Here is a 60,487-nt window from a genome sequence, read left to right as displayed (position 1 = left end):
ATGCTGAAACACCCATGTCTGCAAGTAAACAGCCCCAGCCTACATGCAGGAATGCTGTGTAACCTGTTTTCTTTTCTTTTTTTTTCTCTTCCCTCGCCCCCCTGTGGCATCTGCCTATCGACACAGAATATTCGGAGCCTCTCTATTCCCCCCAGCGTCCCTAGTCAGCAGGAAGCAGCCAGATGATCACGTCGTCCTCTTATCCCATCATAGAGAGTCCGGAATGTCTGGTATTCGCTGGCACCCTGCCCCGGGGCGAAAGGACCCCCTCCCTCTCTTGGGCCGGTGAGAAGCTGACCTGTCCACACTGACGTCTGAAAACCACCCGACCCCGGTGAAAAACCTCTGCCGGACAAACGGCTCCCGGAAAATGACCAAACCGCAGGACAGACCACAGGTTTCACCTGACCCTGGAAAGCCCCGACTGCCACCAGTTTCGGCCAGCAACAATTACCTCAGAAAAGTATAAAACCTTGCCCCTGCCCAGGTTTAGCGCGGCTTCTCCGGCTCCCCTCTCTGAGCCGGTGAACCCGCCCGTGTGCTCCCAATAAAGCCTGTTTAATCTGGTCTCTGTTTGGCCTCACGGTTTTTCCTTGCGGCGGCGTAAAACCTAAGACCTACTTTTTGCCCACCCTGTCTTTTCTGAAGCCCCCTGTTGCTCTACCATCCCCAGGCTGGGTTAGTCCTTTGGCTCTCTGCCTTTGTTTTCCTACGTATGAAAAAAGATTGGGTTCTTTCGGCTGTCCAGGATCAATTAGTTAATGCATCAATTAGCTAAGACCTTCCAAACTTAGAAGTGCTAAGTAGTTCTCTTATTTAGAGAGCAAGCAGGTCTTTGCTGGATATGACCTAAAACTGCTTTAACTTCTAACATAGTTACTGGGTCTTTAAAAAAGATAATTATTGAATTCTAGAGGCCACTCTATCTCAGCATTCTGTTTATTTTTCGTTTTTCTTTTCTTCTTTATTTTAGTGTGTGTGTTGCAGTTTGTCTCAGCGTTCTGGGCCACAGGCATGATGAGTAGCAGGAAGTGTTGGGAAGGCTGAATGATATCACATCTCTCTCAGGAATCTTGCCTTCCCGGAATGAGTATTTCCAACAGCACGTTCCCTAACAAAGAAGGGATTATGTGGACTGTGACCTCAGAGCGCACAGCACATTCTCAGTGAGGGAATTACCCAATCTCTGTCTGTGCTGTTTGGAACAAAGTCTGAGATAAGGCCTCCTATTTTCACTATGTCCCGTAGTCTTTATCCCGCTTGGCCCACTTCACGCCCCCGACGCAGTTGCCAGCGAGGGAGTAGTCAGTCCCGTTGTGCAGAGGCAGCTGTGGGAGTTCAGAGAGGTGTGCTGGCTTGCCTTTCCTCACACAGCGATACGTGGCAGAGTCCAGTACGGAGTCCGGGTCCTATCCCCACCCCTTGGGTGGGTCCCACATGTTACTCTCCAGTTCTCTTCTGGTGACCCTTTCTAATGGCTGGGCTCCTCTTCAGTGCCCTCTCCAGTTCAGACTTTTCCAATTCAGAAGGTACAACGTCTCGGTATTTGAAGGAGCATGTACAGTCTATAGCGTGGAATTTCTCGGAATTTGGGATCCGGCCTATAGTGAGTTTCACTTTCTAAAACAAAAGAAAGAAAATAATTAAATGACTGAAGATTGTCCTCAGGACTGTTTGTTCTTAGCATGTCCTGATTTGCACCCTTCGAAGCAGGTTTTGAGGAAAAAGTCCTGTGATGAACTATAATCAGAGGAGGGCAGGAGGACTTGTATGTCCAGGTGGAAGGTGGAGTTTTATTGTCTGGCATCCAAGGTCTGGAGCCTTTAGGGCAGATCCTAAATGTCATCAGTGGTGCCCGATGGGCCCATTTGTACCAAGAATTAAAATGCCTCTGGATGCTAAAGACCAGAAATGACACCACCAGCCAGAACAAGCCCCTGACAAAATGGGGAGAAAATTGAAGTTTGATGTGTCTCCTGCAAAACTAGCATCTCCTCCCCTTCCACTGAAAATCTCACATTTTCTCCTCTCACTGGCTTTATCCAGCTCCACCCCATCCTCCCACATGAGTCCGCTCAAGGAAGGAGGGGCGATCTGCTTCGTTCAGGTGCTTAAAACAATAGCGGCCCTTGGCTGCCCTGCCTTTGCCTCCACATCTCCCCTCTTCCAACTTTCTTTTTCCTTCCAGCGGCCAGAACTTTGAATTTTTTAAAAGGACTGGATAGCCATTTTCACATAGAGAACTTGGCCAGGAATGGTAAGCGTGGGGAAGGAAGGGGTTTGTTTTTTCTTTTTTTTTCTTTTGGTCATCCGGATAATCATGCTGGTGAGCACTCCAGATTTCTCAGAAGCATCTGGTTGTCCCCCAGAAAAAGGGGTCAGGCAGATGGAGCACAGGAAGAATGCTGCTGTTCCCTCCCAGGCATAGGACTCCACAATCCAGAAAGGCAGCCTTGATAACTGCAGTCGGTGGCACCCAGGCAAACATTCTTTCCTTGGACCTGCCCCCAGGCCAAACTCCTTCTCTTGGCTTTGAAGCTGATGGGTCAGAGCATTGTTTGGTAACTTTTCAAAAGGTTCAGAAGATTCCATTGAACCCTAGGCCCCAGCGTGGGTGTCTGGCAGAGGAAATATTGGTACCCGATTGTTGGACTGGGCCCCTGAAAGCTACCTTTTTTTTTTTTTCCACCGCACAAACGCCTACCCGAGTCTTCGAAACCCAAGCCCAACACCTCCTTCTCTGAGACACCTTTCTGGCCTCCCTCAAATAGACTGACTCCATTCTCCCTTTACACTGCATGGCGCTCTGGTCATCTCAAGGCACACACTGGATCATAGCTAGCACATAAAATGCCTGATTTATCACTAATCTGTGAGCTCCCTAAGCTCAGGCTGAGGCCTCTTTTTTAGCTCGAGGACCTACAGCCAGCATACAGTACATGTTCAATAAATAGCCAGTGAGTGAATGGATGAACGAATGAATGAACAAATGAGTCCTTGCTCTCCACTAACTAGTTGTGTGTCTTAGACAACTCACACAATCTTACTGGTTTCCCATTTAGATAATAGAAGTGATACAATCTGTCTAACCAACAAGGTTACATGTGATATGACCCACAGAACCATAAACTCTCAGAGCTGGAGGAAATTCGAGAGATCATCCTGTACAGTGGTTTGCAAAAAAAAAAAAAGTAATGGTTTCTTCAAGGAGAGCTAACAGGAAAGTCCAACGTATAAAAAAGATAACTGGTAAATGTAGATTGCTCTGGTTGAAGCTCCATACCGTCCCCTTCCCCTCTTCTCCTGTCATTTTCAGGGGCCAAGAAGCACAGTTGAAAACCAGCTCTCCCACGTTGGAGAGAAGAAACGGATGCCCAGAGAAGGAAGTGTTTCCCAAGGTCATGTGGCTCGTCAGACATAAAAACGGACAAGGGAAGGCATGAATAACATGGAAATGGTACTAACAGGCAGAACCATGGCTGCGCACTTCATAGGTACCACTCACTGTTGTTAGCACGTTAGATATATTTTCTCATTTCATTCACCAGTAACTAATATTATCACTACATTAGAGAAAAGTGAGGCCAAAAAAAAAATGATTAAAGGGCGCAGAATGCAAACCTTGAGCCGGTTTGGTCCCAATGCAAGTTCTTTATGCCACATCATGTGTCTGAGGTCCTGACCAGCAATTCAGTCTCCTAGTCCAGCGCTCTCTCCCAAATTACCTCACATGAAAGGGCCCTATTATAACTTTCTGTTATTTACACGTATTATAGGAAGTGTTATTTACACTCCTTATTCTCTTATTTACACATGGTGGCTGAGGACTGAAGAGTCTCATTTGTGTTCAGATACAGTTCAGGCTCAATCTAAGACCTTGATCTTGTTCCTTCTGGCACTGACTTGCCCTGGGCAGGGCTGGTCAGCAGGACTCACCTCCTTCTGGATGGACCGGTTGAGAAACAAGGAGGCCTCTTCCAGACTGTGGGGCTTTAGGTCATTCACGGCCAAAAGGTGGTCTCCGTGAAAAAATAAGCATCCCAGGCGTGGGGGTCCCTTCCACGCAGCCACACTGCAAGGGGAATACAGCGTCGGACACAAGCATGAGACCACACTCACTGGCAGGACACGGATGGGGACACAGATGGGGTCCCTCACTCTAATCTATCCCATCATTACTACCACTAGTTTTGTTAGCTATGTTATACCACATCCAAAGTAACTGAAGCCTTTTTCTGTCTGAAATATTCTTTCCTCTTTCCCCACTGTGGGAGCCTTACCCTTCCCCCAAAGCCTCTACAATGCCCTCCTACATTCCACTTCCCTTACTCTAATTAATCGCTCCTCTCCTGCTCCTGGGCTTCTATTGCACTGTGTGAGCACTCACTTATGGTATATTTAAATAAATGCATTTTATATTGTTTATGCGGTTGTCTTTTTCACCAGAAGTATGGCACTAACACCTTTTAAAAAATTGTGTATATCCCCATAACTCCAAGTAAACAAAAGGTGCTTAGTAAGTACGTATTCACTGAAAGTGAGCACATAATGATTACACTATGAACATCTAATAAACAAATACTGTAAATGGGTTAATGCATGAGAAATCCCAGGCACAGAGAGGGCCACAGTTTTAATCAGGTATTTATTGAGCCTCAGATTGTGGGCGATGTGGGAAAAGGCAAGGCTGTGGTTCCTGCCTCCTTATAGAACCTGTAAGGCAATTGGTGTGAAATGTTTTATTTACACTGAAGGACTTTCTTCCCTTGTAGAAATGTAATCTTCCATCAGAATGAATTACAAAGTCTTTAAGAGAATTAGAATCAAATGAACTGTAATTATTTCAAGAAAACTCTCTGTCATGGGGTCTTTTGTGTCTGTCCCCGACCAACAGGTTTTCAGCTGGTGTCTGGAAGTCTGATATGTCTTCCTTTTAGACCTTAGATTCTTGTTGGCTAAACTAACTTCATTCATTCACAAATACTCATTGCTCATCCATCGGGATAATATCCTTAGATGTATGTATTCCACCCCACTTTTCCTCACCTTGAAAAACGTCAGAAATTTGCTCCTTCCTGGATTTTTAGGTCCTCCTAAACCCACCCATCTCCCGCTGACCCTCCCACACAACGATTCCCTTATTTCGGCATCAATCAAAGACATGCTACAACAGCAAAAGAACAGTCCGAGCTCTCCAGGCAGTTTTGCCACCTACAGTGTTTCAAAGTATGAGTGTTGCCTTCAAATCTCCCAACCGAGTTTATAATCAATAACCCTCCAATCTCCGACCCACCATATCAGTCCTGCAGCTTCTGTGAGACCCAAATAATTGGTGACGTCGAGAGGAGAAAGGAACACATTCAGTCTCTCCAAGTGGCTTTCTTCAGGAATGTTACTATGAGAGAAAACATTTGTAAAAGTCAAATTAGGCAACTGTCTTTGGCTTTGAACGGTACTTTCTGGGTACACTCTGGCCTCCTGCATAGGAGATGGCCTTTTCCAGCTAAAGATCGTCCAACATATTTAGAGAAGAATATGAATTTAAGTTACTGAAAAGTACCCACAGATGCCCTCCCCACCCTCTTGGGATGTGGTGCTGGATGGGAGACCATTAGAAGGGAGAAAAAATGGACTAAATTGATTATATAATTGTCCATATCAGGTCACTTTGCACACTTCTCCACTGGGAATGAAGAAGACACTGAAAGAGTTAAAATTGAGAATAATCTCATCAAATGCCCTTGGCATCACTACATCTAAATGTCCCTTTCCTTCTCCTCCTACTAGTAGTATAGAACCAGGCCTCTTATGATTTGCATGACCAAAATTTTAACAGTAAAAGCTGGGTGATATGCCCTCCCAGATCAGTGTGATCCAGGGCCTGAGAGGCTAGCCAATGAAGAATCTTTACAAAATATTTTAAAATGCCACCCACCACCCAGGGAGCTCAGCTTCCAGCCCTTTTGCACACTGTGCTTGGCCACCACATCAGTGACAAGGGGAAGCAGGTCAGATTCTTGGCTGACTTTGAGATTTTTTAGGAATTTCTTTAAAAGTTGTATTCTGAGTAAAAAAGGAAGGCTGCCTTGCTGTAAGGGCCCACAAAGTTTGAGAAATTAGAACTTTACTTGATTAATATGGACAATTGCACAACAGTTAGTGAGGTCGACCCCTTTATGCCATTCATGGTCTGGGCCTCCGTTGTGGCAGGTGGAAGGCAAGAGTCACTCCTGGAACCTTGTTCTTGCAGGCGAAGCTCCCTGTTCTGGGTCTCTGGAAGGGCCTGGGATTCCTCTTCGCTATGAGCAGACTCATCGGTTGTCTCTTTGAACAAACTAGAGTATAAGAAGTGAACACAAACCCTTTTTTAGCATATCTATTGACAACTTTCACATTTATGCACCTAACAGCAATGTGAACATTAACAAGACGTTGAAGTACGTCCAACCATCAACATCGCAGTCACAGAATCAAATTCAACCAACTCTCCATCTAAAAGTGGATATGGAGTTAAAATAACCCTCCACCTTGAGAAGGTTGGGAGACAGAAGTGAGAGTGTGAGAGATGCAAATGCAAACTAGAAAATCACTTCCTCAGGAAACAGAAAAAAGTCCCAAGGATGTCATTAATGGTTTTCTGTGGGGAGAGAAGCCAATTCTCACTTTATCTTGTTTTGAGGTTCACTGAATGTGTTGAATTTGGTCTCTGGTAATGCTTTTGTATTAACATTTCAATGGTGATTTTCTGTAACCATACATTAGCCCAAGGCAATTTTTAAAATATGGTAGTTTTACTTACCAGGATTTCATTGACATGTAATGATGCTCAAGTCTCTCAGAGACCTGGTCTGGACTATCAAGTTCAGTGGGTTCACCAGATTCATTGGCAGCAATTATTTTATCCAACTATAGACAAGAGGAATAAATGTAAGGATGCAAGTCTACCAATAAGTCAAGTGTCCATGATGGCTCTAGGCCAGGGGTGGGCAAACTTTTTGACTCGAGGGCCACAATGGGTTCTTAAATTGGACCGGAGGGCCGGAACAAAAGCATGGATGGAGTGTTTGTGTGAACTAATATAAATTCAAAGTAAACATCATTACCTAAAAGGGTACGGTCTTTTTTTTTAATTTAGTTTTATTCATTTCAAACGGGCCGAATCCAGCCCGCGGGCCGTAGTTTGCCCACGGCTGCTCTAGGCCCTAAACTTGGAAATGCATCCACCATTGGGTGCACAGCGGTGCTCGTTCTGAGGGACTGATCCAGTAAAGCTCTGGCAGACTCAGAGTCCATTTTCTTCTCCTGCGTCCCGCATGCCCCTGTCGCAAGTGTGTTATTGGACTAAATTGCTATTGATTTTTCTGTTTCATTGGCAGGCACTTAATGACATGAATTCTTTCCCCCAACCAGTGACTCTGTGAAATCATGTCACCTGGCTGGGTCAAAGACTCTGATGCAGAGCTGGCCTCAGGCTACTATAATCACAGGTGACCCAAGTTGCTTCAAAAATCCATAAAGGGTTTTACAGACCCTTGAGAGCTTCTCAACAAATCCCTCAGAACCAAGGCAGTCATTTGGGGTAGTGGTTGCTCAAAACCCTAAGGGCTTTCTATTGCCTACCTAAAAAATGAAGCATCAACCCATAATTTGGAAGAGTTCATTCCAGTCAAGCCAGTCTTCCCACTACATATCTACCAATGCCCTTCTAGTGCCTGTTTTCATGCTATTTCCTTTACCAGGAATACCCATTTTCTCTGCTGCCTAATCAAGTGTGTTCAGGCCTGGCTGAGGTCCCATGGCCCCGCCTGACCACCTCAGCCACTGCCAATCTTTCCCTTTCAACTTCTACTGCACAGTTTTGCACTTAATTTTTTTTAAATGGACTTTTAGCTCCCACTTCTTGGTATATATCCAAAGAAACCCAAAACACTAATTCAAAAGAATAAATACACCCCTGTGTTCATTATAGCATTATTTTCAATAGCCAGGATAGCAAAGCAACCCAAGTGCCTGCCCATCATCTACCTCAACTATGCCTCTGGGTCAATAGTACTAGAAGATAATTTAGGTTCTGCCCCTGCCCATCTCAGAGGCCACCACAGTCTCTGTGCTGACTGCAGAATGAAGTCAACGCCCCATCCTGGTCTGGCTCATTTTTTCCTGTCATATTCCCTACTGTGCCATTCACTCACTCTAAGTTACAGCCAACTGAACTATTTACTGTGTATCTATCAAGTGGCTTATTGTCTCTGAAGCCTTCCCTGACTCCGAGGGAGAGAAAAACTCTGCTTTTTCTATTGGTTCCAGAGCTCGTTGACCATGCCTCTTGGGTAGCATTGTCATGTGATAACTAGTAGGGCTGTGATCCCCGAGGGCAGAGTGATATAAGTCCCATGCCTAGTAGAGCACTGTGACTAGCACACAGAAGGCACTCAGTAGGGGCTTCTAGTAGATCAATAGCCTGGTTGATACACACCAAACCATTTATCACCCAAGGACCTGTGTTCATAGTATTGTTTCTTCCCAGAATGCAGAAAGTCTCCCCAAGTCAACCCCCAAGTCCAGATTTTACCTATCAAGTGAAGTCATATGTCATCTCCCTGAAATGTTCCCTCGTCTTCTGTCTGGAAGTCAGTCTCCTTGCCTCCCACCCCTTGTGCACTCTGGGCATTTTATAAACATCTTTCTTCAGCATGGAGCCCTTTCATCTTGTATCATGGTTGGTTCCTATTCAACTGGTTGAGTAGGAGCATTGAGCACATCACCCGTGTCTGATTAACTGATTCAGTGTTTTACTTAACCAGCCTAGTGCCTCAGGAACAGTGCAGGGGCTCAGGCAAATATTTGTAGAAGGGATAAACGATTAATAAATGGAAAGGGTTACCTCTAAAAGAATACTTCGAGGACTAATATAATGACTCTCTTCTTCCGTATCCTGAGTAGTCTCTGTCAAGAAATCATGTAGTAGATGAGCTTGTCTGAGTCCTGGAGGACTTTCTTCCATTAAATACTGAAAAAAAGAGATGAAGACAGAATGAATGCTTTGCTTTTTCTTTGCAAGAGAACAGAATTAAACCACATGCTTTCTGGGAAAGCCATAAAAATGAATTGGATTGAGAAGACCAGAGGGTCTTCCAAGGTTACATCCAGAATCCTACACAACCTGGAGATGCCTCTTGAGTCTGGGTCACCCCTGACAACGTGAACATACGAGCTCATCTTTCAGGCTTTTCTCTACCATTGGGATCTGTAACTCAAAACAAGTAGTTCTCTCAGTGGGTGGCATCCTAAGTCACTAAGCTCTGCCAAAGTCCCCCACCCCCATCTTTTTTCTAGTTTTCCTTCAAGGCATCTGAGAAGGCAATTATTAGTCCAGAGTTAAAACATTGCAAATTTCCCCTTCCTGCTCAATATTTCTCTCTTGTGTTCTGTTCACATACTCCTATTGTTTTCATAGCAATGCAATGTGGTGGTGCTGGTTCATGTGACAGTATGATTTACAGGCTTCAGGGTGATCTAGGTTCAACCAATCACTGCCTTCTCTCCCCAATACATACAAGATACAAGTAGCTGCTTTGCATGGCAGGGAAATAGTTGGTACAATTCAATTCTTCCAAGAACAATGCCTTAGAGCAGGGGTTTTTAAAAAGACCTGGGATGTTCTCCAGGCAGTCCTTGAAGGGAAGTGATTTAAAAAACATAGATGCATTGAAGTTGTGTCCATTTATCCAGCTCCAAGCTCATGGAGCCAGATCATGCTGATCTGGGGATGAAGAAGGGATCTAATTTAATTTCAACAACAACAATAGCAAAAACAACAATAAATCCCAGCAATGCAGATGGTATTCTTAGCTGGAACTGATAAAAACCACTGGATTGAATACACAGTGTGAAAAGGCGAGATGGCCAATAACATTATCTTTGGGGAGAAGGGGTAGCATGAGTGGAAGGCAAGAGGCATTTACTGAAAACGGTTATTCTTCCCAACCCTGTTTCCTGTCACCTTCCCTACAAACACCAAGTGAGGTTTTGGTTTGGTGAGCTTGATAAGCCACAAAAAGCTTTTAAAATAGTTGGAAAGCTTCCAACTAGATAAAAACAGAAGGCTATGCCATATTAAGACGTGTCTGGTACCCAGGGAGAAGGGGAAGTCCATGGTTACATCTCTAAGGGACAAAATAGTATTTGTGGCAGAAGAAGAAAACACTTAACCCATTTTTTGAATAATATCTAAAGCTGGGAAGATCACAAATGCAAGAGAGCTGAGAGGACAATTACAAATCACTTCCAGGGGACAGATGTATTTTTTCTTCAAATAAATTTCTTAGAAATTAAGATGAAATCACACACACACACACACACACACACACACACACACACGCAAGACTGATTTAGGCAAATGAAGTAAATAAAAATTCTGATTTTGCCTTGAGGAGCACAGATGATATGGCAGGAAATCAAGTGGTGTTTTGGCAATTTTTTGCAGAGATAATCTGTGCCCTATGTGTGAAAGGAAGGAAGAGGTTACTAACCAGCCTTTGGTTTAGCTAGGGGAGGTGAAAGTGGGCAGTGGGGGGTGGTATTCTTCCAGTATACCCAGATGTATATTGAGGAGCATCCAAAATGAATGAATCCATTTAGAGGTAGGCGGGCAAGCAGTAAGGCTCATCTATAGTATAGCCAACAGACTACATATAGGTTAAATACTGGGGATAAGAATCGTTCTTATGGTGGGTTAGGAAGGGGTCAAATCCATTGGAGAGACCCTTGACGCATCAGAGGACTCCCAGGCAGGGCATCCTGAGAGAGGGGAGGCGAGTCCGGTTACCATGTCTGGAAGAGTATTTCTTGATGTGGTGGAGCCGACGGCCTCCGATGTGCTGGAATAACCGAGGAGAGGGCTGTGGTCTGAAGAGGGCCTTTTAGCAGCCAATAAGAGTGTCTCCTGCTTATGAAAAATGATACTGGAATCAGGGCACGATGGACCTCTTGTCTGGAATGAATCAACAGCCTCGTCCCTGGGCTCCCTGCCTCTGGTCTTTCACCACTAACATTTATTCTGCCGGCCAGCGTTCTCTCCCTAAGACATGGGGTGATCTTGTCTTCCTCCTGTTTCCAAATCCTCAAGGACTCTCAGCACAGCCGCCAGACACTCCCCGAACTTCCCTCAACCTGTCTTTTCAACCCTATGGCTCCCTGCCCCCCCTCCCCACCTCTTCGTTCTAATATTTTGAGTCAATTTGTAGAAACACCATGTTTTCCCTTCTGCCTTGGCTTCAGCTTTTGTTGGAAGCACAAAACAACCTAGAAAACATGTTAAAACAATACCTGGAGGCCAACGTTTCATGAATAAAGGTCTGCCCTCCAAAAGGATTTGTGCAAATTACCAAAGGTTCTTAGGAAGTCAACAAAAAAACTTCAAGTCACTAGCCCTTACATTAGAGAGACATCATATTGAAAATGCAAGGGAAAGGAAAAGCATTGTATAGAAACCACCCTAGACTTAGTCATTCCAAAGGTAGCTGTTATGTACCTGGAATAACAATGAGGGAAAATACTGTGGTTTCGGCTACTATTAAAAAATGTCACAGTTAATTTTCACTCCTCCTACCTCAGTAATGGAAATCTGAAGTGCCTCTATTTTAGCGCAAAACACAAAAGTATTTTCCCCCGTTGTTAATCATAAAAATAACAAGGATGTACATTTTCTCACTTATTTATTCCTTGTATTAATGCCCGTTGCCAAGGAGGAGGGGGAGAAAAGCTCCCATTGTTTCCTGGTGAAAGGAGGGCTGTGCTCAGGTGCCCTGTCATTTTGTGAGTGATGGAGACTCACCTCTGCATTCGGGCGTGCTGCTTTCATATCCCGGCAGAATGATGACATGAACGAGACCCAGTCTTTAATCTTCTCCCTGTTGATAGGAATAAATTTGCAGCTGGCATGTGGCAACAATCGCGCCTTCGCTCCTTTTGAACTGAAGGAGGATTCTTTTGTGAAGGTTGGAACAGGCAGTGGGAGCAGGTACTGGGGAAATAAGGATTTTTTTCTAAGTAGCTTGAATGACCCCCTGGCTCCTTACCTCCTCCACACTCTCACACTAGAATTAACCCTCGTGCCGCCTCTGCGAGGAAAGCTCAGAGAAATGGGAGGGAAAGGGGAAAATGACGGTAGTAATCACAGGGTTCGGAGCTGTTGCTTTGACACTGATTTCTTTTGTGTTCTAAGCGAGCCCAATACCTGTCGGCACCATTTTTTGTGTAGCCAGCCAGGTGTGCCTCCCTTGATACAATGCGTGTGTTTGTGAAGAATGTGCTTGAAAAGTTCCTATAAATCCCATTTTCTTTTCTGTTGATGCTTATGACACTGTAGAAGAAAGCTTTTTGCCTCTGGGTGGATCTGAAACAGATCAAGGCTCTTCCCACTTTGGCTGTAGCATTCCCCCTCTGCATGGCTTCCTCCTCCAACCTTGGCCTCCCTATCAAGCAGATAATCATCCACGAAGAACCCACACGGCACCTTCTTAAAACTGAGGACTCCTTCAGGGACGAGCACAGCCCCCCACCCTAACACATGTAGCTTGTACAGATGTCTGTGTAGTGGCTTCTTTTACAGGGGACGCATCTGGGGTGATGGTGACTGTTATGGGTTGAATTATGTGTGTCCCCCAAATTCATATATCAAAGTTCCAATCCCCAGGACCTCAGAATATGACCTTATTTGGAAATCGGGTAGGGCTGTTGCAGATGTAATTAGTTAAGATCAGGTGATACTGAAGTAAGGCAGTATGCCTGGTGCCATAATAAAAAGGGGAAACTGAACGCCGAGACGTGCACACAGAGAGAATGCCATGAGCCATGGAAGTACCAGGAGGCCTGGAACAGGTCTTCCCTGGGGACTTCAGAGTGAGCATGGCCCGAGGCACTGTGATTTAGGACTCAGCCTCCAGAATAGTGAAAATAGACTCTTCCGTTGTTCTGAGCACCTCCTCCCCCGCCACTCCCCCCCTCCCCAACCCTCCGTGTGTGTGCCTGGTTATGGCAGCCCTAGGAAATGAACACCGTGACTTTTCAAGGGATTTTAACCAATAGTGCAATACTGAAGACTGCCAAGATGGTGTGGAAGGGTGTGGGAGGGGTTCTGTCCTAAGCATGTCCATTGTTCACTGCTTTAAAATGGTTTTCTTTGCTTGCTTGGTGTTTGGCACCTGGGCGACACTGTTATCTGATGACTCACCTTGCTTGGTGTTTGGCACCTGGGCAACACTGTTATCTGACGACTCACCTGTCGCTGCCGATGAGGAAGTACTCTCTGTCGGTGGTCCTGATGGACATCACCTCATCGGGGTGGCACTTAAACATCTTCTGTACGGATCGCATTTTTTCATGGCTACTTATGCCAACATCTACACTGGAATTTCTGTTCGATGTAGACATAAAGCATCAAACACATACACACACAAAACTAGAAAGAACACTGGCTAATGTTTCATGTTACGCTTCAAATGGAGTAAAACTTGAGGTCTGCTTGTTCAATGTTTTGAAAATTACCTAATCATTTTAGAAAATAAGTTTAGATCTGGGTCATCAAATACTTTGTTCAGCATAAAACATAATTCAAAAATTCCTATTTTACTTGGATCCTTGATCCCACCATTATCAGGGTTTCTAATTTTTGGGTACCTAGTTCCTTAAAGACAAAAGATTCAATCTCAGTATTTTTAAAAACCTATCTGGGCTTTATGAAATGGTAATTTCATCTGCTCTCTCTCATCCATAAATTAAGTGCATCAATGCCTTTTGTAACTAAACGCTAATGAATAATTTACCAACTAGAATGTACAATATGGAATAATTATTTAGCTATCTTCTACTCATATGTTCCCCAGTTAGCTTCTTTTTGGCAACAAATATTATGCTCCTTTTTAAAAATTGATTCTTTTTTTAGAGAGAGGAGGGGAGAGAGAGACACATTGATGTGAGACTGAACACTGATGGACTGCCTCTTGCAGGGGTATCGAGCCCACAACCCAGGCATGTGCCCTGACTACTAATCCTTTGGCGCAGGCCTTGCTTCTTCCAACAATGACTTCAATTTCAATTTGCATGCAACAAAAGTTAAAAACTTTTGCTCAATTGGATACATACCCATCGATTTTAATGGAACCTCGGGGATGATGGTCTTTGTAATAGGAAAGACTAAAGCCCTTCTCCCCACTCCTGGTCAGAACAAAAAACCTCTTTTTCCAAGAGGGCTGAAAAATGAAAACATTTTGCATCTCAGTTAAATCTCAGAGGAAGAGGAAGGATTGAAAAAATGCTCAGGAGGTTGGTGGGAGGCCTGTCAAAATCCTAGCGAGTACTTACGGCTGAGGAGAAAAGCTGAGGAGGTGGTGACTTAATAAAGTAATCTTGTTTGCAGACTTCATTTTCAGAATAATATGCAAATTGTTTGCCTAATAAAAGAAAGTGAACAGAACTCAGTTTGTTCCCAGTGAGTTTCTAAAAAGAACTGCTTTAGTTGGAAAACATTGTTTACTTCTGGAAAAGTCTTCAAATTATCCAGTTATGGAAAAACAAAACAAAACAAAACAAAAACAGCCCAAAACACCCATCTATAATAGGCCAGAAAAACAAAGGGCCCAAAGACCGAGTGTGTGACTCTTTTTTACCCACGGCGGCGACCTTCATTCAGGTGCCTGCGTTCAGCTCACACCCGCGGGGTCCTCTGTTTCTGAAGCACTTAACTGGCTCTCCAGATGTGAGCAAAGGCTTGTCTCCCTTCCTGCTGATGCACCAGCCACAGGAGCAAGATGATTCTGCCTTGCCCTTGGCTTAGCAAATGAAAGCAAAACCACCAACTATGAAAAATATGGTGGCAAAAGTGCTTACAGGCGTTTCCAAAATATTGTTTCTTTTTTTTAAAAAAAAATATATTTTTTGATTTTTTTTACAGAGAGGAAGGGAGAGGGATAGAGAGTTAGAAATATCGATGAGAGAGAAACATCGATCAGCTGCCTCCTGCACATCTCCTACTGGGGATGTGCCTGCAACCAAGGTACATGTCCTTGCCTGGAATCGAACCTGGGACCCTTCAGTCTGCAGGCCAATGCTCTATCCACTGAGCCAAACCGGTCAGGGCTATTGTTTCTTTTTTTTTAAATATATTTTTATTGATTTTAGAGAGGGGGGGGGAGAGAGAGAGAGAGAGGGAGATGGAAACATTAATGAAGAGAGAGAATCATTGATTGGAAGCCTCCTGCATGCCCCCACACTGGGGATCGAGCCCGCAACCTGGGCATGTGACCAGGAATCAAACCCATGACCTCCTGGTTCACAGGTCAAAGCTCAACCACTGAGCCAAGCCAGCCAGGCTTAAGTGTTCCTTTGAAAGTGTTGAAATTATATGCAGTATTGATTTTTTTCTATATTTTCCAAACTGTCTACAAGAAATATAAACCACATTCATTATTTAGAAAACACAACTAAATGTTAAAATAAAAAAAATAATTGTTCAGCCCAGCTGGTATGGCTCTGTGGTTGAGCATCCACTTATGAACCAGGAGGTCACCGTTTAATTCCTAGTCAGGGCACATACCTGGGTTTCAGGTTTGATCCCCAGTAGGGCATGCAGGAGGCAGCCAATCAATGATTTCTCATCATTGATGTTTCTATCTCTCTCTCCCTCTCCCTTCCTCTCTGAAACCTATAAAAATATATTTTAAAAAAAAATAATTTTTTAAGAAAGTTTGGTTTTGCTTTCATATCCAGATGATAATTCTAATTTGTTCTTGGTTTGGGGAAAGGCATTCTTTACTAAAGAATTAGAGCTTTTTTTTTATCCAGTGAAAAGAGAATCTGGGTTAGGTAAGGCAGCTGATGGAACCATTATGCTAGAGTTCAGTGATTCTTGGACAGCTGTCCTCACTCTCCTTCTGCAACTGCTCCCCAAAGGCCCCCCAAGAAAAGGAAAAGGAAAAAACCTGAAGGAAAAATATAACAAGTTTCAGCTCCTCTAGTAATTGTAGGGCCTTGGACAAATTAAGGAAATCTTCCCTAGTCTTTTCTGGGTATAGCTTGTTGTTAGTATCATCTCTAAGCAACAATGGAACGTGAAACAAATGGAACAAATTGTCCATGAAAATCAGAAAGTGCCAAGTTTCTAGCTAGAAGAGGTCTTACAAAATAATTAACTGAACCCAATGGCCTCTGCTACATCCTCCAAACCAAGAATCATTGTCCCAGAATGCCACGTGTTAACCCCACTAAAACCATCTTCTGTATCCTGGTTAGATTGATGGGAATTGTTCCTCATTTTCAATAAAAGTGTTTTTCCTTCTAAGAGTATGCCCCCTGGGTACCTGGACTCTCCCGAGGTTTGGGTTCCATTGTGGCTGGCTGTTCTCACCTGTCAAAAAGAATTAAGAGCTGTTAGTCCCCAAACAACAGGATGCTTCATGGATTAGCCACTTGACCATCAAGTATCAGGATGGTGCCCATGCATGTGGATGAGATGGGTTATCTGGCTCCTCCCCCACCTGGCTGATGGTAGCCACGGCAACAGGACCTTTCCAAGCGGCACTCACCAAATGTCAGTTCTGTGGAGATGACGGAAGAAGCTATCTTCCCTGGACTTTGCTCCTGCTCTGGCAAGAGAGTTCCACCCTAGCTGGTTTGGCTCAGTGGACAGAGCGTCGGCCTGTGGACTGAAGGGTCCCAGGTTTGATTCCAGCCAAGGCCACATGCCCAGGTTGTAGGCTCGATCCCCAGTAGGGGGCATGCAGGAGGCAGCCTATCAATGATTCTCTCTCATCATCGATGTTTCCATCTTCCTCTCCCTTCCTCTCTGAAATCAATAAAAAATATCCTATCTAATAAAATGGTAATATGCAAATTAACCATCACTCCATCACAAAGATGGCAGTGCCATAGCCACAAGATGGCAGCGCCCAGTCCTCTCAGCCCTGCCAGAGTCCCCCAGTCCCGGGGGGGCAGCCACTGAGAGTGGGCAGCGTGAGCGGCCTGGTGGAATGCTTGCTTCATCGCCGTAGCGACGAGGCAAGCTTTCCACCACAGCAGCAAAGGGTCTCTGGGCAGTGGGCACAGAGTGGCAGGGGTGGGGAGGTGGGGGTGTGGGGGGAGAAGAACACTTGCGTCGTTGCCTTGGCAACAAGGCAAGCGTTCTGCGCCCAGCCGCGGATGGGCCTCTGGGCAGCGGGCGTGGATCAGCCAGGCCCCACAGAGAGCTACTGGTGCATGGATTCATGCACAAGGCTACTAGTTTATACATAAAAAAAAATAGAGTGTCCCTGGGGGGAAGCAACACCAAGAAGAACAGGGCAAGAGCAGGGTGCTATGGATCAAATCTCACTGAAAAGCATTTCTGGCTGAAAGGAAGCCCATGATGAGCCCTTCTCCACGCCAGGAACTCACTTTCCCCAGAGGGAACCTACAAGCGAGGACCATGGCATGCTGAAGTTGCCCCAGCCCCCTGCATGGCCCGTTCCCAAGGCTGCCTGGCTCTGGGGACTGAGGCTGACACGGTGATACTGACCCGGAGAGGAGACTCTTTCCTGGACACTCTGCCAGCAAGCCCATGACCATTGGGGGACCTGAGAGAAGGGGAATCCCACAGGGTAGAGGGCCTCGGGGCAGGTGAGGTTCTTTAGAACAGGAAATCATGGATGGCCAGTTTTTTACATTGAATTAATGACTCACACCCTAGAAGGAAGCATGGAACAGGGCAGTGTCAGGACAGTCCCAGAAAAATGGAAAGAGGCCAAGGGACTTTTGCTGCCCTTGGGCATGGCGTCATTCCTCCCTCTCCTTCCTAATTTCTCCTTTTCTTAGGCATGAACTCATTCTTTCCTCCTAAGGCATAAATGACTGACAGTCTTTCTTTTTCTAATTCTCACCCAAGGATATATTCTTTTTTGAGAGAGAGAGAGAGTGAAAGGAGAGAGGAGCAGAGAGAAACATCGATGTGAGAGAGAGACATTGACTGGTTACCTTCTGCACAAGCCCCGACTGGGGCCAGAAAGCAAACCTGCAACCAAGATATGTGCCCTTGGCTGGGAATCAAACCTGGACCCTTTGGTCCATGAGCCAATGCTCTAACCACTGAACAACCCGAACAGGGCAGAGATGACAGTCTTAAGGTTAAGACCACAAGTTCCCAAAGTCTTCTTGAGCTGACTTGTCAGAAACATGAGAGAGAGCTATTTGAAGACCAGTGGGTTTTTCTGGATGCTGAGCTCACAGCTTCCAGGACCAGAGAAAAGTTTTTCCTCTGTGGAGGGATCCCTATATACTAATAATAATGATTACGTGAACAAATAAACACACAGCAAGTGAAATAACCACTAAGACCTTTCTGGTGTCTCAAGGCATTTGTCGAAGAAGTGTTGCCCTTGGCCCCAGTTGGTGTAAGGGTGCACTTAGCTCTGTACAATGAGCTAGAATGCCTGCGGCCCCTGAGGCCAAACCCTCCATTCCCTGGAAGAGCAATTCTGTATGAGGAAGAGCAATATAACATACCTACGTTTTGTCCAACTCCCCCAAAACATGGGCATTTAAAAAATTTACTCCTGAGATTTTGCAACTAACCCATTAGGTTCTTTCCAATTTTAGGGATTTCACTGCCTAAGCAGAAGTGGGACCAGTGGTTTTCAGTCCTTCACCCTTCCTTCCATCCATCTACGTGGAACTTGGCCAACCTTCCCACTGGGCATTTTTCCTAGTGAGTGTTAGAGTTCAAAGATCAGATGACAGGACTGTGCAGGAGCAATGAGCTGAGAGCGAGATATTTTCAAGCAGTGTGTTTACAGCAAGCTCTTGGTTTAAAAAGCCAATAATGTTTTCTTTTCTTGATCAAACAATGATTCATAGAGCCCTTATGGATTATAAATGTTGCATACATTGTTGCTTTGGTGTCTCAGAACTCATAGCTCCTTTTACAAATGAAGACCTGAATTTGAAAGAAGAGCCAGGTCGTAGGCTCCCAGCAGAGCCTACACAGCACCACACCAATGCTCACTCACAGACACTCCTGACAACATTCCTCTCCCTGCACACTATGGATGCAAGAGAACTCGGAAGGACATTTCCAGTCTTCATGCCTGTGGAAGGCTCCACAGTCAAGTGTAGGGGCCTCTCCTCCCTCTTTTCTCCACCCACCATAAAAGGAGATGGCAGATGAGGCAGTAGGGTGTGGTGGGTTAGAGTGCTAACTCTAGAACCTGGATTTAAATACATCTCCATCCGTGACGAGAGATGTGATCTTGGGCACATTATACCACCTCTCCATACCCCCATTTCTTCATCTATATAAAATGAAAATTAAATATTACCACCCTCATAGGTTTGCTGTCAGCATCGCTTGAGATAAGCTAGCGAGGAGCGTTCAGTATCTAATAGGTGCTCAATAAATGCTACTTGTTAAGTCCTTTGTAGCTCAGATATTCCATAATTCTATGACTGTTTAATATTGACTAGCATTTATTGAGTACCTATTACATTCCAGGCACTTCTAAGGGAAATTTGTATAATGGATTTCATACATATGTCTACATAAATTAGATTTTGTATATATAATATAGAATTTATAGAGATAATATGAAATATCTATACTAATAATAGCCTAGGGTCCTCACGACCAGACGGGTTGACCGAACACCAGGAAGTGCATGGAGCACCTCTAGGTCCCTCCTCCACCCCCCAGGCTCCCATTGCTGGATGGCCAATGGGGAACCAAGGGGAACCAGGCTGGGTGATGGCAGAGCGGGACTGGGGACTGGCGAGCGGGCAAAGGCAGATCTCCTGGTCCCTCCCCCCAGCGGGCAGGCTCCAATGGCTCCTCAGTTTGTTCTGAAAGGAACGTGGCGCCTCCACTGCACACCCTCCCAGGATGTGGACTCACCACTGTGAGAGGCTCCGGAGGGGAGACTCCAACAAGGACTTCGGCACCTGCAGCGACCCTCAGCCTTCACTGCTGGGAGGTGGACGGAGAGCATCAGCTTTAAAGCACTAACACCCTCCTCAGGAAAAGCCGCCACCTGCCTACTCCAGAGTGCTGCCCTGTCTGCAGGAAACTGCACATGCACCTCCCTGTGGGACGGGCAGGGCCAGAGCCTGAGTTGAGTGGCTCTGCGATGGGGAGGGGCCGAGCCAGGCGGCTGTGCCAATGCAGGGATGGAGGGCGGGAGGGCGGGGCAGGAGCAAGGGGGCAGCCCCGGTTATTAGTAATATCCTTATCTCCGTTTGATAATTGCAACAACTAACCCACAAGGAGACAGAGAAGTGGCCCAGAAGAAAGGGAAGCAGCCCTACCCACCAGCGCCCTTGCACCACCAGCCGGGCACCCTCCGGACTTCTCTGGTGCAGAACCAGGTGCTCATGGGAAGCTTAACAAGTGTCCCCAGGATTGTAAACACTCACTGTGCTGGGTGACATAGGAGGAAATCAGAGACTGGCACCCAACACCCAGAGACTGGCACCTAACACCAGAGACAGGCACCCAGCACCCAGAGACTGGCACCCAACACCCAGAGACTGGCACCTGCCACCCAGAGACAGGCACCCAGCACCCAGAGACAGGCACCCAACACCCAGAGACTGGCACCCAACACCCAGAGACAGGCACCCAACACCCAGAGACTGGCACCTAACACCAGAGACAGGCACCCCACCCAGCACCCAGAGACTGGCACCCAACACCCGGAGACTGGCACCCAACACCCGGAGACTGGCACCCAACACCCAGAGACAGGCACCCAACACCCGGAGACTGGCTCCCAACACCCGGAGACTGGCACCCAACACCCGGAGACTGGCACCTAACACCAGAGACAGGCACCCAACACCCGGAGACTGGCTCCCAACACCCAGAGACTGGCACCCAACACCCGAAGACTGGCACCCAACACCCGGAGACAGGCACCCAACACCCGGAGACTGGCACCCAACACCCGGAGACTGGCACCCAACACCCAGAGACAGGCACCCCACCCAACACCCAGAGACTGGCACCCAACACCCGGAGGCTGGCACCCAACACCCAGAGACTGGCACCCACGAGAGCCGAGCTGTTCTCCTGGCTCCCCCAGCATTGCATTCATTTGCCTAATATCCATTAAGAGCTTTAGAGGTTCACTCAGTAGAAAAGGAAAGCAACCCAAACTAACTAAACAAACAAAATAGTCGCTGTATCCCCAGAAAAGCATCCTTTTTAAACCTGCGCTCCCTTTCGGTGCTGCTGTCCCCGTGGAGTTAGGTAAAATGTCCTCAGTGCCCTCCCATTGACCCCCTCAGGAAACATTTCTGGAGCCCACGGGGTGTCGGCCCCAAGCCAGGCCCTACAGAGAAAGACGGGGAGGCCCTCCCCACCCCTGAGGAGCTCTCCCTGTGGTCAGAGCAGAGCCGAAGAAGGGACAATGCATCTGTCCTGTGTGCACCTAGATGAAAAGCAACCAGATGCAAAACATGTTTAATCTAAAACACACTCCTGCCGGGACACCCCACACTCCCACGGGGACACCCCACGCGCTCCCACCAGGACACCCCATGAGCTGCCACTGGATTAAAGTAAAAAACCATGGCAGCATGCACACTCCCCGCTTCCGAGTCCAGAACTGGAAGACATTCAGCCCTGCAGACACCATCTGTGACAATAAAAACATTGTATGCTAATTAGACCGGACAGTCAAACAACCTTCTGGGCACCATTCTGGACGTCCTTCCGGATAAAGCTGCTGTGGCAGGGGCCGAGGCAGAGGTGGTTAGGGGCAATCAGGCAGGCAGGTGAGTGGTTAGGGGCGATCAGACAAGCAGGTGAGTGGTTAGGGGCAATCAGGTAGGCAGGCAAGCGGTTAGGAGTCAGTGGTCCCGGATTGTAAGAGGGACGCCCAACTGCTGGCAGTCAGACGTCCCCCGAGGGGTCCTGGATTGTGAGAGGGTGCAGGCTGGGCTGAGGGACCCAAACCTTCCCCCAACCCTCGTGCACGAATTTTGTGCACCGGGCCTCTAGTAATTATATATGAAGCCCAGTGTATTTATATATGTGTGAAATCCACTGCAAACATATATATGCAATAAATTATATCAATCCTTACATAATTTAAGCAAACTCATATATATAAAATTTCATATATATATATCACATAACAGCACTATAAGGCTAACACTATTTTTATAATGACACACACCCATTTTACAGATGAGGGCACTTACCAGAGGGATTAAGCAGTTGGTATTCGACCACAGAACTGCAAAGAAGCAGAGTCAGAATTCTAACTTGAGAGTCTCAACCACTTTGCTCTTCCTCCCACCTCAGAAAGAAGAATGAAATCATTTCATAGTTCTGCGTGCATTTCTTGGCATTGCCTCCAAACAAGAAAGCCTTTCAGATTTAGCTCTTTGATCTCATGCAGGAGAATCTACCCACTGCTGTTGCCTACCCTGGTCATTGTCAAGACGTTTGGCATTTGATGAGTGTGACATCAAGGGGTCCTATTTCCCTCTGACTGTACAGAGCAAGAAGGTTATGAAGAGCCCATACCAGCAATTTGGGGCAGGTAAGCTTCCAGATCACCACGGCCTTGAGACCCCACACGAAGCACAGCAAACAGGACTTACTAGAAGCCAGGAGGTCCCAGGTTCAGCTCTCAGCAAGGAGCCCTCTTCCTGAGTTTCTTGCTTTACCCCTGCTCACTCTGAGCTCCAGTGCCAGGGTGATGATGCATGCACAAGCTCCGTTTGAAATGTGAACCAACAGGAAGTTCCCCGACTTCTAGCTTAGGACAGATTTTACTCTCGCCCCAAGTTGAAATGGAAGCTGGTATCCCAGGGGAAGTCCCTGGCTTTTAATCTTCTTGTGGCTTGGCACAGACCTGCAGGCCTGCAATTCCAGTTGTCTAGAGAAAAAAAAAGAAAGAAAAGAATACATATTTAAAAAAAAAATTCCTGCCAGACTTTGGACTGTAGTCACAATGACTTATTGAGAACAGTGACAGCCCAGCCTTGACCTGCCGTGGCTTCCATTGAAACGATTCCCTTGCTTCCACCATCCATATCCTGCCCTGTCCTTCTGGGGATGAGAGGAAGGATTAGGAAACAAAAACCTGGCTTCTCCAACACAGGTGTACAGGCCAAGGATCTCCAGGAAGACTTGCTTATCATCCGTAATGAGAATATCAACAGGGTGACACTGAGTGGTTCCTGCACTGCACCCAACAGTCCTTAGAAAGAAGCGGGCTAACGTGAATGGCCACTCTTACACCTGCTGAGTGGGATCTGGCTACCATAGGCCCTTTGGCATATTTTCACTTATATTAAATTTTTTAGGGGACCCTGGCCAGCGTGGCTCAGCTGGTTTGGAGCGATGTCCTGTACTCCAAGGGTCATGGGTTTGATTCCAGGTCATGGCACATAACCAGGTTGTGCGTTCAATCCCCAGTTGGGAAGTGTACAAAAGGCAACTGATCTCTCCTCTCTCTCTCTCTCTCTCTCTCTCTCTCTCTCTCTCTCTCTCTCTTCCCCCCCCCCCCCGCCCCATCTCTATCTAATAAAAATCAATTAAAAAATTTTTTTAGGGTGAAAGAGGAAGTGGCTAATAAATTTTATCGTCTTCGATCACCTTTAGAAGTGAACGTACAAAATTTTAATCTTTTTTATTACTAGCATAACTGGGTTGGAACCAGCCCTACCAGGTATTCATTGAGGGGCCTTAGCTAATTTAAGTTTCCTCATCTTCAAAATGGGGTGGATAGTGTTGACCTCACAGGATCTTTTTAAAATTAAGTGAGGCCTGGCTGGCATGACTCAGTGGTTGAGCATCAGCCTATGAGCCAGGAGGTCATGGTTCAATTCCCAGGCAGAGCACATGCCTAGACTGTGGGCTCCATCCCCAGTAGGGGGCATGCAGGACACGGCTGATCAATGATTCTCTCTCATCACTGATGTTTCTATCTCCCTCTCCCTCTCCCTTCCTCTCTGAAATCAATAAAAATATATTTAAAAAATTAAAAATAAAAAAAGCATACAGTATAGTGCTCAATCCACGGTAAGCATTAAACAAAGATGATTTCTCTATTTTTCCCTTTTGCGCCCCATGCACAGCACAAATATTATTGGTTCCTTCATTTAGAAAACACAGCTGGGTTTCAGACATGCAGATATGATTAGACTATCAGCCAGTTTTGCGCAGGACAGGTTGTTTTAGGAGAAATATTTTCTTGGAGTGTATTTCATTGTATGTTTGTTTAGGTCACCATTTGACTATTCTGAAAATAGTCTTTAATATTTTTACATTTGGTCTTTAACTAGCTATTACTAGTTATTGCTCTAAGTAGTTTATAAAAAGCTTGTGTTGATCTCCACTCACTTGGGAACTGGAATGCTGCCCACAGACCATCATCATAATCCAGAGACCTAACCAAACTTAGGACAGAGAAAATCACTTTAACATTGTGTTTCTTTGGGAAAAAAATATCTATAAATCAGTAATAAGAACAGAGGGATTTCCCATCCATCCATCCATCCATCCATCCATCCATCCATCCAACAATCCATCCATCCGTGTGTCTGTTCACCCACATACTCATTCACTCAGCCCACCTGTTCTAGGCTTTTTGGTCATATTTCCCTAATAGTATTACAAAGCTCTTTGAGGACCTTAATTTCTGGCACTTCTGGTCTATGTAGGCCCCTGCACTGAGGTGATTAACATGCGGGGGGGACAGCTGGCTGCTACTAGTGTCTCCTTTGGGAAAATACTCTTCACTTCTACCTGCAAATCGTTCTGTGAAATGTCGTTTTTTAGCTGGGCACAATGCTATTTTCATCTCAATCAGGGTTTTGAGGATAAGGAAGTTGAGACATAAAGTAAACTAAATAATGCCCCCATGCCTAGCCCAAGATGCCCACACCCTAATTCCTGGTACCAGCACTTAAATAATCAACCAGCACTGAGCAGCCACATGCCCAACAGAACAGTGGTCCCTCTCATTCCTGAGGGTACATGATCCATTTGTGATGGAAAAGAGCTGTGTTGGAGGATTTGTACTTTCAGTAAAATCACAGTTGGTTCACACTTTCTCTTCTAAGTTATGACAAGTCTTGTGGGGGCTGAAGACCAATTTCTTGTTCAGACATGAAGATATGGAAAGTGTGGGTGGTTATATAAAAATGCACTAATTAGCCTTCTGAGTAAACCACACCTACCTGAGGAGCTACCACTAGTCTTCGACTAACCATGATAGACATCTAAAGGGAAATAACTATGTATAGGAACAGAGCAGGTGATAAAACACTCCTAGTCCTCAAAGAATTTATATTTTAGTAGCGAAAACAAAGAATTATATAATTTTATATAGTGAGAAGTGCTATGAAGAAAGATAAGGCAGGGTAAGTAGCTCAGGAATGGTGAGGAGGGGCAGGTTGTTAGGTGGAATAGCTGGGAAGAGAAAGGCCTCTCTAAGGCCCACATCAGAGCGGAGTGAGGGAATGGGACATGTGGATATGTGAAGAAGGAGGGCTCTATGCAGCGCAAGTCGCAGGTGCAAAGGCCCTGAGGCAGCGACCATCTGGATATGTTTGAGAAACTTCAAGAAAGCCAGTGCTATAGAGTAGGCTGACAGGAAATAAGGGTGAAAGGCAGAGAGGGTCATGTAGGGCTTTCAACCATGGTGAGCACCTTGGATTTAATTCTTATGCAAGGGGAAGACCTTAGAAAGCTTTAAGCAGAGAAGTGATGAGATCCAGTAAATTCTTATAAAGGAGACGCTGGAGGATGGATTCAAAAGAGAAAGAGTAGAAGCAGGGAGGCCAGGTGAGAGGCTGCTGCAGCGGGGCCCAGGTGAGATGAAGATGGTTGGAGTGGCCGTGGAGGGCATGAGAAGTTGTTAGACATGGGCTTTCTCTTGCAGGTAGAGCCAGCAGCTTTGCTGACAGATTCAAAGGGCGACTATGAGAAAGGACTGGATGTTGAGCGTGCCTTCTAAGTTTATGGCCTAAGTAGGTAGATGCAATGGTTCTGTTTCCTGAGGCTGGGAAGAGGTTTGGGGCAGGGGAAAGGGTGAAAAGATTTCTGTTTCCCAAAAGTTGATGGAAAAGGGTGGTGTTGGAGGATTTGGACTTTCAGTGAAATCACAGTTGGTTCACAACTTTTTCTTCCGAGTCCACACATTATTTTTGGCTCCTCCCAACATCCCTGTGAGCTGGGCATTTGGGGCTGAGAGGAAGCCTTGGCAGCTGGAGCAGGGGTCTGCAGAGTGAGGGCTGAGGTGGCGCAAAACAACCAACCAACAAAACCGAAACAATAACGACAAAGCAAAACAATAGTAATAAAAAAAAGAACTCGCCCAACACAGAATGCTCAGTTAACTAAGCAATATTGGGGACATACTTACATGAAGAAAATTACTGCTCTTTCTGAAGTTCCCATTTAACTGGGCACCTTTTTTTTTTTTTTTTTAGGGGACAGAGTCACACTCAGTGCCCACTCCTTGTGTGAAGCGCGGGCTCCTGGCTCTTCCATCCTCTTGCCTTCCTCCAATCTCCCAGCAACTTGACATCTTCAGCACCTGCCCACATTCTTCCTCCTCTCCTTTGCATGCATAGCCATTATCCTCAGAAAGAGCCTCTTCTCTATTAGAATCTTTTTGCATTCCCCCCCCCCCCACTTCCTAATCTCTTTCCTGTGGCCTAAATTACTTATTGGGACAGGCTCCTTTTAACACACTCCAACACTTAGCACTTTCTGTGTGGCAGGCGTTGTGCTGTGCACTTTGCACTCATTAGCTCATTCACTTTTCACCAGACCCTTGGAGGTAGGTACCGTTTCCTCGGTACCCGTTCCCTTTTAAGATGGAGAAGCAGAGGTTTCGGGAGCCCCAGAGATTCCTCAAGATCCTACAACTCGGAAGTGCCAAAGCTGGGATTTGAACAGGGCTGTCTGACGAGGGCCTTTGCTATTGACTAGCTCGCGGGGGAAACAGGATGGCGAGCCTTGGGCTCTGCTAGTCAAGCGTTCCAGCTTGTTCATGGTAGCTTTCCGAAGTCCCTGGGATTTGGAATAGGAGAAATCGCTTCTTCCATGCCATGTGGGTGGCCTGGAGGATTCGAAGTGTTGACAATATAACAATCCATAAGATGCATTTGTATTTTGGGAAACCTTATTTTTAACCCTGAAGAGGGGCGGGGGGCGGGGGGGGGGGGGGGGGGGAAGAAGTGTCACCCACAGGCTCTTGAAGGAAGACTTCAGCAGCCACTGCCAGCCCAGTAAATCCTAAATCAAACCAGGGACATCGTTCTTTAAACACTTTTGCCGAGGCTAAGGGGCAAATAGTTTATGCTGATTCTGGGTAACCATCCACAAATATACTGTGTCAAAGAGGCTTTTTTTCCTCCAAGTGTTCCATATCATTTTTGGTATAAGCTGCCGCTGTGCTTTAACTGTCGGTAAATATTTGTGCAATTAATGTATGCTGGTAAATGTCTCGAGAAGAAAGCCAGCTTCTAGTGCCAGTTGCCATTAGTAACACAAAAGAAAAAGACTGTTTCTTTCATCTCAGTGCTTAAATACTGGAATCTTCAGAAAAGATAATCTGCAAGAGCTGATGTTCCTAAGCTTTTAAGAGTTGGTCCTTTACTCTGGTATAAAAAGCATTCACTTGAGAATTATTTTTTTCCCCTTGCCTACTTCACAGTAATCTAGTTAATATTAATTATGAAAAGTGATTGTACAGAGAAGTTCTTTTTTAAAATGTCAGAAACGTTGTTAGAGGGAGCATCTTGCATTGTGGTAACTACAAGGTACTGGAGGGGAAGGAGACAGGAGAGGCCCTTCTTGTCTAGAAATGATTGCCTTCGTGATTGGAGAGGACCAGGAATGAGGTGCGCCTGCTGACACCGGCTGGAGAAGCCAGGGCACCTGCACCCATTCATGGCAAACTGGTGGTCTGCTCCTCCCTCACACTTCCCCGGCTTCCTCCAAAGTCGCCCTGGGCTTGAAGTTACTGTGAAGCCTGTGAAAGTTCCTGGGCAAGAGGCCTCTAGTTCTTGAATGTGTACCTTGAATCCTTTGCCATTCAAACTGGAGGTAGGATGGCTAATTGATTATTATGGATTGAATAATTGTGTTCCCCCTAAATTCGTATGTTCAAACTTAACCCCCAAAGTAATGGTATTTGTAAGTGGGGCCTTTAGGAGATGATTAGGTCACGAGAGTGGAGCCCTCATGAATAGGCTTAGTGCCATTATAAGAGAGATCCCAGAGACCTCCCTCACCCCTTCTGTCATGCGGGAACACAGCAAAGAGGTGAAGTCTATGAACCAGAAAGCAGATTCTCACCAAACAATGAATCTGCCGACACCTTGATCTTGGACTTCTCAGCCTCCAGAGCTGTGAGAAATAAATGTTTGTCGTTTTAGCCACCCGATCCATAGTAATTTGCTATATAGCAGCCCAAAATGATTAAGAAACGGGGTCTGCGAGTAGCCAATGCCTTGCTGGCCCTCTGGTGGTCTTTTCCAGATGTTTAATTCAGGCTTTGCTGCTATTCGTGCTGATGTGCAAGGGAGTCTCTGGTATCAGGACAAAGCACGTTGTCCTAGGACCACCTTGTATATCTGCAGCCATAACCCCATGTGCCTTTCCGATATAAATCTTTTGGCACAGATTGGCTTTATATACTTAAAACAAACTTGTTAGAAAATTGTAGCACTGTCAGTATTTATAGTGCTATAGAAACCAAAAGCCAACTCATCATTATTGTTGATCACATAGTTTCAGAGGACTATCCAGGCATGAACCTGCAAGATGGGAGTTTCCACAGCCACACCAGTTTCCACTGCAGTGGTGGCTGGGGCCCTGCCAATGTAGTGTGCTTGCGTTAATGATTTCTAAGTCAAAATGAATTATTTGCCATTGGATCCAAAACAAAGCCCCGAGGTCTATCAAAAGGGTGACCTATGGCTCGAGGGCTCACGGGCAGGGAGAGAGCAGAATTTTCTGGGTGTACACAGGGCTCCAAGGATGGGTGGGAAGAGACAAACTCTGTGGCTTCGACGCACAACAGCTCCGACCGCCAATGGAAACATGCAAGGAATGGCTCCCTTAATCCTGCTCTGTTTATGAAGACATTTTAAAGGCTGCGGTCCACATTCGCAGACACTCTGAGAACATAAACAATCCTATGACATCACTCGGCTGAAGGCTCATTTAAAATAGACAAGGGTGTCGAAAGTCTACCACGGAAATGAAAGGCGTCATGTCGTCTTACAAGAGGATTTGCTGAGGGAGAAGAGATGCTTGAAAACATATTTTCGGTGAAAGCTCCAAAACACTTATGCTCCTTCCCTAATCCTTTTAGGCATGTACTTGATCAACTCCACGTTCCCTGCTGAGGGGAAGCAAAAATGTGTCAACAAGCGATCCTTGCCCTCAGAACTGAGCTTCTCAAACTGGGGTGTGTAGGTGGGTGCAGATGCTAGTTGAGCAGATCTGGGCGGGGCCGAGCTTCCAGGGGATGCTGACGTCACTGCACACACGTGCTTTCAACTGGTGACCACCACAGCTTGCCACCTGGCCAGATGCCTGCAGGAAAAAAAGCCAGGCAGGTGCAAAGCTAGGCAGAAGGGCGTGCTCCTAGGACGTCACAGGCCATCCTTGGTAGCCAGAGCGGCGGACCAAAAGATTTCGGGCGACACAATGGGAGACTGGACAAAAGAAAGGATTTGTCAACCAGTGTCTGCGCCCTATCAGTGGACATCGTTTTCTTTCTCACAGTGAGGCCTTGGCGGTGGTTGTTTTTTTGAGGTTGTAAATCACAAGGAAACACAGAAGCCTAGCACTTCTTTTGAGGCCTATTTTGCGGCAATCTGTAAACATAATAGGCTTCGGATGGTTTATGGGAACTTGCTCAGAGAGCAAGCTCAGGGCAGAGCCTAAAGCTGACGCTTCAAGTAGGTTAGTGGCACCTTGAGAAAAGACAGAGGAACTCAGATTTGAGCCGATTCAGGTCACACAGAATTGCACTGTCTTCCTCATGACAACAGCGCCCTGCCTGCTTCCCTTGCAGGGGGAGCTTGGTCCTAAGTAGGAATATATGTTAACCATCATGATGCTCTCCTTTTGCCATCAGAATTTCAGGTAATGAAAGGATCGAAGTTTAAGACTAGAGTTGACTGAACACATACCTGTCCTGGAATAGGATGTGTAGTCTTGATAACCAAGTGTTTGCCCCGATGAAGTTGTCTAGGACAAAGGTTTTTTTTTTTTTTTTTTTAATCCTCACCCAAGAATGTTTTTTTTTCTTTCACTTGATCTTGAGAGAGAAATATCCATCGGTTGCCTCTTGTACATACCCCAACCGGGGACTAAAACCTACAACCTAGGTATGTGACCTGACCAGAAATTGAACCCATGACCTTTCGGTGTACGGGATGACGCTCCAACCAACCGAGGCACCCTGGCCAGGGCCAAAGGCACTTTCTTAATAGTGTTTTTATGTCTCTGATCTAAGGGGCATGAGGTAATACTCTATTTATAAACTGAGTAAGTGTAACTGCTCAGAGTTTATGAAAATTAATTTTTTTTAACACGAGATCATTTCTCTCTCTACAATAAATGCTTTCGAAGGCCAATAACTAGAGCGCTATGATTTTTACTTCAGATGACAATGTATGTCGGCACATTTATTTCTATAAAAGGGAACAGGAGAGTCTTACTTTCCAAAGAACAGCCTGTGAATTCTGGGGAAAGCGGGCTGGTTGCCTGTTGATTCTTGATTCATGATCTCTGCTTCAATTTTGAACATTTGGTATATTTTAGATGGCAGAAAACCAGGGACAAGTCTCATAAACTGACCCTACATCCATTTTATTATTGAAAGAAGATAGTTTTACACCATCTGACTTAATTGCCAAATTAATAAATGGCAGCCCGTCACAAACAACTTCAGACGTTGATTAACCCTTTATGTGAAGCATTTCGGTGATTCCCTAGTGATTACTTAGTATTTTGTGAGTGTTCTAGCTTCAAAAGAAATGCGAGTTATATTTTGTGTGGAGGATGAGTGAGTAGGATCAATTCCTTTCCTGTTTTCTCATTTTCCCACGACCATAAGACACATCCAAAGGAAGAGAAACTGAGCAGTTAGACATTAAGCACGATATTTTAACCAATAAATACGAACATTAAACCCATCATTAGACCCAGTAAAGTATCAAAAGTTCAAAAGAAACCACCACCTTGAAAACAAAGTGCAAAAAATCTTTGCCATGAAGGGTCCCACCCCCGCCCCCCCTTAACAAAAAATGTGCTCAGAATAAGGCTTGGAATCATCTGAAAAGTTTCAGGTTATCTATTAGAGCTAAAACAGACTGGTTTGCACATAGCAGGCGACACATAGATTATCTGACAACTGAATGAATAGAAGACTGAATGGAGGAATCGCTGAACATCAGGAAATATAATTACTTTTATTCACATTATGGGCAGCTTACATCCACTCCTTGTTCCTCCCCCGCCCCATTCACTGCCCCTTCCTCTGCTGTATTGCAGGGAAATACACTTCCCAGCCCCCTTGTCAACTGGTTTCCATGTGGGCCTGGAAGGGTAAGTGCCGGAGAAAGACTCGGAGGGCAGAAGAGGTGAAGCCAGGGTACTTCTCCATGTCTGACTCATCTGGTGTTGCCCCATCTCAGGCAGTGGGCTTGTCCCTGCCATGGCTCCATTTTCCGTAACTCCTCTCTCCTTGGGGGTGCTGGCTCCCACCAGGCAGCCCCTGGTTCCAGCTCTTGGGGAGACCTCCCGCAATATCAGGACGACCACCCCCTTGGCTGTGTTTTGTCACGCACTGGGACTCGTTGACAGGTACCAACATGACTCTAAATGTCCATCAAAGGCACCCCCACCCACAGTGTCACCTACAGAGGTAATTGTTGTTGTATGTGCTACATGTGACAACCAGAGAAGTACAAACCAAAAACAAAACAAAAAAACAACCCAGAATATTAAGAGGAAATGACAAAGTCATTGCATAGATAACATTGTCAACATTAAGATAGCACCCAAGTCCCTTTCCCCAATTAACCAAGAAATTTTCCTGAAAGAAAAATCCTTTAGAATTTATGTAAATTTGAAGAGGATAAAAAAAACAAAAACAAAAAAAACAACAACATCTGATTATCAATAAAGGATCCATTGCTTTCCAGCTACACGGCACCCGTGGGCAAAGCTACTTAGGGAAGTAGAGGTCCTTGGTGAGCATGGAGACCATACACGGGATCTGCTTCTTCTCGTGGAATTGCGGGTCGTTGCACTGGGACTCGAAGTGCCTGGCCACCTTGTAGTTCACCCTGGTCAGGATCTTTAAGAGGTCCAGGCTTTTCCCGTGCTCGTTCAGGGTGGCGCAGAGGGCCTGCACAAACCAGGAGCCGCATCCTGGGTTCCTCCACGAGTAATAGCCTTCAACAGGACGGGAAGAAGAGCAAGTCAGCTGCCCTGGCCGTGAGCTCTCGGTGTCTGGGGCCCTCCCACATACCTTTCTGAAACGGTGTCACTCTACTCTGCACGCGAGTCCCTAATGAGAATCGTGCCCGGGTGCTCAACGGGCAAATGTCTTAAGATTTAGAGGGCTGCGTGGAGATGCTCAACACAGGACTTGGTGGACCAGCAGGGATGCATGTCAGATTCCTAAGTGAGTGTGTGACAAGTCGAACATGGAGCCTGCCTAAGGAGAGGCTGGAGAACTGCCCCGTAGCTGGAACGCCTCACCATTCTTTGGGGGGGAAGTGCTACTTTCCAATCCAAGGGGGACCCCAGAGGATTTTGAGATGTGTTCCTGCTGCTGAGGGAGAACTAAAGGCTGGCTCCTGCTGAAGAAATCTCGAAGTGAGAGGCGGCTGAACGAGCAATTACCTTAGGGGCAGAGCTAGGAGAGCCAGCTGCCCTGGGAGGGCTGGAGGAAGGGGGCCGTAAGCCAAGGAATGCGGGAGGTTCTAATTGCGGGGGAGAAAGTAAAGACACGGATTTTAACCCCTACAGCCTCCATCTGAAAGGGATGCAGCTCTGCCAACCCACTCTGGAATTCTGACCTTCAGAGCTGTTAAGATCACACAATTGTGTGTGTTCAGCCACTATGATTGTGGTAGTTTATCACCGTGGCAATGGGAAACGCAAACAGCCCCAAGCCTGCACTCTGATGGTGGAATGGCATAGCCCAGTGAGCAGATAAGGGACTTGATACCTGACACTGTGGAATAGGCGAAGAGAAAGTCGGCCTCGACGGGGATCTTCTGTCGAGGGCTGGCATCTGTGTCACCGATAGGCCCCGAGTCGGCCTGGATCCCGTCATCGAGCTCTGTCCCGCGGCACGCCTAAGTGGCAAAGCACAGATCACTCCGTGGAGTCAAGAACAGAAACACGCATGCTGTTCCCTGCTGTGTCCCAGTGCCTGGAACCGTGCTTGGCATGAACGAGGAGCTCAGTGATAATCTGCTGAGTGACTCAATGAATGTTGAACTGAGTTCGTCAGCAAAGCAAGTAACAGTGTGGAACTCGTAAAGAAACCCTCATGATTTGTGATCTGAAGCCAACACAGAAGCCAAGCATTTAGAGGTAGAAAAACAAAACCCACATTTGCATACCCCAATCGAAACAGCACGGAGATTTGTAGAGATGATACAGTTCAAGTCATGCTGTAACCTTTTCCCCCTTTCAGTGGGGTTGGCTTTGAACAGGGTTTACCTGGATGAAGAAGAGCTTGGGTTTCCCTAAAAGGGTTCTGCATCTATCCCCCCGAAAAAGGCTCGTCAAGTCCTTGATGTCCATCTTGCCGTCCGTTCCGTAAATCGAGTTTTCTTCTCCATGGCTCAACAAGACGCAGGCGAAGCAGGCTGCATTACTGTGGTCCTCCTCAGAGGCTGCAAGCAAGCGATTTGAACAGTGACTGGTTAAAGCACAAGCCCTGTGGGACCTCAGAGGCGGTGCCCCCTCCCACCTGGCAGCTGCCACTGACAGAGAGCCATGCAGGGGGAGGAACACCCCAGTGGGGAGGAGGAGGACCAGTGGAGAAGTTAGAGAAGTCTAGCATTCTCAGTCTGAAACCAGAATGGAGCTGTCTCATGAGGAAGTGACCCCACAGGTGGGAGGGTTTTGGCAGCTGCTGGGAGGCAGCATTTTGGGGTGCTGAAGAGGGTGGCCCCGCTATCTGTTAGGTCTGTGACATCAGGCACATTTCTTTGCCATTCTATGTCTTGGTTTCCTTGTCTGTAAAATGGATAGGATAGTATCTATTATGTGAGTTAATATTTGTCATGCAAGTATTTGCTAAAGAAAATACAGCATCATGCTAAGTGAAATAAGCCAGTCACTAACGGACAAATACTTGATGTTCCCACTTACGAGGTCCCTAAGGAGTCAAATTCTCAGAGACAGAAAGCAGAATGGTGGTTGTCGGGGGCCAGGGGAGGAGGGAATGTCATTGTGAGGTACACGGGATTATTCTTCTGTCTCTTCCACCAGGGAAAAGTTTATTCTTAAACTGTGTGGTAAGCAGCATGGCATCCACTTGTTACTTCCCTAGGAATCAGCCTTTTGAAATTGAGACTTTCTGTAGAGACAGATCTTATTTCTCTTGCTGTCATAGAAGCTGATTTCATCTTTTTAGGGAGAAAGCTAAGTTTTCTGAAAGAGACCCACCCACCCCGGAGACAGGTATGGAGTGGTCTGGAGGCAGGGAAGGCCTCCCACCCTGAAATCCCCGTGTCCTGCGAAGCATCCTACAGAGACCAGCTGGGGCCCTGCTCCTCTCTCGGGCACAGGAAAACGACACAGGGAGGAGGGGGTGGGCACGCACCGTTTTTCAGCACAGCATGCATCTGGGCACAAGAGTAGTTGTTATACACCACCACGTCGAAACCCAGGTCTCGGAAGGTCTTGAAAAGGGACCCGGCATCTTTGTCCGTTCCGGTCCGGATGGACATACCTGTGGGAGTCAAACACCAGTTCACGGTGAGCAATCCTCGGCTGAGCACCGTCTGCCGGCATCGCCCGGCCAGGCGCCACGTGCAGCTGAGAAGTAACTCTCAGCTGTAGTCAAGGCCAACGGCTCCCCTTGAGTCTCAGCTCATGCACATATAGGGTGTCCCAAAATTCACGCAAGATTTGAATTTTGCCTTAGCATTAACAACAACCACAAAAAATAAAAGCCTAATTTTACTTGGTTTATTGAATCAGATTCTAATATCTGTTGCCCTTTGATTTCAATCCCTTCAATTTGATATGCATTACCAAGTACCAATTATGGCCCAGGAGCAGGGACAATGAAGACCAATGAAGACCACGGCTTTGCGTATGTGCCAGCAAAGCCGTGGAGGCCATTTACCCGATGTGCTATTCCATACATAACCCTATACCCAGGGGTCCTCAAACTTTTTAAACAGGGGGCCAGTTCACTGTCTCTCAGACCATTGGAGGGCCGGACTATAGTTTAAAAAAAAAAAAACTACGAACAAATTCCTATGCACACTGCACATATCTTATTTTGAAGTAAAAAAACAAAACGGGAACAAATACAATATTTGTATTTGCATGTGGCCCACAGGCCGTAGTTTGAGGACCCCCGCCCTATACTGTATACTTTATGAATCAATAAAAAATTTACAATTTTTAATTATAAACCTGTGTTTTCTATCAAAATTACTTCTTGCGTGAATTTTGGGACACCCTATACATGGTGGGTCCTTCAACTAAAAGTTCCTGATTTCTCCATATCCCTTCCTCCTGGTCATGCAAATACCATCTACAAAGGGGCCGTGTGCCCTAGTAGCTGGGCACAGCACTCTCTGCTGAATGAATGCTACGAGTCTTAGCACCACTGGAGAAACTGGAAGGGGACGGGAAAGGTGAGCCCGTGCCCACAGCACCTACCTGTCGATTCGTCGAATTTCTTGTTGTTTATTATGATGCATTTGCCCACCTTCTCAAAATTCATGCTATACTGATATGTAGGCTCTTGCTCCTGGGTGGTCTTGTTGGATTTCCCAGAGTCATTTTTCTTCTTCATACTGGGGAAACAGAAAGCCAGTCAGGGGCTGTGGGGGAAGCCTGGACATGAATGGCCCTTGCTTTTACTATCAGCATGAAAGGGGCGGCCAAGGAAGCTGCAGTATCTGTGATGGAAAGACCTGGGGCAGACAGATGGCTCTGTTTAATCATCACATTTAAAAGGAACGTGCATCTTAATTGCATTAGTTGCCAGAGAAAAAAATCACAATGCAATACCAGAACGGCTGCACCTGTGGATGACGGTGCGCCGCACCTGAAATTGTCACACATGGTTGGGCAGAGCCTGCTTTGTGCGGCCAAGTGGCAGAAGTCTCTGAAAACTGAACTTAACTATATCCTGTGACAGAGCAATTCCACTCCTCGGCATGTGCCCCAAAGTGAGCCAACGTGTGCCCCAAAAGACAGACCACAGCATGCGTAGAAATAACCCAAATGTCCAATCACAGTAGAAAGGGTAAACTGCTCAATAATCATAGATAACAAGGAGAGTGAACAAACCATGACAGCATGAAGCCACAGGAACAAACCTCACAAATACAATCCTGAGGGAAAGAACCAAGATTTAAAACAGCAGTTCTCAACCTGTGGGTCGCGACCCCTTTGGGGGTCGAACGACCCTTTCACAGGGGTCGCCTAAGACCATCGGAAAACACATATATAATTATATATTGTTTTTGTGATGAATCACTATGCTTTAATTATGTTCAATTTGTAACAGTGAAAATACATGCTGCATATCAGATATTTACATTACAATTCATAACAGTAGCAAAATTACAGTTATGAAGTAGCAACGAAAATAATTTTATGGTTGGGGGTCACCACAACAAGAGGAACTGTATTAAAGGGTCTCAGCATTAGGAAGGTTGAGAACCACTGCTCTAGGAGGAATCCGTCTTTCATAAAGTTCAGGAGACTAACACCTGGTATTCGAAGTTGGGAGGTGGTTTTCTTGATGGTGGGATAGTTAGGGACCCGAAGGGACATAAGGACTCTCTCAGCTGCAGGTCATAGTTTGTTCTTGATGTGGGTGCTGGTTACATGGTTGTGTCAGTTAGTGCAAATGCATTAGTGTGTGCCTCTTTCTATGTGCCCCTTAACTCAATGAACAGTGACATTATACCAGGGAAAAAGGAACAGCAATTTAAAAAAGACAGTAGGCCTCTTCCAATCTTCAAACGCCAAAGTCTAGTTTACCAAAAGTCTAGCATATAAGCCCTGAGGCCGGAACAGGGGTATCATTGAGGGGCCAGGGGAAAAAAAAAACGTCCAATGTGAATGGAAAGCCGCCTTGCTAGTCATCCAGTCGAATGTTAAGTCCCACAAAAGAAGAGATCATTTTAAATCTGTTCTGAAAAATTGAGGAATCCCTATTACCTAGAACAATGCCTAGCATATAAGTGGCTCAATAAATATTTTTTATAAACCACATGCCAATATCCCTCATGAATAGAGATGAAAAAAAATCCTTAACAAAATATTAGCAAGTCAAATCCAGCAATCTATAAATGGGATTATACATCATGACCAAGTGTGATTAATCCCAGGAATACAAGGTTGGTTTAAATCTCTGAAAATCAATTAATGTAACCCATCCTATTAATAAAAGCCAAAGACCATACAGTCAACTGGATAGATACAGAAATGGCATTTGGAAAAATCCAACACCCTGTTATGATAAAAATGTGAAATAAACTAGGATGACGATGGAACTTGACTTGAGAAGGGCATCTATGAAAACCCCACAGCATCACACTTACTGATGCAAGACTGAATGCTTCCCTCTAAGATCAGGAACAAGCCACATAAGCCCACTCCTGCCGCTTCTATTAAATATTGTACGAGAGGTTCTGGTCAGGGCAATTAGGTTTAAAAGAATGTGTTACATAAGTGAATGAATCAAGTCTTATGCCCCCATTTTTCAGATATGAAAACTGATGCACACAAAGAGGCAGGGGTTGTCCAAGTTCTCCCAGCTAGTGATCAGCAAAGCGGGACCATCAGGCTTCCATGTCAGCATTCTAGAGCCCGATGCCCTTGAATTATTCATCCCCTGTTCCGCCCAAGCTCTTATCAAAAGCTGGAAGAGGTAAAGTGAAAGAGAAGATGAAGCTTGTTACCCATTAACTGTGGGTCCAAGGGTCCTGGGCTCTGAGTTGTCATTAAATCTTATCTGTTGGGGTTTCTCAGGATATTGGAAAGGACCTGGCCTTTCCCCTTGCCCCCTCCTACCTTGGTCCAGATTACAGGTTAGCTCTCTATGTCGAGCCTTCAGTTTCCTTATTGCTATTATTCAACTTCACCATGACTATATCCTCCACTTTTATAGGGCCTGATTTCTTCCAGATTATCTATATATATAAAAGGCTAATATGCAAAGTGTCCCCTTGGAAGTTCAACAGGGAAACTGGGAGTTCAATCACTCACTATGACATGTGCTGACCAACAGGGGGCAGCTCAAAACGAAGGAAGGTCCTGGCCAGCAGCTGGAAGGCCCTGATCAGCCCTGATTGCCAGCCAGGCCTAGGGACCCTATCCGTGCATGAATTTCGTGCACCGGGCCTCTAGTTTTATTTTTAAAAGAGAAGTCTTCTGAATCTGTTCTTCTCACTTCTCCCTCCCTTTGTTGTCTGTTTACAGGTGATGCCAGGTTCTCTTCCCACGTCTGCCCCCAGAGGCAGCCCCAAAAGAGCACTGTACCTGGAGTCAGACAGAGGTCTGCATCCCTGCACCTGTGCAACCTGGGCCAGCGAGTCTCCGCCCTTCACAGAGCATCAGTCTCCTCTCCCAAAAGATGGAGCCTTGTATGACTGTCACAAGATTAGACAGGGGGCTCAGTGGGAGCGGGGACTCCTGTGCAGCCTTCTCCCCTCCCAGGCCTCCTCAGAGGAGTTGAGTATCGATTTGCTAATCGAGTTTCTGTAAGCTTCAAGGACATGCCATTGGGAAGGGGTAGGACAGGTCATTGCTGCCCTGTCAATAACCCCTACTGACAGCATCTGTGCACATTAAAATATGTGGCAACAGCCCAGCCAGTGTAGCTCAGGGGTTGAGCACTGACCCATGAACCAGAAAGTCATGATTCGATTCCCAGTCAGGGCACATGCCCAAGTCTCAGGCTTGATCTCCAGGTGAGAACAGGCAGGAGGTAGCCGATCAATGATTCTCACTCATCATGGGTGTTTCTATCTCCTTCTCCCTCTCCCTCTCCTTTCCTAAATCAATAAAAACATACTTTAAAAGACATCTGTGCACAGCCTTTCATGGGCACCACGATCTTTGGTCTTCAATTGACGTCTCTGAGGTAGGTGGAGGGGGTACAATCATACCCACTGTATAGGTCCCAATAACAGCAATCAACATCTGTCAGTGCTTTTACTATGGGTGGGGATCTGGTTAAACTCTCAGCTGCCTTTTCTCACTGACTCCTGACAGGCCTTTAGGTCACTTAAGGCCAAAGACCCTAATCAGAGTCACACTGAGTCTGGCAGGCTGGAGAGCACGGTTTATGCACTAAAGCCCTTTCAGAGATAAAAGCCTATTTTTATCGTTGGCAGCATGGATTATTTTAAAACCAACTGTACAATATCCAAGTAACAAAACAAGATGTGATTTCTTTTAAGCTGCCATTAGCCCAACCTCAATGATGAGCAAACAAAACCAGTGAGCATCTTTTAAAGAGAAACAGGCTTGAATTGTCACATTAAAAAAAAAAAAAAAAAAAGGACTCTGCTTCTATCAGAATAGAATTTGGAAAATTAAATGTGTTGGTTTTTTTTTTTTTTTAAAGGAACACAATAGGGGAATAAAGATATACACACGTTAAAGAAAACACTTTCCATGGTTATGAAAAGTGCCTTAAAACTGAATATGAAACGTGATTCTTATCCTTGGTAAACATCTCAAAAGGTAGGTAAGGAAAGGTTCCCTTACCTAGCCTGGCCCTAACTTGAACTCTCATTTTTCAAAATGAACTTAATATCTGCTTCCTTTTTCTAGATTTGAAGGTGGCTGATTCTGCAGGAACACAGGAAAATTTTTGTGCTTAAGTATTTCTTTTGTGTGTGACATCTAATATTACTTGGAAATGCTTCTGGATTGGCAAGTTTTCTTCCTTTTTTCCCCCCCCCTTGCCTCTCTCATTTCCAATTTTGAATTTTAATAGCATCCCTCAATTAAAAGACCTGGTTGGCAGGCATATGTGATTCAGCTAGCCCCTCAGTCCCATAATGACCAGCAGGACACTTCAAAGATGCAGTTCAGTCTCTACTTCCTGTTTGGACTGGAAAGGGCAGGGTTTTTCATCAAAACCACGGAGTATTGAAAAAAAAAATGAGGAAGCTCTCTGTTCTGATGTGAGATGATTTCCAGAAAGTGTGAAGCGTTGAATTAAACAAGAGAGCAGAACAAGATGCTACCTTTTGAGGGGAAATGAGGAGGAAATAAATAGATGTTATCAGTACTAATGTTACTGTATATCATTCAAAGTGGGTACCCGTGTCTTGGGGGGCCAGGAGCAGGACAGCAGGAAGAAATGGGAAAAAGAATTTTTGACTGTATGCCTGTCAGTATATGTGAATAAGGTCATTATTCAATAATAAAATTATTATTAATAGCTAAAGATCACTTGCAGCAAATAGATTTTGAGATCTGACCTATTTAGAAGATTACTGGATTTTTATGCTAATTGTTGAAAGGGCTCCATTTTTCTGTTTCCCACTGTGGTTTTACCCGTCTCCCCAGCTTTCAAACTTCTTACTCTTCTATGCGTCAATAACAACATTAATAGTTATAATAAATATCATTATGCCCTACCCCGGTGATGGCGAACCTATGATACGCGTGTCAGAAGTGACACGCGAACTCATTTTTTTGGTTGATTTTTCTTTGTTAAATGGCATTTAAATATATAAAATAAATATCAAAAATATAAGTTTTTGTTTTACTATGGTTGCAAAGATCAAAAAATTTCTATATGTGGCACGGCACCAGAGTTAAGTTAGGGTTTTTCAAAATTGCTGACACACCAAGCTCAAAAGGTTCGCCATCACTGCCCTACCCTATCAAACACCACTCTCCACCTGGGTACAGCCTTTGGGACTCTAGGCTCTTGGGCCGAAGGTCAAGCGAGATGTGCCTTGAGGGGCACACACTGTGGAAGGTGCCCCAGGGCAGCATCGAGGTGTATTCAGGGCCATGTGTGAGGTTCACAACGTTCCATGAAACCTGCAAGGTCGAGCTGAACATTCAATCGAAATTACCAACACAACCAAAATGCGTCCGCGGCACAGCCTTGGTGGAGCTGTAGCTCACCATTAGCCCAGTCAGGGGAGGAAAGATGGGTGATCCCCGTGGCAGCAGCTCATAAAGTTACCGTCTTTCTGGAAATCAACTGCCAGAGCCAAGCAGATCATCAGATAAACAACGCCCACTGGACAGGAGTTAACGGCCGCAAGGGCTCCAAAGAGCTTGCGCTAATTAACCAGCCAATGGCAGGAAGACAGCTACAGTCCACAGATCTGCAGGACAGCTTCTTGCAGGGCCGGGGGACCGGGGAGGGAACTCAAAGGGTAATAAGAAGCTTTCAAAGATCCAGATTAGAAACTTCTTGGGCTGGCGATCATCCCCCAGAGATAAGATTTTCTAAAAGTGGCTGTTCTTGTCCCACTTTCATATAAGGCCTTTCCGGCAGAGGAAGGAGGCTGCAACATGTGAGAACACAGCCCCTAACAAGTGGGCACGCTGGAGTTTCTTTTAAGTCCGGATCAATGGAAACCAGTCTTTCTCCTCAATCTGATAAATGGAGGAATCTCTTCAGGTAGCTCCCTAAATCCCCAGGATCAAGTATTGTTAACATGGGTGTGATGCTTTATGCTTGACAAAGTGTGTTACTGATCATTCTTCCATTCACTCTGCAAAATCCAGACCAGAGACAGAAGAACACTCAGCAAATAAAAGCCGGCCAGGGTATTTTCAGGCCACATTCTCTCTCTTGCCATTCTACCTCCTTCTCCCTTTGCTAATTCTGTGCTGATAAAACTATCCTTTACCTGGACCTTTTTTTTAACACTGTGAAGACTTCGGCCAAGATTATTATGTTGACAAGAAATACACCCAGCCAGGGTCCTTGTCTTGGAACCTGCTGTTAAGTGTAAGGCTCATGATAACTGGGACCAGTGAATTAAAAGTTCTAAATCCTCTTAAAGGCTCATGTGTTCCACAATTGGCTACAGATTTTACAGCAAATCTGGCCAGAATATCACTGTGCTTAGGACCAGATAAGCAACTAGGAGAGCCTGGAAGAATGACTTAGTAAATGCATGGAAGTGTGCACGATCGGGAGTCAATAAGGAAGCAGGCTGGGTCACTGCGCTGCTTCCTGGCCATCCTCACTGTCTCTTGGTGTTGTGTTTCCTCACCAACCCGGGCCAGTACCGGTATCTCCGTTTCCCAGATGTGGTCAAAGAGGCTCAGATCTCTGCCGGGAACACAGATAACGCCAGCGTCGATGAGCAGGAAGGAACTGGAATTATCCGAACTTCTTAGGTACAGAGCCAGTTGGTGGAGCCTCAAATTTCACAGTGCAAGGCCAATGCAGTCATTTCGACCAAGTCAAGAGGCCCAAAATGACAACCCACGCTCAGTGGTTATTTAATATAAGAAGACCTCCTGAAGGAGTCTATGGCAGCTCCTACCAGAAAGCACCAGCGGATTATAAAACCGTCGGCTTACTTTGCAAAGAAGCGGAAAAAATCTCCGAAAAGTGCCCACTGAACTTTCGAAATCCGCTCCGGGCGAGAATGTAATTTTCCCCATGGCCGGAGTGGATAAGTACAGGTTCTATCCTCTTACAGATCCCCCAGCCTGCTCGAAACGTGAATTATAGCTTTCTATATTTGGAAGGGACTAGCCAGAAGCATGCAAAGCCCATGAACAGAATTCCCAGGAGCTCTGTGTGTGTGCAGGCATTCATCAGCACGAGAATAAACACCCTCCCAGCACACATTTCCCCTGGCCGGTTCATTGGGAACCAGAGCTCCGCTTTTCGTAGTTGCTTTGTCTAAATATTTTTGGGATGATTCACTCATGGCTGCCACATTTCAACAGAGGGCATCCCCAACACTCCTGACACTCCCAGGCACAGAGCAAGACCGAGAGGAGAGGAAAGGAAAGGGGCAGGGCGATACCTCGGGTCTCCATCCGAAAGCACCCCACTGGGCATCAGCGCCAGGCTTCGCCCTGCGACGACAGGCAGCAAGTTTCCCTCTTCTCTGTAATAATAAAAACTGAACATGCTTGGAGCTCAACCGGAGACAGAAGGCTGGTGTAGCCGGCCGAGCCCTGAAGGCCCAGCGACTGAATCAGCAGTGAGCTGCCCGCTGGAGTTTTCCATAGGACCATTCACGCTGGGGCTGGGAAAGTCACCCTGGCCTCTCCCTTCTCTGCTGATCAGCAGAAATGCCAGGCTCCATCCACCCTGCTGCATCCTCCCCACCCAGCGATAGCTCCCCAGGGACAAAGAGACTTTCCATGTGCATGAGGTCCAAAGGAAAAAAGACCCACGTTCCCTCTAAGGGGCAGTCAGTAGCTCCATCTTTTAGAGCAAAAAGCTGGAAACAGCAGGGGAATGAATGGCTAGGTCAGGGACCGAGAATTAGTAAACTAAAATCCTACACAAAGTGGTGAGCACACACAGGCAGGCAACCCACTGAAGGGACAAATCTACCAAAAGTGGCAAAACAGCCCAGGCAGGAAGTCTGCAAAATATGTGAAATGGATAGGTAAGTAAATGAACAGAATCAGGGTGTGAGTTTGTGGCAAACCAAACAGTTCAGACTCATTAGGCTATTTTTTTTCCTTCTAAAGGCACTCAAGGTAGAAATACAAATAACAAAAGGCTGGAGTGGATACCAGATCTGTCAATTTTCAATGAGGCACAGAAATGTTCAATGTTTTGAATGAAGTCAGTGATCCCAGGAGTTATTATCATTTCCCATCTCATCTCTCCAAGGGCAAAGGCGAAAATGTGAACTCATAAAAACCAAACACTTATTAAGCAAAAGGCTCGGCAAAGCTTCTCTCCATTTCCTGGTTCAGGGTCACAGTCGGTGCAAAGTGCGAGGCTTACACCACCTGCGACCCTGGGCAGACCTCCTAATCGTTTCCATGCACAGGTCCCCGACCGAGAGAGGACACCGGCTCCGTGCATTTTCCCCTGAAGCCCAGTTTGCACAAATACCCGGGGAAACAAAGTCAGTTTAATACAGGCTAGGGGGAAAAAAGATTCCTTCCCCTAAATGCACCCCTCCACGTTTTCCTCTTCCCCCTGAAAAACGAGCAGAGGAGACCTCTGACAGTAAAAATTGATCAAGGGCTTAAAAAAATCACTCAGGGGAAATAAAGAACGGAATTCTCTTTACCTCACCTATAACCGAGTGGAAGATGCAGTGAGGCCTGCATGATGGCTGCAGGCCCCAGAATTCAGGACAGTTAACGCACTTCAGTCCTCATTCTTACACAACCACCTCATCCGTCTTTGGTCTTCGTCCCTTTCATCTGAGCAGAACGCACACGCACCATCACAGATGCTGGCCGGGCACATAGCCCTCAGGCTCCAGCAGCCACCTCCTGGCTAGAACACGCAAGGCAATTACGCACACTTTTAAAGTGCATAATTGAGAAGCCACAGGTCTTCTTTTCCTAGTACTTTCCTAGTCCTAGATTGAATTTTATACTAAGAGTGCTTTAAAATTTCTATTACTAGGAAAACCTCATTTACCTCTCTTCCTCATTTTTTTTCTTCTTTTAACCTTAGAGCTTGTTTTTCTCCCCTTTACAAGAGCCAGGACCTAAAACAACTGGAGGTAGTCTATGCATTTGGTACGTTTACACAGCCTCAAAGTTCCTCGACCCTGTGACCGTGTTTCAGATGGGTGGCTCCCTGCTCCCGAGACGTGCACTTGGCCTCTCTACCAGAAAGCTCACTGCCAAGCCCTGTGGGAACAGCGGTCCCTACCCCTCCCTCGGCTGAAGTGAAGCAGAAAGGCAGCAGTTTCAATAAAGAATTAAGTTTCTTGGGTAGAAGAAAAAACCGCTCTGCGGGTGGATTAACAGGGTTGAACAGTTCGATGCCTCTGCAGTTGGGGGTGGCACTTGATGTCAGGGGTTGGGGACCCTGGACTCCCAAGTTAGGCCTGGGTCTCGGGCCTGTTCCTGCTGGGTGACTATGGGTGGAGCACTTCACTTCTCTGGTCTTAGCTTTCCTTGATCTTTATAGAAGGGAGATGGATAAATTACCTTTTAAGGAGTCTTCCGATTTTAACATTACGCTGCTAGCGGTTCCTCCCTCAACAGGAATTCAGCAAGCTGACAGTTACTTTAATTCTCACAACAATCCAGTGGATGGGTGTTCACATCCCTATTATGCTGATGAGGAAACTGAGGCTCAGAAAGGTCAGAGGACTCGCCATAGTCCCTCAACTGGCAAGTGAGAGGCAGGGCCAGGATCTGAACCTGGGTTGTTCGACTCCACTCCACCACTGATCCTCATTTAGGTGGTATAGTCCCTGTTTCAAACACAGCACTAAATCTTTATCACTCTTTCTATACAAATTTGGGAGACAGGCATCCAGTATTCTGGAGTCTGGACCTGAAGCCTTCATTTGCTGAAAAGCAACCCGCCTCGCTATGTTTCCATGTTCCTTTGCTCTTAGGGGGCCCAGACACGGCCTCATCCAATCGACGGTTGTGATTGAATGACTTTGACTTAACATGGAACGTATTTTTCTGGAATGAATTAAGGTCTGCGTTCTTTGTTTTTCTTTCCCCCTCCAATTCTAAAGCATTGCTTTTTCTAAAACACTTTTTTTCTTCCCTTTCCAGATGAAAAGGCAGGCCACCTGAGTCTTTCTTACAATTACACAAGTAACACATTTTTTATAGGGACCTGTTTACATCATAACACTCACTGGGGGAGAAACCCAAGTTGCCCTGCCAAGGAAGAATTACGACCAAGTGGCATTTATTAAACACTCCGGGAGGACAAAGGCTGGAAGGACAAAGGCTGGAAGGCAAAGATGACACAGAGGAGAAAGCTCACGGGATCTGAGCCAGTGCCTCGAAAAATGGGGAGTTTATCAAGTTCTGAAAGATGGGCCTGTTCTGCCCTCTTCACTCAGGACCAGATCGTAAACAATCCCCCGGGCAGGGACACACAGGCTCCACAGGCCCTGGGGGAATCTGAGAGGGAGTGGAATCTGTTTGCTACTTTAAAAAATGTTCCTTTAATACCGACCTTGAGCAGAGCTCAGAAAGGAATCTGACTTCACTGCAGACATGTTCCTGGGCAGGGCCATCTGCTAGGACACCCAGCTGCTCAACCAGGGCTTGGGCGTGTACCTGCAATGGCTCCTAGCGGTGCACCAGGACCAAGCTCACCCATCCGAGGCCTCCACCCACTCTCCCAGGACCTGTGCTGTGTGTTCCCAGGCCCTGGCAGGCAGCCCCTTCTAGTCCCGATAACCGACTGCTTTTTCTCTGACACTTCAAGTCCCAACTCCTCCTCTCCCCAGCCTCCCACAGCTCCCACTCAGAGCCCTACCATCCAGCAATTAGTTATTTTTTGGTACTGTTTTCTGTAGCCGTGCTCAGGCGATAAGAACCCAAGTTTATATCATATAAACTCAGGGACATCATTAAGTTGGGTGGCAGGTAACCTGTGCTAGGTGTTAGGGTCACCTTTACATGAAAAGGAGCCCTCTTCACGTTCACAGATGACACTAGGTTTTGTTCCATAAACTAGGGCTCATAATGAATGTCGACTGTGCACATAAGGTATTTCTTTTTCTTTTTAAATGTCTTTTTATTGATTTCAGAGAGGAAGAGAGAGGGAGAGATAGAAACAGATGAGAGAGAATCATTGATTGGCTGCCTCTTGCATGCCCCCTACTGGGGATCGAGCCTGCAATCCAGGCATGTGCCTTTGACCGGAATTGTATCTGGAACCCCTCACTCCTCAGGCCGATGTTCTATCCACTGACCAAAACTGGCAAGGGCCATAAGGTATTTCTTCTAAACCATTTTTTAAAAGCCCAACACTTTACTAATTTTAAATTAATACTTAGAGGTTTTTCCTTTGTGGTTTTATGTGTTTTCCAAATGTTCTTCAATAATCAAATTAAAAAACAATTTTAATAAATTTTTGTTTTTAAATGAACCTAAGGAACAGGCTGGATTTTATTCAAGCCCCAATGGAATGGCAATAAAATGATGCTGTTGTGCCATCTAGTGGCAATGAGACAAAAAAGCCAGGATGGGACTGAACTACCTACCCCAGGCCAGCGAGTGCCCTTCAGGCTTTGGGAGAAAAGGAGGCTTCTTTCCAGTTCCCAGAATCCTTGGTCTCCAGGGCAGGGTGGGCGGGCAGTCTGTCCTCAATTACAGATGGGTATTGGGTGTTACTGCTCCCTAAAATGCCTTACAAAACAGCAATTCTGAGGCCTTGGAGAAAGGTGCTGGGGATGGGATAGAAGGAAGAAGGGGCCTGCCATCAGCTGCAGGGAGCACCCTGATTATTCCCAAAGACAGCATCACTGTTAAGCTAAAGTCCAGTGAGAGCAAAGCAAACACCTGTTCAAGGAGGTAAACACAGCACTGGGCTTTGTGCCTTCTCCTCCCTCCTTCCTTTCTTATCACCCACCCAAGAATTAGAATCCATCCATCCATCCACCCTTCCAACCATCCACCCATCCATCATCCATCTATCCAAGAATTAGAATTCAAGATGGCTTTCACGGGGATATCAAATAACACATTTATTAATAGAAAATAAATGGTATCAGACCTTGACTGATGGAAAGCAAGTCTTGGGTGGCTGAACAGTTTGATAAGGAGAACTGGCTTTGTCCACTAAATTACACAGCAGACATTTCCCATAAACGAATAAACTCCATTTGTAGCAACAAGGTTTTAACAAAAAGAATATTTCTTTTTAAAGCATATGGTCTAAAAGCATTTTCCAAGAAGAAAAAACAAGGATACTAACAAACGTTTGTTAATGCTTTTTAAATTAACGTATCTCTGTTGAGTATTTGGGCTAGACAAGTTGCTTCTAAGGAAAAGAGGAACAGGTTTGATTAACGGTTATTAGAGAAGTTTTGATAAAGCCTCTTTGGTGTATGTCCCAGAAACTGAAAATATAAGTGTCTCTAAGGGCTGAATAACAATTCTTTGAAAGTCAGGTAATTCCCAATTCTTAATTTTCAAAACAACTGAAGAAGGACCTAGATGAGTTGTCATTTTTTGACACAGAACTTGGAAGGAATTCAAAGAACTAATGACATCAGTTGAACAAAACTCCTGCCCACCCCATGCATTTATTCATGGCTCCTCAGAGCTTTTATCTCAAAAAAAAAAAATAGGAAAAAGATGATACTAAATATCTTTCTTTCTAGCAATAAGTACTATTTGTCTACTTATTTATAAGCTAACTTTTAAGGCCAACCCATTCCATTACAGGTTGCAATTTCAACACAATTTCCATTTAACAATTACTTTGGTGACTAACAACTTAACAATGTGGATGAATAAAAGGGATTCTATGGGAAGTAATTTCACAGGGTGATCAGATCATAAATTCCAAACTGGGCAGGTCACGGTGGGTAGTCATGCCCCAGGCCTATCACTTTTTTGTTTTTAATAATTTTGTATTTTTTTCAATTATAGTTGATATACCATATTACATTCCTTTCAGGTGTACAATATAGTGATTAGACATTTATATAACTTATGAAAAGATCACCCCTATAAGGTTAGAACCCATCTGGCACTATACACAGTTACTATAATATTATTGACTGTATCGTACTTTACCCCTGTGACCATTTTTACAACTGGCAATTTGCACATCTTAATTCGTTCCCCTTTTTTACCCATTCCCCAAACACCCCTCCCATCTGGCAACCATCAAAATGTTTTCTGTATCTATGAATTTGTTTCTCTTTTGTTTGTTCCTTTGTTTTTTTAGATTCCACATCTAAATGAGATCATATAGTATGTGTCTTTCTCGGTCTGACTTATTTCACTTAGCCTAATACCCTCTAGATTCATCCATGTATTGCTGATGGCAAGCTTCCATTCTTTTCTTATGGCTGAGTAATACTCCAATTGTATATACGTACCACATCTTCTTTACCCACTTGCCTATCAATGGAAATGTAGGTTTCCATATCTTGGCTATTGTAAATAAAGCTGCAATGAACATAGGATGCACTTATCTTTTCAAATGAGTGTTTTGGGTTTCTTCAGAAAAATATCCCAAAGTGGAATTGCTGAGTGTTTGTTTTAAAATCTACTTGTTTGCTATAAGTATTGCTAACTCAGCTTTTTTTTTTTTTTTTCATTTCATTCTCATGAACTATCTTTCTCCACCACTTCACTTTCAGTCTGTGTGTGTCTTTCGATATGAAGCGAGTCTAGTGGAATTGCTGAGTGTTTGTTTTAAAATCTACTTGTCAGGTATAAGTATTGCTAACTCAGCTTTTTTTCCCCATTTTCATTTTCATGAACTATCTTTCTCCACCACTTCACTTTCAGTCTGTGTGTCTTTCGACAGGAAGCGAGTTTCATGTAGGCAGCATAAGTACGAGGTGTGTTTTCTTATCCACTCAGCCACCCTATCTTTTGATTGGGGCATAAATTCCATTTACATTTAAAGTAATTATTGATAGGTATGTAGTTATTGCCATTTTATTACACATATTTTCTTCTTAAAGAAGACCCTTTAACATTTCTTATAATACTAGCCTGGTGGCCAAGGTCAGCTGAGGCCTGTGCCCAGAGTCACCTGGTCGGAGCTACAAAGTGATCTGCGGTTGGTAGCTGCCTGTGCTGGGTTTGTAGGCACCTGAGAGAGGCTATGCTGCCAACCGAGGCCAGCTACTACTGGTGCCAAGTTTGGGGCCACCTGGCAAGAGGTACAGCTGAAGTAGACACTGCCTGTTTGGGGTTTGGGTACTTTTCAGAGATTTTACGAAAGTCCTCAGCACAGGGTCAGGTCAGCTGCTTGTGAAGAAAAGCAGTGGAAAGAGGTTCGGGCCTGTGAGTGAATTGGAGGGGGAGCGAGACCACTGTTACCCTGGCTAACAGAGACTCAGACAAGCAAGCTGGGTGGGAGAGGGCTCAACAAAGAAACAATGGTGCCTGCCCTGCCCCAGAGAGCTGCCCCTCCAGTCTTGCCCCACAGCCAGGTAATTCAGTTCCTCCAGGTATGTCTCTGTGCATTTTGAGCTACTGTCCCTCCTCTGGGGCCTTTAAAAGGATGCCTGGGATTTGAGCAGCCCTCTGACTCACCCAGAATCTCCACTGATTTTCATAGCCAGATGATGTGGGGACTCCTCTTCCTGCACTGGTGATCCAGGCTGGGGAGGGAGCCTTCGCCGCTCAAGGGGGACCTTCTAGCCAAGTTATCCTCCTGATTCTTCACCACCACACATACCAGTAGGTGTGGGACCAGCTGGTTCCGGGTCTCTGCCCCTCCTACCAGTCTCAATGTGGCTTCTTCTTTATATCCTTAATTGTAGGGCTGCTGTTCAGCTAGATTTCAGGTGGTTCTGGATGATAGTTGTTCGTAGTTGAGGTGTACTTTTGATGTGGTTGTGGGAGGTTCAGAGTATCATTTACCTTAACCATCACCTTGACTGGAAGTCTCCAGGCCTATGACTTCTTTAGTTTTAAGCCAGCCCTTCCACTGTTCTTGTGCACCTAAGTTAACACACCTTTGAAATGCCAGAAGTAATACCCCTTGGAGGGGGTATTAACTCTCAAAAGAGCACATAATGTTGTTAACTGTCCGTAATCTAATCCTTGCCTTGCTTTCTCCCACCTCCATGTATTTCCTTCCTTAATGTCAAATGCAGAAGAGAAACTTCAAAACTGTTATTCTCCAGAGCATTTGAGATCTTGCTCCCTGGCATCTGTCATCAGTTTGCCCCAAATAAACTTATAAAAATTTTCCACAGGTTTGGACATTTCTTATGTTGACAATAATGCTAATGATTTATCAACATTTGTTTAGATCAACTGTGAATTCATAGCTGGAACAGTAACTTAATCTACGAGAAATTAAGAGTATGAATTTAGATTCCACTGGATAGGTTTAAAGGAGTTATTTTTAAATGTCAATACTTACAATACACTATTCATTTTCATAGTTTCTGGAAAGTACATCAAAAGACTCATATGCTAAGACTCATAAAATGAGTATTACTTGATTTCTGTTCCTCTTTCACTTCAAAACCAATCTGCTTAACCCAAATACTCAAGAGTTGGAAAACTGAAATATTACATTTTTGTAACTATTTTGACAAGAAATTTAGGTATCATCTTAAAAATGTATGAGGGGGATGTGTAGCCTGACATTATTTGGTAGGGTGGGGTCTGTAAGCAAAAACATTCGAAAGCCACTGCTCTACAGGCTTAGCCTGGACCAACTGACCATATGCCTTTAAAATGTTCAGGAGCTGGAACTTTCTGTTCTGGCCATTTCATTGGGTGTTCTTGACCCTAAATGGCAGCCAGTAAATGCCAATGGAATTCAGGTCCAGGATGCTGGGGTCTTCCCACTTTTCTTAGTTTTATCTGGGATGGTATGACCCGAAGCTCTCCAGGATGTTTCAGGGAGCCAGGCTGCCCCTCCTCACCAGCTCTTCCCATCCTGAGTGCTGCCTGGGAGCCCCCCTAACCTCAACTATAACCGCCCCCCGCCCCTGCCCCGGCTGTCTCTCCCAGGTGGGGCTTGGCTTAGGAGCTATCAAGAAGTCTGATGCTTCTGACCCACAGACTGTTCCCGTCTCTTTCAGGAAGCCCCACTCACTTGCCCCTCTGAGACCAGGGTTAAGGTGGGGTCTGAGGCTCCTCCACGTCTCTGCAGCCCTACTTCTAAATGGGAAGCACAGCGGATCCATGAAATGGGTGGGTGAAGCTGGCACCACCTGGGTTCTAATCTCAGCTCTACCATTTTTAACTGTCTTCAGAAGGCAAGCTATTAGACCTCTTAGCACCTCAGTTTCCCTACCCATTAAATGGTGATAGCAATACAACCATTTCCTGGGGTTATAAGTGCTGGGGTCCAACCCCAGCAGGTCCAGGGGTCCACAAAGGTGTAGACGGAGTCAGCGAAGAAGGAATGACACGAAGACAGCGTTCAGTTGATCAGCAGCCTAGCCAGGATCTCTAGCCAGGATCTCCAGCCAAGTTCTGGTCTGGATCTCCAGCGAAGTTCTGCTTAGGATCTCCAGCCAGGTTCTGTCCAGGTTCTCCAGCCAGGTTCAGTAGCCATGTTCCCTCGCTAGGTTCTCCAGCCAGGTTCTGTCCAGGTTCTCCAGCCAGGTTCAGTCACCAGGTTCTAGGCAGGTTCTCTTGCCAATTTCTGTAGTCAGGTTCAGTCCAGGATCTTTTGCCATGTTCTCTCGCTAGGTTCTGTCTCTAGGTTCTGAGGCCAGTTTCTGTCCAGGATCTTTTGCCATGTTCTCTCCAGAGAAGTTCTTCTGTCTCTAGAGAACGTTCTGTGTAGGTTCTGTGCCAATTTCTGTCTCTCTTCGTTCTGTCTTCTTACATCTGTATTTATACCAGTTGATTCCAATCCTATCAATCTCTATTCCAAAGGTTAGGGCGTTTCTTATCTCCATTCCAGGGAGTAAAGATTATGTAGCTTAAGCATGATTGTTCGTAGTTAAAGTGATTAATTACCCACCTGGCACTTAGTTAAGAGGTTTTATTCCCTCCCTAACTTCAGGGGAAAATCCCTACCTGGGGAAACAACCTTTCTCAGAGACCTTGGTTAAAACACATAGTGCCTAGAAGGTGAGCAAACATATTAAGAACAGTATGCCATATATGCCAGGTCCCTTGAAACAGCAAGCATGGACCAGCTCCCAGCATATAAGGACTGCACGCAATACTGAGCTGGCGTACAAGAGTTTAATACACAAAGTGATTATTATTAATATTTAATGTGAGATTTCAGAATTTACAAGTAAACTCAGTAAGGGAAAAAGTGGGACTCAGTAGACAGGATGCTGTCCTTTCAATGGAGCGCCTCTGAAGGCACAGGGTGGGGGTGAGCCCAGGTTCTACGCCCAACGGCTGTGGCTGCACGTCACCTCTGGCTAGGACAGCCCCTCAATCCTGGGCAGCTGCCACCCAGACACACAGCCTCTGGGCAGGAGACTCCATGGCTTGCTTTTCTCCCACACCTGGGCTTGTCCCAGCAACACAGGAGTACACGGGGGAACCTAGTCACACAGAGCCAGCAGGACCCTGTGCAAACCTCCCCTGCACAGCGTAAACGCTCTTCCCTGAATATCCCCCTCCCCGTGGGTGGGTGGAAAAAGCAGAGAAGTGGCCCAGGCCCCTGATTAACCCAGCCAGGAAGGAAACTTACCTCAAGATGGAGGGGACAAAGGAGGACCGATCTGGCTTAGCATCAATTGCATCTTCACTTGCTGACTCCCCAGCTCCCTGCTCCCCGACAGAGTTTTGATCGACAGAGTTTTGATCGTCTGCCATCTGGGAGGAGAAAAACAAAACAGAAAATTGGTATCCAGTGTGATGTTTTTAAATAACACTCAGTCGGTGACGAGGTTTTTACTGAAGCTTCGAGATAAGCACTCATGCACACGGAGGCTCCAGGGCTGCGCTCCTGCCCCATCAATTCATTCAAATGCCTGAATGCTAACTCTATTCCAGGCATTGTTCCAGAGACGGTACACAGTGGGGAAGAACATCAAGTCCTTGTCCTCAGGGAGCTTCTACTAGTAATCCGGCATCCATGATTTTGTTCAATGTTCCTTGTGTAAGAGAAGCTGTGGAAGGTACGTTAAGGTTTGTAACAAGAAACTCCCCTGAATTCCTGACAGGTTATAAGGTGCTTATCCTTTGCCAGGTATTGCTCAAACCCAGTTCAAAAAAGGAGCAACCTGCAGTATAAAACTCTCTTTCTGCTTCACAGGATTTCCCAGAACAGATTTCCTCAAATATGTCTGGTGCTTGATCGTTTTTAAGAGATCCCTAGAACATACAATTTCAAATTTAACCCCACTCCTTTGACTTTAAGGCCCTTCAAACCATGGCCCGCCATCAGTTTTTAGCAGTATAGTTTTATTGGAACAAAGCCTTACCCATTCACTGATGATCTGTCTGTGGCTGCTTTTCCCACCACAATCAGAGTTGAGCAATTGTGGCAAGAGATAATATGACCCATAAGCTGAAAATATTCACTACCTGGCTCTTTACAAAATAGGTGCACTGACTCCTGATCTAGGAAAACTATCAGCCGATAAGATCTCCTACTCACCTACCACTCCCTCTAAGAAGTAAAAATAACAATATAAGAATAAAAATTCACATTTAATGTTGTTTTATCAGTATTATCTTTTTTTTAATACTGCCAATAAACGCTGTTAGGTCAGTTTTTTTGATAACTGCCTTTTTAAAAAAAATATTTTTTGATTGATTTTAGAGAGAGGAAGAGAGAGAGAGAGGGAGGGAGAGAAAGAGGGAGGGAGAAGAGAGGAGAGAGAGATCGATTTGTTGTTCCACTTATGCATTCATTGGTTGATTCTTGTATGTGCCCTGACCGGGGATCAAACCCGCAACCTTGGTGTATCAGGACGATACTTTAACCAACTGAGCTACCTGGACAGAGCAATAATTGCCTTTTGACAGATGAGAAAGCTGAGTCTGAGAAAGGCTAATAACTTGTCCCAGGCCACATAATCAGTAAATAGTAGGAATCAGACCTTTAACCAGCAACAGGCACTCCAGAGACCACCCCTCACCATTTAGCTCCCAGCTCCCTTGGGCACACTATGCTGATCTCAGGTTCTGTCTGGACTCATGGTTGGTTCTCTTTCTAGAAGTCAGCACCCACATGGTTGCTGGATAAACCCTCTTTGCCCAGCTGGCTACTTCTCAATCTTCAGAATTCAGCGTAAATGGCACCTCTGCAGAAATGTCCTCCTGGATTACTCCTATCCCACCAGCCCCCATTCCCCCACCCCCTCCCAATTCCTATCCCCTTTACAGCCCTTGTGTTTGTCCTTTTTTTTTGCACTCTGCTTACTGCTTGGCTCAAACACGACAATGTAAGTTCATCATGGCACAGGCTCCTGGCACACAGAGGTGCTTCCTAAATAAATATTAATTGAATGAAAAGCTGGGAGGAGAATTTGCTAGAAGTGATGCAGCTGGTCAGAAGCAGAGCCTGCTTTTGAGTCCTTTGCCCTAAATCAAGTCCCGTTTCCTTCCCTGTGAAGGGATCGGCTCTGCAGAACGAAGGCACCCCTCCTCCAGACCCTAAGTCTACTCGCCTCCGTCTCTGAGCCACGGCACAGAGCACAACACGATTGGCAGATGCAAGTCTGCATTCCTGCTGGGCTCACTCGGGATGTTTGCCAGATGAGGAAGCTGAGGCTGAAGACAGTTAATAACTTGACATTGATTTGGCAGAATGTACGGTGTCCCAGAGCACAAGTAATGCCTTTTGGAAGGTGGAGAGGAGAAGGAGTCCAGCTTAGGGGGACGTGTCCAAGATGGCAAAGCACACCTAGCTGCCTGGAGCTCTACGTGGCATTATCATGTCATGTTCCAGCTTCCCTTAGGGCCGAGCTGGACAGTGAGGAGAGACGGAGGGGGAGTCCGCCCAGATCTCTACAATGACCTTGAGAAGTCAGGTGGCCATGCTGTTTCTCAGCACATCACGAAGGCCCCGCCCCATGGCCACCAACGTGTTTCCAGTTCGGAGGCAGTTAGATTTTTCAGATCAGGACTCAAAATATTTCTCAAAATCTATAGATAAAACCCTATCCTCAGAGAGAAGGGTAAATCCGGGTACGCGGAAGTGCTCAATAGTTTTTATTTCATCTCCTTCATACAGACTTAATTACCTTTCAGTGTGGATTGGTATTTAGCAAAGCACTGAAATATTTTCAAAATGAGCAAGTTCAAGTTATATATGATCCATCAGAAAAAGACACTAACTTCACCACGTGGTGTATAAGCCTTGAGCCTTTTGATATCGCTAATCTTAGAGGCTGGATCTAGGCTGTATGATGATAAAACGATGTGACCACTGTATTAAAAAAACAAAAACAAAAAAAGAATGCTTAGCAAAATGGCTCCTATGAAAGGCAAACACTTAACATGTTGGCACGGCTGAGAAGACGCATCGATGACTGTGTACTCGATGTCTCAAGCGCCAGGTTGCGTGCTGCGACATGGGGGATATACTTTGGAGCACAGACCTGGTCCTGTCTTGTTGGGGAAAAGGCATCGTTCCCGTAACAGGAAGCCGCAAATGTGGGGCTGCTGTTGGGTGTGTGCGAGTACCAGAGGGACTGACTAAGCTTCAGAGGAATTGGAGAAGGTCTCAGCGGAGGAAATGTCTGACCAGAGATCTGGGAAGGGTAAGAAGGGAGAAGTGCGCAGGCAGAGAAAACTGCACACTCATGGAACATCTGGCCTGCATCATCAAAGGAGAAGTGTGGCTCATGCTCCTTCCCGGACACTTGGGCTTAGCTACAGAGTGGTGACGTTCAGGCTGATTTCCATGGCTCAGTAGTGGGAATTTTCCAAAGATTTCCCTCCAAACACAGTGCCAGAAGGGTGTTCTGTAGGAAATCTACAGCATCTTTCTGGGTTAATGCTGAACAGTCTGGGGGGGAGGGGGGCAGCAAACATTCCTTCTAACAACCTGCTGGAGTGCATGTCTAAAACAAGCCAGCGTGGTGGACTTGGCCCTTGTAAGTCTGCAAGCCTAAACATTCAGTGACTTTCTGATGCCTGTGACACTGGGCTTGATTTCTGAGTGAAACCAAGTTCACCCAGGGCAAGGGCAGTGACAGAGGGGGGTGCCTGACCCCAGTCACATCATTTCAGTGAAGCCAAGTCTTGGTGTTCACCCCTTATTTCCATGTGTCCTCACAGCCCACCATGAAAATCCAGGCCTATCTCAGCTCTCCGGTCTCTGCTGCGGGCACATCTGGCCTTACTTGTCTGGATGTGTCCCCTGCTTGGGGCTCAGGCTCAAAGAGCGATCATCATGGGATACTGCATACTCACCTGTTAAATACATCTACCTTCTCTTAAATTAATTCCTGTACAATATACACAAAGCATTAACAGTGTACATCTACAGGCACTCTAGGTTAATCATTACTCTTATCCATTATGAGTCAAGCTATTTGCAGACCGAGAGCTTATCTTAATGATCCTTTCTTTGGTCACAGAAAAGAGCCAGATACATGGCAGGCACGCAATACATTATTTCTTTATAAATGCTGTAACGGAAAGGCGCTTAAAATTTTTAAATTCTTCAGTGTCCCAAATGAACTGTGGATACAAGACACACAACAGAACTAAAGGGGCCCAGGGAGGGCCGCGGAGAGCCCAGTCAGGGTAAACAGAAGATCAGGGGCTGAATCAGCTCCTCCACCTATTAGCCATAGGACCTTGAGCAAAGTACTCAGTTTTCTCATCTGTAAAGTGGGCAAACAACAATGCCTCTGTCACGGGCGGCTGTCGGCTGATAGAAACAATGCACGTAAAGTGCAAAGCACAGCGAAGCGCATTCTAAATGCTCAATCAATATTCCCTATTATCACCACGGCCTGAGCTACTCAAGACCAAGGTAACCTTCGACTATCAATCTTCACTGGTATTTTAAAATTACATCCATATGTTAAGCAGCTTTTATGGAAACAAAACTAAAACCCTCCAGTGATTATGTCCACACACGCTTCGTTGGCGACTGGTACACATCTGGCAGGAAATCACTTTTTTTTAATGGGGGGGAGGGGTGCAGGTGCTTCCTCCAAAAAAAAAAATGACATAATACATCTTACACCCCATTCTTGGCCCCAATGAAGACAATCTTTCGGAAAGACTCAAAGAGAAGCAGCTCTGAGGACCTCCACCTCTTCCCTCCCGCACTGGAGAAGGAGGGGGCTCAGGTACAGCGCTGTCACCTGATGCTCAGGCACTGACAGGAGACTGGAGCCTTCGCCTGTATTGCACCTGCCTAAAGCCACACAGCTAAGAAGGCAGAAGCAGGCTGTGAATCTAGGAAACAACTGCCTATCAAGGAGGAAGGCCAGGCTGTGTAGATCCTTCCAGAGGAAACAGCCTTAAAGAAAAAGTTAAGCCAAGCTGCCAGCCAGCCCAGACGTTCAATCTAAGCTTAGGAAAAGACTTGGGCCTGACCCACACACAACCACCCAGAGGTAATTTTACTGCCCCATAAATGGATAACTTGAATACAACGGTTTAAGGTTACCAGGTGCCTGGCAGCCCTGCCTTTTTTTCACTTCCTCAAGGCATCTTCAAGGGCCCAGCACAAGGACACCCCAACAATGATGACAGCTCACGTGTGGCATACTAAGCCTCGCTGGAGGCACTGCTATGCACCCTAATCAGCTCCTCCCATCCTCGCTGCAGCCTTTAGCCTGGGCTCGTCATCATTCCCATTGAACCCAGAGGCCAAGGCCCCACGGCTGGCAAGCAGGGAGGCGGGGACTGGAACCTCCAGCCCCAGCGTCTCGGGAGCCCTTGCTGTCAGCCCTGCGAGAACCGCTCCTTCCCTTCTAAACCCACCTCTCCTTTCCCCAAACTGGCTAGTACCGGGTGACGCCAGCCCGCTGGCTAGGAGGGAAAGGAGACCAAGCAAATCCAAGCGAGCGATGCTGGGGGCGCGGACAGCCCTCTCCCCAAAGTTGCAGCGCAAGCGGTCGGGCCGGCCCAGCGCACGGGACCCAGCTTCTCGCGGACTGCGGTCCCGGCGGCCGGAAGAGCGCGCGCTACAGAAGGGAAGGCGGAGGGCGGAAGAGGGAGCAGGAAGGAGGGAGGAGGCGCGCCGCCGCGGCCGGCCGGGCGGGAAAGACGAAAGCGCGGGCGGGACCGCAGTTACCTTCCTCTGGAGCCGGGCCGCCGGAGCGTGCGGCCGTCTCTCTCCGGCTGCAGCAACGGTCTGGGCGACGCGCACCGAAACGAAAGTAAAAGCTCCGCGCTGGCGTGGGAGGAGTCGCCGAAACGCCCGCGGGACACCGGGGCCGCGGGCACCGCCCCGTCCGCTTGGCGCGCCCCGAAGCCGGCGGTGCGCACCGTCGCGGAGGAGCGCGCCACGGTCCGGCGGCGGACTACGCGCCACGGTCCGGCGGCGGACTACGCGCCACGGTCCGGCGGCGGACTACGCGCCACGGTCCGGCGCCTGGTCCCGGGGTGGGGGGCGCCCGAGGCACAAGGGGCCGCGCGTCCCGGGAAGGTGGCCGCGCGCACACCGGCCCCGCGGAGCCCCCTCCGTCCAGCTGCCGCGCGCCACGGCGAGCGTGCGGGGTAGTTGGCGGAGACCCAGGCGATCCCGCCGCCGCGCTTGCAGCCCCCAGGAGGCCACCGTCGGCAGAAATGGCCGCGTGCAAAGTTCACCTGGACAGCGCGCCCCGCCAACCTGCCGTCCAACCAGCGTCCCAATCCCGCAACCGGGAGAGCGCGCCCTGCAGGCTTCCCAGCCTCCGAAGACTGGCGCTCTTCAGAGTCCTGCGCCCCCCCCCCCCCATCAACCGCCCTCCCCCAGCCGCAGCTGCCTCCAGTCTACACCTCGACTTGGGCCCCAGGACTCAGCCTTAAGGGTCTTCCGCAGACGGACCTTGGACCCCAGTCTGTGCGGTTCGCGCCCCCGTGGCCCCCGAGAGCTCGCGCCCGCATCTGCAGAAACTACCTTCTTCCAAGACGGAGCCCCTCTGGCCTCACCGTGGAATGCGCTGCGGTCGCCCGTCCTCTGGCCGCCGGAACTTAATGCCAGTCGCAGGGGCGCCGTCTTCGCGAGTGGGCGGTACGTCGCTGACTCAGTTTTTCCCTGAGCAACTTTGCATCACAAATCACAGCTAGCTGCCGGATTTGGCACCAGTCACTCAGCAGTATTTACCGAGTCAGCCTTTGGGTTTGTAGCAGCGTGTTACTCAAAACTGGGAAACTGCACTTTCACAAATTCCCCTCCACTCCTAACCCCACAACCCCCATCTCTCTCTCTCTCTCTCTCTCTCTCTCTCTCTCTCTCTCTCTCTCTCTCACACACACACACACACACGTACACACGTGGCTTTTTCACTCCTCGGGAGCAGCTGATTAACTCAGTCACCCTGAGGTGTAACTATTTAAGAAGAAATTAGTTTTATTCATAGTAGAGATCCTTGCTTTTAAAGAACTATGCACACCTTGAGTGAAAGGAGTGAAACCTTTCATGGTGTGACATCAAGAAAGAACCTCACCTTGCCTTCTGGTTTGCTTGCTTTCCTCTGGGCCAGAGACTTGAATCTTGTCTCTAAAATCCCACCAGGTAAGGACACCTTCTTGGCTTAAGAAGGACTGGTC

At 46.4% G+C, this 60,487-nt stretch overlaps 2 protein-coding genes across 3 annotated transcripts; both read right to left on the bottom strand.

Annotated features, from left to right (window-relative positions):
- Positions 1-922: 922 nt before the first annotated feature.
- PLEKHS1 (pleckstrin homology domain containing S1) lies at positions 923-17,601 on the bottom strand (the record flags this gene model as incomplete). The annotated part of the gene is given in 15 exon segments (XM_081104963.1): positions 923-1,620; positions 3,937-4,072; positions 5,294-5,395; positions 6,129-6,335; positions 6,800-6,906; positions 8,885-9,010; positions 10,829-10,948; positions 11,837-11,912; positions 13,283-13,417; positions 14,146-14,252; positions 14,365-14,453; positions 16,359-16,401; position 16,405; positions 16,584-16,703; positions 17,552-17,601. Coding segments are annotated over 15 exon segments (1,599 nt in total). The 3' UTR covers positions 923-1,440.
- A 13,839-nt stretch (positions 17,602-31,440) lies between these two features.
- Positions 31,441-59,928, bottom strand: CASP7 (caspase 7). 2 transcript variants are annotated; one of them, XM_081105435.1, is made up of 7 exons: positions 59,835-59,928; positions 53,508-53,632; positions 35,930-36,066; positions 34,857-34,985; positions 33,746-33,921; positions 33,246-33,375; positions 31,441-32,464 (listed from the first exon to the last, which is right to left on the bottom strand). In XM_081105435.1, exons 2-7 carry the CDS (start codon positions 53,630-53,632, stop codon positions 32,235-32,237), a joined length of 927 nt encoding a protein of 308 aa, XP_080961561.1. In that variant the 5' UTR covers positions 59,835-59,928; the 3' UTR covers positions 31,441-32,234. The 2 variants fall into 2 exon arrangements, with proteins under 2 accessions (XP_080961561.1, XP_080961562.1); XM_081105436.1 differs by lacking the exon at positions 59,835-59,928 and adding an exon at positions 59,028-59,084.
- Positions 59,929-60,487: the final 559 nt, after the last annotated feature.

Source organism: Myotis nattereri, assembly GCF_964212035.1.
Source record: "Myotis nattereri genome assembly, chromosome: 13".
Lineage (NCBI taxonomy): Eukaryota > Metazoa > Chordata > Mammalia > Chiroptera > Vespertilionidae > Myotis > Myotis nattereri.
The sequence above is the reverse complement of the archived record's forward strand: the minus strand, read 5'-3'. Positions and strand labels throughout refer to the sequence as shown.

What these genes read in the sequence shown, in the direction of transcription:
- CASP7 (XM_081105435.1), bottom strand. Translation starts at nt 53,632, where the DNA reads ATGGCAGACGATCAAAACTCTGTCGATCAAAACTCTGTCGGGGAGCAG. An exon ending in TTTGTCCCCTCCATCTTGAG is followed by an intron (nt 36,067 to 53,507) that starts GTAAGTTTCCTT and finishes CTGTTTCCCCAG; the next exon opens with TATGAAGAAGAAAAATGACT. An exon ending in GAAATTCGACGAATCGACAG is followed by an intron (nt 34,986 to 35,929) that starts GTAGGTGCTGTG and finishes TGACTCCCACAG; the next exon opens with GTATGTCCATCCGGACCGGA.